We start from the raw sequence: 72,089 nt of genomic DNA on the forward strand, positions 1-72,089 counted from the left end.
ACTCGATAAATAAGAATGAATCCACTCGCTTGGCAGACCACTCATTTTGCAGGCCTGACTGCTTGATGCCACAGTATGAGCAAGGCATGTGGGTGCCTCTCAACTTCGACAAGAAAGTAATCATCAACGGTGTATTATGCTCTCAACAAACATAACGTGGGGGCAAATGGCTCTAGGCACCATGGGAATAAACATCTGAGGTCATCAGTCCCCTAGACTTAGAACTACTTAAACCTAACTAACCTAAGGACATTACACACATCCATGCCCTAGGCAAGATTCGAACCTGCGACCGTAACAGCCGCATGGTTCCGGACTGAAGCGTCTATAACCGCTCGGTCACAGCGGGAGGCATACAACGTGGGGATTAGGAGTTTAAATACAGAGATCTGGTGCATATGGTTAGCAACTGCTGTACGTTGTCATTCTTCTAAACCTTCCCGGCCGAATTCAGAGGTATACTGTACGTCCACCAGTGGAAGTGGATATCTTCGAACTGTATTCTGGAAGTCAGACAGCTTGAGCTGTCTTTAGTGTCACCATATTTCGACAGTCTTTCATTTCCACACAAACAGGAAAAGAAGTAGCGTAACATGTCATTACGCAGCTTAAGAAGATGTAACGACTTCTGCTTTGACGCAGGCTATTTCAGTCATTGATGACTGGTGATTTAGCGAATATAGGTTGAATAAAGAGTTGCTTAAGCTAAGGATAACTTGGTTTGTACAGCGCTCCTGCACGTGTTATTCACCTTCACTAGCTATCAGAGTGTTTTCCGTGATACCAGTACAAAATTTCCTTGCTAGTAAGCTATGCGCAATCCCACACAAAGTCCTGTTGAAAGGTGGTGTTACGTCACGAAAGGAAATTAACAGAAGCGAGGGCTAAAAAGATGAAGACTGACCCTTTTTCACATTTGGGGCTAATGGACCCTGGTAAACAAGCTGGCTAGTTTAAGTCGACAAGAATGGCATCCTGATGGTGATATAATGATGTGACAGCTTTTTGGGTACTCATGTTTTGATGGTAACATGTTCGCACTGATGACTGGACAAAGTTATGCCTCAGATGGAAACCTGAGATCTAAGTCGACGTTTCCATCTCGTTCAAGTGAAGAGAAGTGGAACAGGCCACTCGTTGGATGGATACGAGATATGAGCAAGAAGTGGGCTGTGTTTTCAATGACAATACATGCACGTTTAACATGGAAAAAACTACAGTGATAGTAGTAAATAACATTGTTAAGAACTAAAGTAAGGGCTGAGTATTGTCCCTGTTGATTTTAACTGTGAACTCGTAACGTTTCTCTCTAGGAATCCGTGGACATTCATCAGAAAAGTTAACTGAGGGGGACAAACGATGTGTACCATCTCATTCGTGATCAGATGTAACAATGTTTCTAAATGAAAGCAGGTAGCGAATATTCAGACTCCCGTGCGGTGTAAAGGCCAATATGGCAGGTAAAACGTGGGGCAATTACGTCGCGTTGCCCCATATTTGAACAATGTGGAGAATCGTCGTGGTCGTATTTCAGTATCGTGGAAAGAATGAATGTTTCATCAGGCAAATTCTTCTTCTTCAAAACTAAGATAGGCGCTGAAACGTAAAAAGCAAGACCAGCTGTCATTATTATCGCAAGGTCCTGATTTCACACCATGTAAAAAGCAATCTATTTAGAATTAACAGGAACACCAAACAACGCAGAGATGAATTCAATCTTACTTCAAATATTTACGAGTGCGCACAATACAGGAGAAACACCTAATAAAAACAATGGAAATAAAGTTTTTACTCAGTGGGATTTAAACTGTGTAGCACGCAAAGAAATTGCTACAGCAGAAATCGAAGCAAAAAACGATCGCCGTAAATAAAGCAGAACTGGAGAGGAAGACGCAGCTACATTTTACAGCCGGTAACAAAATTCTGTCGTAGCCTGCTATCATTTTGGGTTTAGCCATACGTTTCGCAAGGATTGTAAAGTCAGCAGAGTATCAAAAAGGCAGGAAACAAGAAAGAATGAATCGGGGGGAAGTGAGTTACGAGGGGACGGAACAAACTCGCCGTTTAAATACGCCAGCGGCCCACAAAACCTGAGAATAATATTAACGGGAATCGGAAGCATGGGCGATAATTCGAGGTACAGGCTTCCTCGTTGCTTTGGAAAATTGCCTCATGATGTAAGTCAGATTGAAACAAAAACTTTGACTTGTGAGTAAAACTAAAGTTGGTCGCAACGGTTGCAGGTGTGAATACCACACTGTCCAGTTTAGTCGATAAATTGCAAGTATGTACACTGAGACAAGTTTTCCAATTGGTTATAACAAATAAACACACTTATGTTACCAATAACGTGAAATTTTAACATTAGATCAAATGGTAAATAAAATAATACTGAATATGGCTAGAAAGTGCTGAATTTTTTTCGTTCGGTTCTACATAAAAACTATTCGGTCAAACACCTTACTCCGTGAGGCACATTCACACTGTAAGGATTATTTTATACCTAGAAAAAATAATTACAGCAGGTACAGCTTGAAGGGGGTGTAGTAGGACGTTTCCGCTTCTATACATCAGCAAAACTAACGTGTGACAGATGGATTCACTCACGAAGCTGATGAACACCACTATGAAGAGTTACAGTACAACACAGCTATCAATAATCACCATTAGGCTTAGCCAGAAGTGTGTAGATCAGACCGAACCAGCCATAAGACTACGGATCATTAATGTAAAACTTGAACCGACACCATAAATATATCTCCTGGATTTGTCTTTTAGTGCTCAAAAACTCATGATGATGATGTTTGGTTTCTGGGCCTTCCAGTGCGTAGCTATGAGCACCCGTAGAAATTCCCAAACTTTTCACTGTCCAGTATCGTCATATTTCCGAATTATGATGAAATGACGAGGACAATACAAACACTCAAGCCTCTGGTGTAGAAAATCCCTGACCCGGTTGGGAATCTAACCTAGGATCCCATGATTCAGAGCCAGCGATGCTAACCACTTTGCCGGCTGCAGTGCCCGAGCGGTTCTAGGCGCTACAGTCTGGAACCGCGCGACCGCTACGGTCGCAGGTTCGAATTCTGCCGCGGACATGGATGTGTGTGATGTCCTTAGGTTAGTTAGGTTTAAGTAGTTCTAAGTTCTAGGGGACTGATGACCTGAGAAGTTAAGTCCCATAGTGCTCAGAGGCATTTGAACCATTTTTTGCTAACCACTTTTTTTTGGATCTCGTTTTGTTCGTTTATGTCCGTTGCATTTGTTCGGAGCGGACGTCCCATGACACCCTTTCTAGCTCATCGATGATCCCTTAACTCAGTTTTTTTATTACCGAGGGCAGCTAACCCTCTGACCGAACACGCTCATCTACCGTGCCGGCGATCACAGGCCACGAGGTGTGGACTCAACAACTTAGTGTTTTCCATGTGTTGCTTTCTTCACCGATTGTGTTGAGAACATCCTCATTTCGTAGCCGTACCAATCCAACAAATTTTCAACGTTCTTCCATAGCACCACATGTAAGTACTTCGATTTTCTAGATTTCCGGTTTTGCCACAGTCCATGATTCACTACGACACAATTCTGTGTTCCGAAAGTACATTCCCAGAAATTTAAGTCCGACGATAATACTAGAAGACTTCTCACTGCCGGGAATATCGCCGTTGCATCTGCTAATCTGCTATTTTGGAGTGTTGGGAGTTTAATAGTGATAACTATTTATTTCAAACTTACACAAAAGAGATGTATGTTTCAAAGTAAACTATCATTCAAGGTAATCACCAGCATTGTATCCAACTCGTTTCCAGAGACTTAGAAGTCGTAGGATACCATTAGCAACGCAAGATATGTTGATAGTTCGAATGAACCTGTCTGTTGCCCGACGAATCTCTGCAGCACTTCTGAAGCGAATGCCATGAGTGCTTCCCCTTACAAGGGAACCTCCCCATCGCACCCTCCTCAGATTTAGTTATAAGTTGGAACAGTGGATAGGCCTTGAAAAACTGAACAAAGATCAATTGAGAAAACAGGAAGAAGTTGTGTGAACCTATGAAAAAAATAAGCAAAATATACAAACTGAGTAGTCTATAAGCATCATAATCAACATCAAGGACAGTGTGAGCCTCGGAGCGCCGTGGTCCTGTGGTTAGCGTGAGCAGATGCGGAACGAGAGGTCCCTGGTTCAAGTCTTCCCTCGAGTGAAAAGTTTATTATTTTATTTTCAGACAATCAGCAAAGTTCAGGCACTCACACATAATCAACTTCGCTCTCCAAACTTCCAGGACATGTTCAGATTTGCTTGGACATATGCAGGATTTGACGGTCTACACATGGAAAAATTTGAAAACGTTAAAAACATACACTCCTGGAAATGGAAAAAAGAACACATTGACACCGGTGTGTCAGACCCACCATACTTGTTCCGGACACTGCAAGAGGGCTGTACAAGCAATAATCACACGCACGGCACAGCGGACACACCAGGAACCGCTGTGTTGGCCGTCGAATGACGCTAGCTGCGCAGCATTTGTGCACCGCCGCCGTCAGTGTCAGCCAGTTTGCCGTGGCATACGGAGCTCCATCGCAGTCTTTAACACTGGTAGCATGCCGCGACAGCGTGGACGTGAACCGTATGTGCTGTTGACGGACTTTGAGCGAGGGCGTATAGTGGGCATGCGGGAGGCCGGGTGGACGTACCGCCGAATTGCTCAACACGTGGGGCGTGAGGTCTCCACAGTACATCGATGTTGTCGCCAGTGGTCGGCGGAAGGTGCACGTGCCCGTCGACCTGGGACCGGACCGCAGCGACGCACGAATGCACGCCAAGACCGTAGGATCCTACGCAGTGCCGTAGGGGACCGCACCGTCACTTCCCAGCAAATTAGGGACACTGTTGCTCCTGGGGTATCGGCGAGGACCATTCGCAACCGTCTCCATGAAGCTGGGCTACGGTCCCGCACACCGTTAGTCCGTCTTCCGCTCACGCCCCAACATCGTGCAGCCCGCCTCCAGTGGTGTCGCGACAGGCGTGAATGGAGGGACGAATGGAGACGTGTCGTCTTCAGCGATGAGAGTCGCTTCTGCCTTGGTGCCAATGATGGTCGTATGCGTGTTTGGCGCCGCGCAGGTGAGCGCCACAATCAGGACTGCATACGACCGAGGCACACAGGGCCAACACCCGGCATCATGGTGTGGGGAGCGATCTCCTACACTGGCCGTACACCACTGGTGATCGTCGAGGGGACACTGAATAGTGCACGGTACATCCAAACCGTCATCGAACCCATCGTTCTACCATTCCTAGACCGGCAAGGGAACTTGCTGTTCCAACAGGACAATGCACGTCCGCATGTCTCCCGTGCCACCCAACGTGCTCTAAAAGGTGTAAGTCAACTACCCTGGCCAGCAAGATCTCCGGATCTGTCCCCCATTGAGCATGTTTGGGACTGGATGAAGCGTCGTCTCACGCGGTCTGCACGTCCAGCACGAACGCTGGTCCAACTGAGGCGCCAGGTGGAAATGGCATGGCAAGCTGTTCCACAGGACTACATCCAGCATCTCTACGATCGTCTCCATGGGAGAATAGCAGCCTGCATTGCTGCGAAAGGTGGATATACACTGTACTAGTGCCGACATTGTGCATGCTCTGTTGCCTGTGTCTATGTGCCTGTGGTTCTGTCAGTGTGATCATGTGATGTATCTGACCCCAGGAATGTGTCAATAAAGTTTCCCCTTCCTGGGACAATGAATTCACGGTGTTCTTATTTCAATTTCCAGGAGTGTATGTTTTAACAGAGCAAAGTGTGCGACTGTGAAACTGTTGCATTCATTTGTTGCAGTTTATGTGACAAACTCTCATGCTTTCATTACTTTTTTGGGAGTGATTATCACATCCACAAGAAAACCTAAATCGGACAAGGTAGAAGAATCTTTTTACCCATTCGCCAAGTGTACAAGTTAGGTGGGTCGATAGCATAGTCCTGTCATGTGATTCACATGCCGTCGCCAGTGTCGTATAGAATATATCAGACGTGTTTTCCTGTGGAGGAATCGGTTAACCTATGAACTTGCGATAAAATGTTTTCGGTTCCCATTGGAGAGGCATGTGCTTTCGTCCATTAATCGCACGGTTCTGCGGTGCTGTCGCAAAACACAGACACTAAACTTATTACAGTGAACAGAGACGTGAATGAACGAATGGACAGATCATAACTTTGTGAAAATAAAGAAAGTAAACTTTTCACTCGAGGGAAGACTTGAACCAAGGACCTCTTCTTCCGCAGCTGCTCACGCTAACCACGGGACCACAGCGCTCCCGGGCTGAGACTACCCTTGATGTTGCCTATCATGCGCATGGACTACTCAGTTTGTATATTTTGCTTATTTTTTTAATGGTTCCACACAACTTCTTCCTGTTTTCTCGATTGATCTGTGTTCAGTTTTTCAAGGCCTATCCATTGTGCCAACTTATAACTAAATCTGAGGGGGGTGCAATGGAGAGGTTCCCTTGTTAGTAATGAAGTAATGTTAAGATGTAGAAGTCTGAGGAGAGCAGTGAGATGTACAGCATCTCCCAGCCCAATCGATCGAACAAATCAGTCACAAATTGTCATAGATAGCGTAGCTGTACACTAGTGGATTCCTTTCACTATGTATGCACAGTATGTTATATTTATTTCCGTTCAGGGTTAACTGCTAGAGCCTGCACCATTCGTCATTTCTCTGGCGGTCATTCTGCAAATCGTCACTGTGTCCTGGCGTTTGTTATATGCAACCGCATCATTCTCGAATAGCCTTAAAAAGCATCCGACGCTTTCTACCGGATCATCTGTAACTGTATTGCAAATAGTAACGGTCCTATCACACTTCCCTGCGGTACTCCGGAAATTACATTTACATCTGCCGTTTATATTCCGTTAAGAGCGACGTGTTGAGTTCTACTGTACCTGCAAGGGAGTCCTGAATCAAGTCGAATATCTGCTCCGATCCTCGGTAAGCTCGAATTTTTGTCACTAAACAGCAGTGCGGGACTGTGCCTAATGCCTTCCTGAAGTCAAAGAACATGGCATCAACCAGAGCGCCATTGTCTACGGCGCTGTGGAACTCATGGAGGAATATAGTGAGCTCACTTTTATGTTGATCTTTGTAGAAGAGATTTTCATTCTCCTAAAAAGTCATAATTTTTTAGCATAAAACATGTTCCATACTTCTACAAGAGATTGACATCAACGTTTTAGGGCTATAATTCTGTGCATCTGTCCTACTGCACTTCTTGAAAACGAGAATGACCTACGCATTTTTCCAGTCGTTAGGTATCTATCGTTGCTCAAGTGCTCTACGATATATTACTGCTAGAAGAGGAGCAAGTTCTTTCACATAATCTTTTTAGAATCTTATAGGTATCTCATCTGGTCAGGACTCCTTTCCACTACTAAGCGATTATAGTTGCATTTCTGTGCCGGACGCTGTGGCCGAGCGGTTCTAGGCGCTTCAGTCCAGAACCGCGCTGCTGCTACGGTGCAGGTTCGAATCCTGCCTCGGGCATGGATGTGTGTGATGTCCTTAGCTTAGTTAGTTTTAAGTAGTTCTAAGTCTAGGGGAGTGTCGACCTCAGATGTTAAGTCCCGTAGTGATTAGAGCCATTTGAACCGTTTCGCATTTCTGTTCCAGGGTCGGTTATTCAGCGTCAGCCATTTCGACGTTCGTACGACGAATGAAAGGAGGGACCGTGTTACGATCTGCGGTGAAGCAATTTCGGAAGATCGAATTCAGTATTTCAGCCTCCTCTCTGTTCCATTTCGTTACCAGTATGGTCACTGAGTGAATTAGTAGATGATTTTGACACTGATCTTCCATACGACCAGAACCTCTTAAAACACGGCTATTAAACCATGGTATGAGATCCAGGCCTTAGAGAGGATGAGGAAGAGCAGTTCCATGAAGTTCAGTGAGCCCCTCTTGTGTGCGCAGACTTGCGTGAGACCTTACATTGTTACGGTGAAGGAGGTGTGCCTTTGCATTTTGGTGGCGACGAACACAATGCAGGAGCAACAGCTGCTTGCGGCCGGCAGTCACGGGGGAGATCGACATCTTGGCGTGACGTTCTTGCGGTGATGACAGACCGCCTCGCCCAACGACTGAACGTCCATTTCTTGACTGCCAGGTCTCCGCAGGCATTCTGCAAGAGCCTATGACTATCTGCCATGCTCTGGTTTTCCGCCAAAAGAAACTCTATGACAGATGTCTTCGTGGACCGCACCTACGATACTGAAATCATGAAGCCTACGTTAGCGCAGTCACCTATTGGAACTTCATGAAACTATTGGGGCTGAAGTGAGCATGTTCCACCACGTCCCACAACAAATTCAAAATTTTTTCAACAGAAACTAGCACAGAAGAAATTATGTTTCATTGCTTACTGAACGACCCTCTCATTATAAAAGTGTATGTACGTATGTTCCACATCACTGGTCGATTTCAACCACACGTGGTAACGTACCACTTACTGCCTGGAAACATCCGCGTTGGTAGTAAGAACCATCTGCCTATCTGTCTGTCAAAAGGGTGGCGGGGGGGGGGGGGGCAGGGGGGTGCGAAAAAGAGGAGTAGCCCACGACCAGTGAACACCTAGAATTTATTAATCCAGTATCTGAGAATGAGAGCTCTTTGCATCTTCTCTACTTCTTGCCACTGAGACTTGTAGCCAAATTTTGGGTGAATATTAAAGACGTAGTAAAACATCACTAATATCATTCGATGTAATACCTTTTATAATGCATCAGTTGAAAAGTATCGAGTGTAAAAATATGTGTGTAGAGATGTAGGCATTCAGTACGAAGATGTAGGGACGCTTTTCCATGTCCCTACCTGTGGGTCTCACACACAGTGGTGCAGAGACGGGTCCATTCATTATGAAGTACGAGAAGTCTAATTTGCACCACGAAAGGAGGAAGAATGTGCCACAATAGGACACTTCCAGTTTCTTTGTAGAATGATTCTCATCGTACATTACTGATTCACATCGTAAATTGGTCTGAAGAGTAGTGGTATCAGGTAGTGTCGCAGAAATATCATGGATGCAGACCAGATGGGTGATGGTGGCGTCCAGATGTGGAGAGTCATATGGAGTTTCATACTTTCGTTGATGGCCAAAGATATATCTCCAACAGAGTTGGCGAAGTACAGGATCCGGCCGCTGTAGCCGAGCGGTTCTAGGCGCTTCAGTCTGAAACCGCGCTCCCGCTACGGTCGCAGGTTCGAATCCTGCCTCGGACATGGATATGTGTGATCTCCTTAGGTTGGTTAGGTTTAAGTAGTTCTAAGTTCTAGGGGACTCATGGCCTCAGATGTTAAGTTCCATAGTGCTTAGAGCTATTTGAACCATTTTTGAAGTACAGCATGCGCGGCTTTTCAAAAATTGAACTTTGCCAGACGTCCTCCGCATGAACGAGAATATTCGTCTAACGCAGGTTGAGCTGCACCGTATGTGCAGGAAGTGCGTGATGTAACGAACGTCTCCCAGCTTGCTACCATTGACTGCTGCGTCGCTGCCGTGTATGTGCAGTAGGGAAAATCGCATCCTTTCAGAACTACTTTTTTTTCTTATATGTTTCCAGGATTGTTGCTTTCCTCTTTAAAAGGATTATTTATGATTACAGATACATTTAGACTGAATGCTTTGGAACCTGTGTTATAGAATAAATGGCTTTTGATTGAGCTACATCTTGATGTCTATCGTTTAAAAGCTCCCTGTTCAGGATACACGCTTTTATATCTTTAACTCTTGGAATGCTGCTTGACATATTATGAAGGGTATGAAACAGAGAAGTTGTGTGGGTGTTTGAGATCTTAAAAGTGATTTCCACTAGTACATCTTTAAAGAATCGAATCCCTTGTATATTACGCCATATCTTGCGAATTGTGTGTCGCATAACGATATAATTTTGGAGGTGCATTTAATTCTATATGTAGATGCTGACTGAAAAAGTGTAGGGAATACAGATAGTAACAAAGAAGTAATATTTTAAAACGTCGTGCCTGATGCTCGAGTTTCACTGCACGAACAGCGAAAATAGAGTGTGCGATATTCTTCATTGTTTTGGGTGCAGTGTAAGCGAGAAAAACTTTCGAAAGATTTAAAAATACGTGTAAAATTTGTTGGATGTCGATAAGTGCTTTAATTCTCAAAAGCTGGACGACTCATCAAAGACTAATTAATGAAGACAATGAAATCTCGGGAAAACACTTGTCTGGCTAACGTATTTGAGTTCTTATCAATGGAAGTTCAAGGTTATTGTGACAAGCTGGTGCATTAATAAACGGTGTAACCGCCAGAATGTCGAATGCAAGCATGAAAACATCCATGCCGGAGGTCAGTTTGTGGGATGGGGTTCCATTCCTGTCGCACTGTTTCGGTCAATACAAGAACGGTTATTACTGGTTGTGGATGATGCTGGAGTTGTCGTCTGATGACGCCGCATGGATGCTCGATTGGAGATAGATCTGGTGTTCGAGGAGGCCAAGGCAATATGTGGACACTCTATAGAGCATGCTGGATTACAATAGCGGTATGTGGGCGAGCGTTATTCTGATGGACAATACCTCCTGAAGCGCTGTTCGTAATTGGAGGAACAACAAGCTGAATCAAAAGACTGATGTTCAGTTTTGCAGTCGCGGTGTACGGGATAACCACGAGAGCGCTCTTGCTGTCATACGAAATCGTACACCAGACCATAACTCAAGACGCAGGTCCAATGTGGCTAGCACAGACAGGTTGGTTGCAGGTCCTAAACTAGCCTCTTTATAACCAACAAACTGCCATCACTGGCATCTAGGCAGAATCAGCTTTCATCTCAAAGCACAAAAGACCTCCGCCCTGCCCTCCATTGAGCTCCCGCTTGACACCACCGAAGTAGCAAAAGGTGCTAGTTTGGAGTTAGTGGGATGAACGCTACAGGCCTTCTCGCAGGGCGCTGTCCTTGAACTAAGCGATTGTTAACAGTTCTACGTGTCACTGTGGTGAGAACTGCTGCTCAAATTCCTGTTGCAGACGCAATACGATGCAACAGAACCAGACGCCGACCACGATAGTCTTCCCTTCCGGTAGTGCCCCGTGGCCATCCGGATTCCGGTCTTCTTGCATCAGTACATTTCCGTGACCGTCGCTGCCAACTGTCATTTATAGTGGCTGCATTCCTGCCAGGCCTTTCTGCAATACCGCGGAAGGAAAACCCAGTTTCTCGTAGCCCTATTACATGACCTCGTTCCAATTCAGTGAGGTGTTGATAACGGCGTCTTTGTCGCCTTGAAGGCGCTCTTGAGTAACATCACTCACCATGTCTAATCTCAAGGATGATGATGATGTTCGGTTTGTGGGACGCTCAATTGCTTGGTCATCAGCGCCAGACATAATCTCAATTTTTACACAGTCTAATTTTCCACGCAATCCAATCGAGCCACTGTCATGAATTATGATGATGATGATGGGATGATGAGGACAACACAAACAACCAGTCCCAGGTTAGATAAAATCCCCAACCCCGCCCGGAATCGAACCCAGGACCCCGTGATCCAGAGGCAGCAATGTTAGTCACTAGACCATGAGTTGCAGACATCTCAAGGATAACTGACGTTCACGACTTTACAATGTTGAAGCAAACCTGATTTGCATCCTCATAGTTCCGGTACTAGCGCTACTCTTAAGCAACAGGCGAGAAACTGGAACAGACATCACCTTTCAGAGCAGAAACAGCTTCCTATCAATGTACACACATATTTAGTAAATATAATACTTGTGTTCCTGTGCTGAACTTTACATAAGATTATACCCTTTTATGAGTACACCATGACAGCATTTTAAACTTTTATAATCAGTCAATAACCCTACGAACATTTGAACATGAAATTTTTGCTTATCTGGTATCCGCTAGATGTGCATCCTGCAACTGGCACCGTGTACCGAGTTAACCATTTGGTCAAACAACCCTAATTCAGAAACCCTAATTCAGAATGACCCACATCATAAGAGTCAAAATCGTGGCACTGTGTACCGAGTTAACCATTTGGTCAAAAAGCCCTAATTCAGAAACCCTAATTCAGAATGACCCACATCATAAGAGTCAAAATTGTGGCACCGTGCACCGAGTTAACCATTTGGTCAAAAAACCCTTATTCAGAAACCCTAATTCAGAATGACCCACATCATAAGAGTCAAAATCGTGGCACCGTGTACCGAGTTATCCATTTGGTCAAAAAACCCTAATTCAGAAACCCTAATTCAGAATGACTCACGTCATAAGAGTCAAAATCGTGGCACCGTGTACCGAGTTATCCATTTGGTCAAAAAACCTTAATTCAGAAACCCTAATTCAGAATGACTCACATCATAAGAGTCAAAATTGTGGTACTGTGTACCAAGTTATCCATTTGGTCAAAAAACCCTAATTCAGAAACCCTAATTCAGAATGACCCACATCATAAGAGTCAAAATCGTGGCGCCGTGTACCGAGTTAACCATTTGGTCAAAAAACCCTAATTCAGAAACCCTAATGCAGAATGACCTACATCATAAGAGTCAAAATCGTGGCACTGTGTACCAAGTTAACCATTTGGTCAAAAAACCCTAATTCAGAAACCCTAATTCACAATGACCCACATCATAAGAGTCAAAATCGTGGCACTGTGTACCGAGTTAACCATTTGGTCAAAAAACCCTAATTCAGAATAACCCACATCATAAGAGTCAAAATCGTGGCACTGTGTACTGAGTTAACCATTTGGTCAAAAAACCCTAATTCAGAATGACCCACATCGTAAGAGTCAAAATCGTGGCACCGTGTACCGAGTTAGCCATTTGGTCAAAAAACCTAATTCAGAAACCCTAACTCAGAATGACCCACATCATAAGAGTCAAAATCGTGGCACTGTGTACCAAGTTAACCATTTGGTCAAAAAACCCTAATTCAGGAACCCTAATTCAGAATGACCCACATCATAAGAGTCAAAATCGTATAGACGGTGCATGTGGGATAATTCTAAACAGAGTAGGAGTGCTCGGTAATGAGCGATTCAGGCTGGCCGGAGTCTTTAATGAGTAATGCGTGCGTGGCACGTTTTCCAGACTGCATTTATTTTACATTGAAGAAGTGCCTGCCTCAATGAGTTAGGTGTTGCCACCTTGAGAAATGGAGAAATGTATCCTCGGTGGTCTTTATTACAGTCTACAGCTCAGATCTCGTTTTCAAAGAAGAAGAGTTAGTTTTACCCGGAACTTGCAGGTGTACATCAGCAAGATTTGTCCGAATAGCCGAACGAATATCTAGATTGAAGATTAGCAATATGTGTCGTAAGTAGTAGAAGAAATGTTATCTCGGGGAAGAAACGTAAGAGGAACTGCACTGATCAAACTACGAATGATTTGCAAATGTTATCTTCATCTACATGATTACTCTGCAACTCACAATTAAGTGCCTCGCAGAGGTTTCATCGAACCACCTTCAAACTACTTCTCTACCGTTCTACTCTCGAACAGGTCTCAGGAAAAAGGGACACAAATGTTTCTGTGCGAGCTCTAAAATAATTGTTGAGAAAGAAAAACTTGAGGAGACAGTTACATCGTGTAGCGGAAGATTCGTAAAGAAGCAACAGTCAGTTTTTCACAGAACGCGCATTACGAATAATAAAACGTAGACATTACTGATACACCTGTAATTACAACACTTGGCATAACAACGACCGCAATCATTGGGACAATATGATTTTGAATTCGAAGTGAATGGATTGTGTTGTAATGCGAGCACTGAGGTTAACAGTCACCATTTTAAACAATGCAGTGACCTTAATTTAGTGCTGTGAAGTTTAAGTGAGGTAACGGTATGCCAAGCAAAAAGTAATTATTGCTGGCCATTAAACCCTTATCGCAAAGTAATTTTCGACTCTTTGCTATCTGCACGATCGTGAAACTAAAGATACGGTACACTCTACATCCAAAAAGATGAAGAATATGATGAAACGGGATCAAAAACAAGATTACCAACAGGATGCTAAACAAAAAGTGCAACGAATCAGCTACGATGCCACATCGGGGACATATTTTTCGTTATAACAGGAGAGTCGGAACTTTATGGAGTGGCTAATTAATTTTTGTGTATTGTAACCTGACCCCTTCACAATGAACACCAACATCAATTTGTACGTATTCAGTGCAAATAACACACGACTGCCGAAAATAGTAGTGCTATAAAATAGAAAAGATTTTATTTAGTATCCGATGGAAGACGATGTCATTTCCGAGAAACTGCAAGCTAAAAATGAAACAAAACGACTTGCAGTTTCTTTTTAAAAATATGGTTCCCGTATTCACCCTTTATAAACTCAACTGCGTAAAACTAATAACAGGCTGTTAGACAGACTGTTGAACACTGTTGTGCTAGCGTCTGATGTTAATGGGAGAATATTAAACGGAAAATAGTAACTGATACAACCGTCGGGGAAAGAAGTCGAAGATATAGACCAGACTGTTGAACATGTTGGTGAGATACAAGAAAATAATTCACGACTACGTATTTTAAAACTCCACAGTACCTTTGTTGCCATAGTTTTCTGTATGAACGCTGGTTTTGATGCAGCTTTCCACCTAGTCCATCCTAAAAATGTTCAAATGTGTGTGAAATCTTATGGGACTTAACTGCTAAGGTCATCAGTCCCTAAGCTTACACACTACGTAACCTAAATTATCCCAAGGACAAACACAGACACCCATGCCCGAGGGAGGACTCGAACCTCCGCCGGGACCAGCCGCACAGTCAATGACTGCAGCGCCTTAGACCGCTCGGCTAATCCCACGCGGCAGTCCATCCTATGCCAGTCTCAATATCTATGCGTAACTACTACAAACCATATTCTACTTGGACGTATTAATTTTAATCATATTTCTGTCTCCCACTACGATTTTTGCCTCCTTCCTGTATACCGCCCCTCCCCACTTCCCTCTCCAACAGTTCCATACATTACCATGTTAACTGTTCCTTGCTACCTTAAAGTCAGTCGTATCAATCCGTTCATTTTATTAGTCAACTTGTGCCCCACATTTCTTTTCTTCTTCTCGATTATATTTATTATTTTCTCGTCTACTATACGATCTACCGCTCTAATTGTCAACATTATTCCGCAGTACCACGTTCCATAAGCTTCTGTTGTCTTCTTATACATTTATCCTGCACATTTCTCTTCAGTACAATGCTACTGCCAAGACAAATATTTTCATAACATACTTCCAAATACTTCAATTTGTATTCGATATTTATAACTTCACATTTTCAAAAATGTTTCCTTGCTATTGTGAGTCTGTATTTTTTACGCCATTTGCTTCGGCCTTCGTCACTTACTTTGGTGCCAAAGCAGCAAGTTCCATATACTACTTCTTGTGTCACATTTCCTAATTCAACCTTTCCGGAATCACCTAATTTAATTCGACCACGCTAATTTACAAGGGGACACTGCACAGCGGAAGTAGAATTGAAAACAAAAATGTTGAGGTGTATGAATATAGCAATAAAGCAATGTTTATATTGATACAAGAAGGAGAACAATGCCAAATAACTTCTGCCTCGAGGAAAACGGATATACTGCGCAAATATATCATTGAAGCAATTACTGTACAACATGTATATGAAGTGAGAAAAGGCAACTGCAGGTGATGGAATTTCAGAAGAGAAAATCTGAGGAAAGGTAAACCATCAGGAAAAATATGATCTCACTCTTTAGTATAAAATCGCTGTTATTAAAACTGTAGCTGCAGAAAGAGAGGGAGAGAGATTCTTTTGACACAGAAAGAGGTCAGAAACACGGAAATGTGAACGCGATAAACCAGTAGCTCCTCACAGTTGTAAATATTAATAGCACCAATTACGGGAGATCATAATGAAGACTGCTTGTTACGAAACAGTACCCACAATAAACGTAATTGCTGTTTAAAAGTTAACGTGGAACTACTTAGTAAGTATAGCCGAAACTCCACTGCTTACTCCGTAAATTAAAGCTGTTCGTCACTGGAAACAGAAACGAGCAGACTAGTGGCTCAGAAATGCTCAATAATAAGAGTCATACGATATTTGAATGACGTTTCCCTGAACTCTCCGCTTGTCAGCCATCAATACAGCACAGTACTTTGCAAGTTCTTAGCTGGGACGTGTTCATTTGTCATAAATCTGTAGAATGACAACACGGAATTATTTAGACCAGCACTTAGTGGGAGAAGGCACACCAACGCAGACATTTGTAGGTGCGTTACCCCTCGCCACAGATATCTCGCTCGGTCGTACGTCGACTGACATCAGCGAGCAGTAGCGCCCATCCATCGTACGTTAACATCTTCGAGCTGCAGCACTTGAAAGGTACGACGATTCTTTTGCGATACCTGTCGCTATTGTTTTCTGACATACGTCTAATTCTATATTAGAAAATGAAATTCACTAATATCCATTTTCAATTGAAATTGCAAATTATTAGAATCATTTGTAACATACTGACATTCTTCTTCAGTTTTGCACTGATTTATCTAGATTATTAAGGCATGTATACGTTGAATGTACGACTTTTCAATAATCTGTGGCAATGTCTGGTAGCAGGAAACAAAAATCAAAGCACTATTTTAGTAGAAGGTTTAACGTAGAAGATGCTGATTTCATATACAAAAAGTTGTCGTTTTCTTCTCTTATGCTAGTAGACAGTGCCACAGAGTTCCTTATGTCGTACAAACAGTATTTGCATGCCTCGTTGATTCACACAGATCCATTTGGTCGTGGAAGTTGAGCACTCCAAAATGCTTAGAAAATATATTGTGACTGGTTACAGTAATTTGTAGCTTCCATTACTGTCCATAAAAGACACAGTAATGCTTAAACTAAGATGTTCTTATTCAAAATAACCATTTCCTCTTACTACCTGATAATATTACTTTCCGCTTTGATATTTATTGTAGACAAAAATTAGAGAACACGTTTTTAAGCTCGAAAGCCATACAACGTTCAACATGATAGTCTAAATATTAGGTTACTGATGCTACCACCATATTACAATCCGAAATAATTTTACTAATTTCGACTTATTATTATTATTATTATTATTATTATTATTATTATTTAAAACTACAAATATTAAATTTGTGATTTTCAGGTAATTTTATCCGTACATTTAGTCCAGGAGCATAACTGAGCGTAGAAAGCATCAGAAATCCACTGATTTTTATTTTTAGTTATCTTCGGTGCTTGAAAAATTTTGCTCATGATTTCATTTTAAAATTAATAGCCCTACAAATGTTTGCACTTGTCAGGGCATTTATTACTTCTATTTCCATTCAATTATACCAACACCGTTTGAAATAATATTTTTATATATTCACTAATCAAAACTGAATGCTGCATGCTGAAAAACATTATCTAGAGCGTTCTGAAAGTAATAAATTCTGTTGCCGGCTAACTTAAATTACTAACTGGCACAACTGCTGCATGTTACTGCCGACGTGAACTTTAGTTGGCAGGAGTAACCACAGTGTTATATATAAGGAAATGCTACTACAGTATTATACAGTATCATCAAAATGTTAATAAAACTAAAGTTATAATTCAATTTCATGATTCTACAAAAGTCCTTGTACAGAGTGAAGCTTTACAAAATACAGAGATATGTTTTAAATAGGAATTAGGCTAACTATGTCTTTTACATAAAGTTTTGGAAAATAAAATGATCAACAATTAATTCCAAAAGACATTTATGTTTCACAATTTGCAACACTAATTTAGATGATAACATAGTGATGTCTAACACAGATAACTTGCTGGTGACAAAAGAATGAAAACTCGTCTCTACATACTACTGTCGGCTCTGTAGCAATCTGATTACATCCCATTCCATCAGTAAAGGAAACTTCTCTGGATCAATGTTCAAAACAAGAAAAGCCAGCAGGCACAAGCAATGAAACAGATCAGTTCTAGTGGAAACAATAAAGTTCTTTTTCTTTCTAAGCGATCTAAAAACCTTAGTCCGTTATGTGATAAAGCTGCCTTCTGTTAATAACACCTGCTTTTTATGTATTGCGCACTCTACTTCTGCACTAAATAACTACACTGGCCTTCAAAAGTCGGAAACTGTTGCTGAACCACCGCGCATGCGCACAGGAACTTAATTTAGAGTTCATTATATTATTATTGTAACCAAAACATCACTTCTTCATTCACCATGGACGACAAAAGTGTAGTGAAACCAAGATTTTGCAGAAATTAACCACTACGCTGTGCTTCTTTCTGAACGTTAAGACCTCTCTTATAGCCTCTATTCGAGCGTGTGTGTGTGTGTGTGTGTGTGTGTGCGTGTGAGGGAGATGGTGAGAATAAGGGAGAAGGAGGTGGGGTGGCAGGGACAGGGAGAGGGGGGGAGAGAGAGAGAGAGAAAGAGGGAGATGGTAAGGAAGAAGTGAGGGAGATGACAAAGAATACGAAGAAGGCTGTAACCACAAAACACAATGATGAAAAAACATTACCACAAGGAAGAAGTACTGCGACGTAACACGCTCTTTCGCAAATCGACGGAGGTTCTGCAACATGTGTTGTCCACCTACTGCTGCAGATCTGCACACGTAACTCCTGACTGCATCTACTTAAGAGATCTCAGAAAAGCACTGTTGAAGAAACTGAGATTTAATAATTACACGTCGGAGGCCACTGTAAGTACAAAAAACTGAAAATAGTCTTGTGAACTGTAAAGAATAAATCGGAAATGGGTTGCTGTTCAAATTTCTAAGTTCAAAGGTCCTTTTAAACTTGCATTAGGATTTTTTTTATTGCTATTAAGCAAGATCATCAGGCAACATGTGTTTAAATCATTAAAGTTCCTGTTCACAGACCTCGTCACACTCAAACAGCCAGAGCTTTTCCTATTCAATTCCGAAATTATTTACGAGAGTAACACAGTCAATAAACTGCTATTTACTTTAGCACTTGGCATTCAGTGGTTGTCTTTAAATGAAGCTTTAGCTCGCCATAAATATTCAGTAAACAAAAATTTACTTAGTACCGCCACGCTTTTAGTTCAAAGCTTACACACGCGATTTTCTCCAGAGCAAAATATCTCTCGACTCTTAAAATTTCGCAAATAGTTAATGGTAAACACCAGCTACCTTTACCACTGTACCGAAACGCCGAAGACACAATGTCACTTCATTATACACGTAATGCGTTCGGACACTTTCAGCAGGACTGGCTCCTTCGAAAGCTAGTCCACCACCTCCTCCTTCTCTCTGCCTCTACAAGCCCCTCTATCCCACGCGTTAGGTGGCAAACCGTCTCACCTCTTATTGACTGTACAGAATTACGGCCAATCAGAACTCACTTTCAGGGCGCGGCTCGCGCCAAAATCTAGCAAGAACCAACCACTGTTCTCAGCTCATTGACGCCATTAAAATAAGCAACTCAAAACTCTCTTGTTAAACAAATAAAATGAAATAAACCTTAAGCTGTACTTTACGTCTGGAATTTAACTATATATTCGCGAACGTTCTGGCTGTCTCTTACATATTCAAACATACTTGGACATCCGTCTCCACTAGTAGGAGAACCACTGGTGGATTCGTTCCCACGATACAAAGCTGGAACACTTGCAAGTTCCTATAGAGAATTACAAACTGAAAATCTCTGATATTTGCGAATGTCCCACATACACTCACACAAGTACTCTCTTTCACACTCACTCTAACACGTAATTACGAAAGGTTTTCTAAACTGTGAACTTTCCAAATTTGAATCTAAACAGCGAGGTGTTAACATATCTTTTCAAATAGTCACAGTTGGTGAACTATTAACATGTTTATATTGATTTAGTTTTTTAAGTGTCGCGGATAGTCACGTTTTTTACTGACTTTTCCTTTTTTAACTTCCAAATTATGACAGTTATTGTCTACAGATTTTGACAGATTGTTCCTTTACACAACAGAAGGTTATGTATCTAATATGAAGTTCCTCAGGCTATTTTTAGACCGGTTATTAATTTTTATAGTTCCAGAGAATGTAACTACTATGTAACCGCTTCTCCGCTACTTTCACACGCTGCAGTCACACCATATGGTCATGACGCATGTCTGCAGGACACAGCTCGCCCGTTGCAGATCGAATAAGATTCTGACTGCTTACACTGGAGCTCACATACATTCATACAAGAAAGCTTTAGTAGACAAATTCGCAATCGCGCCGTAGCTGCGACACCTCAGTATGTCATAGCTCCATTTATGATCGGGAGAAAAGGATACAAGGCGTGAAAGTTTTGAGAACGAAGAGTGAGTTATGAAACAGACCATTTAAAATTGGACTATTTCGTAGATTTCGGGATTAATGACAGAGAACGAAAGTAAAAGAGTGGAAAGAGGGGGAGATTGCTGATTAAGAGGAAGAGGGTAATCTAAACGAAATCCACTTGATATTTTTTATTAGTTTTGGGAGGGCAGAGTTAAAGGGAGAAACAGAGAGAGAGATAGAGAGAGAGAGAGAGAGAGAGTGGGGTGCAAAGGGGGCAGGGGGGGTGGGGGTGAAGAGGAGGAACTGAAGTTCTGTTCCTTCTTTTGAGAATCACTATCCCAACATTTATTTTCTTGGTAATTTGAGAATCATTCCCCGATAGATTTATTTTAGCGGTTCGAAATCTCTTCTGAGGAAGTAGCTTTCGCTATTTTTTGAAATACAGAACTATTCGAATAACAGGGTAGGCTACATGCAGTAAGGCCAGCTATGCCGGCCGAAGTGGCCGTGCGGTTAAAGGCGCTGCAGTCTGGAACCGCAAAACCGCTACGGTCGCAGGTTCGAATCCTGCCTCGGGCATGGATGTTTGTGATGTCCTTAGGTTAGTTAGGGTTAACTAGTTCTAAGTTCTAGGGGACTAATGACCTCAGAAGTTGAGTCCCATAGTGCTCAGAGCCATTTTTTTTTAAGGCCAGCTATTTCGTTACTCTCAAGCCTGTTAGTATGGGTAAACATTCTTCTAAATACCATGGTCGTTTTCTTTCTGGTGAATTGGTTCGTTGGTAAGATAAAAAAGGTTGCTTATTCGGATCACCACACCACACAAAAAACTAATAGACGTCGAGAAAATTGACGAGAGAGTGCTCCCGATGATAGTATGAATCTATATAACTGCGACTGGCTAGTTTCTAGCATTAATCTGCATTAAAAAACTTGTAAACCTATGATTTCATTGTGCAAAAGACGAACATTTTAGCAAAAAATTTCTACATGTAATATGACTTTCATTTGCAGCTATTTGTATTAAACAGTTAAACACAAGCCGTTTTATTGCCTTCGTGCCTCATATACAGACTGTAATGGGTACACGTGTAGAAATTTCTATTGGTGACTCACGACGGTGTACTGAACAGCAGAACCTCAGAATAATAATTTTGGCTATTATAAGACTTTGTTTTTTGGATTGGGTAGTACCCCCAAGTACATGTGGCAAGAGCATGCCATTAATAGTTATTTTCCCCTACGCGGCAAGTCAGGTGTTGAAGTGTAGACGCGTGGAAGAAAAACGAGTAGTCTGTAGTGACAATGGTAGTTAATTTAGTGATTCCGTTATGACCGTGCAGAAAAAATCACGTAGTAAATTATGTGGCTTGTTCCCGGGAAGACGGTTCGACGCAGAGGAAAAACAACCAACACACGTATTAGGGCACCACATAAAAAATATCTGCGCGTTACCAGTTACAAAAAAGTAGTTGAAATGGCTCTGAGCACTATGGGACTTAACTTCTGAGGTCATCAGTCCCCCAGAACTTTGAACTACCTAAACCTAACTAACCTAAGGACATCGCACACATCCATGCCCGAGGCAGGATTCGAACCTGCGACCTTAGTGGTCGCGCGGTTCCAGACTGAAGCACCTAGAACCGCTCGGCCACTCCGGCCGGCATACCAATGACAGCCTTTGTCTTGATATCCAGCATCTGTTGCCGCTTTTCGAACCATCAGTCTGATGCACAATCTGTCTCATAGGCAGCAGGTGTACTAGGGCGTACTTTCCCAGAAACTAAACAATCCTGAGACCTGGGGCATAGGAAGTTTCAGAGTGAACGTCAGCTATGTCACATTTCCTAATTATATGCCTCGCTTCCTCTGACTTCAAACCCAGGATCAGATTTTCTGCTGCCGTTGCCAAATGGTCTGAATTTTCTGCCGTTTCGTCTACAGTGGCCCTATCCCTTTGCTGTCGAGTGTAAAGTGCAACTTGTTGTTTCACTGAAAGGTTTTTAGAATATGAGTGTATTTCATAACTTGCGGGACGTTATTGGAAGCTCCCTTGGTACCTACACATTTACCATTTTAAGGCGCTTTCCCTAACTTGCTCTAGGCAAATGCAAGGATGGTTTCTCTGAAACAGCACAGTCGATTTCCTTCCCCAGCCTTCCATCCTTGACACATACCGAGCTTGTATTCCGTCTCGTACGACGTCCATAGCCAAAGGGCCTTCCTTCCTTCCTTCCTTCCTTCCTTCCTTCCTTCCTTCGTTACCACTTTAAAGTGTGACCTATTCCAGTGTCGACAGTTAGTGATAGCAGTTCAAAGGTTTTCAAAGACATTAGCTACAGTGGGCATTGAAATGAGTCAATGGCAACAGGTAAAAATACATGCCAGACATACTACGAGTGGTCACCGCCTCGGTCATCCGAGCATGCTTCCCATCCGTCCGAAATATGCACTGGATATACACCTCATATATTAGTGACTGCAGCCTATGTACCACAGATAGGTGGAGTCGCATAAACTATGCGATGCTCCTGTTAGTCATCAGTGAACATACGGGGCATGAGGTGCATTGGCTTCGTAATGCGGCATGTACGTTTATAGACAACACAATAAAAGGCGCTTAGTGTTGGTATAGAGTGTTACCCTATATGGAAATTAAACAAATAGAGTAAAGACAAGAAAAGAATAGATGCTTATGAAACGCAGTGCCACAGAGGAATGCTGCAGATTGAATTGGTAGATGCAATGAAGATGCACCGACTCGAACTGAGGAGAAAAGATGTCATAGGCTCCCTATAATGGGGCACATGCTAACAGGACGCATCCCGAAGCAATAAGAAACACTTCGCTAACGGAGGAAAGAGTGGAATGTGAAAACTGTAAAGGAAGACCTAGACATTATCATAGCAAGGCGGTCCGAGGAAGTAACGGAACCCAGCATGTTGTCCTCGATGCCGAGTATTCATCAGAGACAAGATTATGATTAGGCGCTCCCCAGGAAAAAGCTATAGGACACTTATTATTTTCGATATGAACAAGTGATGTGGTGGACAGGGTGGGCAGTAATATGCAGTTGTTTGCTGATGATGTTATGATGTATGGGAAGGGGTCAAAGTTGGGTGACTGTATGAGGATTCAAGATCACTCAGACAAAACCTCTAGTCATTGTGCTGAATGGTAGCTAGCTCTAAATGTAGAAAGATGTAAGTTAATGCGAATGAGAAGAAAAAACAAACATCTAATGTTCGGATACAGCATCAGAAGTGTGCTTCTTGATACAGTCACTTCGTTTAGATATCTGGGTGTAACATTGCAAAACGATTTGAAATGGAACGAGCATGTAAGGATTGTGATAGGGAAGGCAAATAGTCGACTTCGAGTTACTGAGAGAAATTCGGGAAACCGTGGTTCATCCGTAAAGAAGGCCGCGTATACTGCGATCTATCCATCACCACTGTGCGAGTATTTGAGATCCGCACGAGGTCGGATTAAACAAAGACGTAGAAGCAATTCAGAGGCGGGACACTAGATTTGTTAGCGGAAGTTTCGTGCAACACCCAAATATTACGTAGATCCACTGGAAGCTTAAATGGGAATGGCTGGAGGGAAGACGACATTCTCTTCGAGGAACACTATTAAGAAAATTTAGAGAACCTCCATTATAAGCCGATGCGAAAGTTTTCTACTGCTACCATCATGCATTTCACGTAAGGATCGCGTGGATTAGATACGAGAAATTAGAGCTTGTACGGTGACAAATAGGCAGCCGTTTTCCCCTCGTTGTATTTGCAACTGGAACAGGAAAGGAAATGACTAGTACCGGTAGGCGTTATCCTCCGTCACGCACCGCACGGTAGCGTGCGGATTATATTTTTAAATACATGTGCAGTGTGGACCAAATATGAAGAGTTGGTAAGTCAGACCCAGGAAAGAGTGTAGAGCTGCATCATACACTGCAACAGGTATATACATGCGTATTCAGACACAGAGATGGGCAAACATAAGACAACAAGTGTCTGGCGCAGTTGTTAGATGGTTACTGTTGCTACAATGGAAGGTTATCAAGATTTAAATGAGTTTTAACTTGGTATTATAGTCGGCGCACAAGCGATGGACACAGCATCTCCGAGGTAGCGATGAAGAGGGAATTTTCCCGTACGACCATTTCACAAATCTTCCGTGAATATCAGGAATCTGGTAAAATATCAAACATCCGACATCACTGCGGCCAGGAAAAAATCATGCAAGAACGGGACCAATGACACCTGAAGGGACCCGTTCAACGTGGCAGAAGCACAACCCTTCCGCTGCAGATTTCAATGCTGGACCATCAACAAGTGTCAGCGTGCGAACCATTCAACGAAACATCATCGATATGAGGTTTCGGGCCATAGGCCAATTCGTGTATACTTGATGACTACACGACACAAAGCTTTACGTCTCGCCTGGGCCCGTCAATACCAACATTGGACTGTTGATGACTGGAAACATGTTGCCTGCTCGGAGGAGTCTCTTTTCAAATTGTATCGAGCAGATGGACGTGTAAGGGCATTATGACAACCTCATGAATCCATGGAGCCTGCATGTCAGCAGGCGCTCTTCAAGCTGATGGATGCTCTGCTCTGTAACTGTGTTGGGCGTGTGCAGCTGGAGTGATATGGGACCCTTGATACGTCTAGATACACGGCACTGACAAGTGACACAGTATGTAAGCATCCTGTCTGATCAACTGTATCCATTCATGTCCATTGTGCATTCCAACAGAGTTGGGCAATTCCAGCAAGACAGTACGACACCCCATACTTCCAGAATTGCTACAGAGTCGCTCCAAGAACACTCTTCTGAGTTTAAACACTTATGCTGGTCACCAAACCACCCAGACATGAACATTATTCAGCATATCCATTTAACGTGCTGTTCAGAAGAGACCTCCACCCTCTTGTACTCTTACAGATTTATGGACAGTACTGCAGGATTCATGGTGTCAGTTTCCTCCAGCACCACTTCAGACATTAGCCGAGTCCATTGCAAGTCGTGTTGCGACACTTCTGCATGCTCGCGGAGCCCTAGTCGATATTAGGCAGGAGTACAACTTTCTTTGGCTCTTCAGTGTGTAAGTTAGTGTATAAACTACAACAGTGATTACGGCGTCTCGTCTGTCACTTTACTGCACCCCTGTTCCATTGTAGATCCGTTGGCGGCCCTACTGGTGCTTGGGATGGCGGACACGGCTCGCCAGAGCCAAGAGCTGCTCGGTCCCAGCTCGGTGGCGCTGTCGTGGACTGGGATCTGGAGGCCCCCTGGCGGACGCAAGCCGGGCTTCCGGCTTCTGGGCGCCATCTTCATCGCCACCACCGATATCGTCATCAGCTCTCTCGCTGCTGCCCAGATGGTCTTCGACACGCCAACCGACCCCGAAGTCTTCCGTGAGGTTTTCTTCATCTGCACCTGTGGCTTCTCGTGGTTTGTGAAGGTGAGCCAACCTAAGCGTATCTGCGCGCCAACTAATTTCCAACCTGCTGATCGCAGTGTGTTGTGTATTGTTGCACATTTGGAGTCCCTAGCTGAACACGCAAGCAGCCAAGTGAGACGTGAGCAGGAGGTAGTGTGAAACATTGTGAGCCCCTCGCTCGTCGACCACAGATGGCAAGATGCATAGAGAACACAGTTAGTTTACGTTGGCAAAACGAGACTGCCGAGGAGTCGGAGAAGCTGATGGAACAATGGAGCTGTGGGAATGCAACGCTCAGCGTTGGGTGAGGGCGGATGCCACACAGATATCGTTTTACTGGGGCATCCAAAATAAATGGCTCCTGGCATCCAGGCAGGAATAGTGCAAGGGGGTTTCGATTACGACGATTCTAAAGCAGGGCATAAGAGTCAATTGTGCCACTCAGTGTCCCCAGAAATGCATTTGTGCTGGCATTTATTACTTCTGCCACAGACGGCCCCTGCCAAGCAGACTACACTCAAGTTACCCCTATGTACCATAAAACATACACAAGCACTGGCAGGCGCAACCAAGAGGAAAACAATTCTTCAAAACAAACAGAACTTGCTAGAGACTAATGCGAACCTTTTTCTACAGAGTTCGCCTCACAGATATAGGGAAAGTTGGAGTACTCCACCGACCTCCCCCAGCTTTATAAGGCCAGTGCAGCAGCAGTACAGCCAGTTCCTCGCCGAGCTAGGACCAGCTCTGATGGACCTCACTGACACTCTTGATGAATGGTCGTCTACAAGTTATTTTGTTTTTTTGTGTATGTAATGATTGTTCGAGAAGTGTAGTTCAGTTTCAATAAACGACATTATACTGAATGTTCTACAATACTGAGTATTCTACAGCATTAGTGTTCAAATGTTCAAATGTATGTGAAATCTTATGGGACTTAACTGCTAAGGTCATTAGTCCCTAAGCTTACACACTACTTAACCTAAACTATCCTAAGGATAAACACACACACCCATGCCCTAGGAAAGACTCGAACCTCCGCCGGAACCAGCCTCACAATCCATGACTGCAGCGCCCTAGACCGATCAGCAGCATTAGTGTGTGAGAAGGATTTGAACTGTCAAAACACTGTGACGCCATGTTGCACATGTATTGGTACAGGAGTACTCAAATAGCAGTACTTGATTTGAATAGGCTTGATGACACTGTGGTGTGGTCTGATTATGTTACAACTCCAACTGAATCGAAAAGACACAGTGATGGGACATAGAGATAAGTTTTGTAATAGTATATCCTTGACTGTATGCTAGCTTGTTGTGTCAGTGTAGAATGTTTTATTTACATGTGTTGACTGCCTGGTGTGTGCTTAAGGCTGCAGTTGTAGTTGGTTGTGATTGTATTTCCTGATAAGCTAGCATTGTGGTCCAGCATTATTTTTTCTCAGGGATAAATGCATGGTTATTGTCAATAATACATATAAGTTACTTGAATAGTGAGGCAAAGAGAGCATGGCCTCACATTGCAGGTTGCCTACATCAGGAGCAAATATACATTAAGGGGCAAACCTGTTATTCTTTTTTGACTGACAGGTCCTTCACCTATTGTTCTGCTAAGTGGGTTATGACCACCTGGGGAAAATCCGTCTTTCTGATTGACAGGTCCTTAGCCTATTTTTGGATTAATTGGTTTTCCATGTCACACCCCTCTCCTCCCCCCCCCCTGCCCATCCTCCTCAGAATACTGCTTCCCCACCCCTTTGGGAACTCCCCCGTCGATGCTAGCACATTATACATATCAATTTGATTGTCTAATTACTTAAATAGATCAATTAATTAACTGCTGCCACTCTGGGGAACCTCCCAGACCTCCCCCTCCTTCTCCCCCACCTTGACATATGTGGGACGAAGACTCAGATCACTGGTGATTTTGTGGTAGACCGACTGCAGTGTATAGCATATTGTTTACAAACAGTTTATAAAATACAAGGCGGTGTCTGGAATATTGTTTTTTAGAGAACTTGTCTGGAAATAGATCGCTGTGTGTTGAGTATTTAAACAATTTCGGCTCTTTTTCCATTCCGATCGGGTAAGGAACACGTAAATACACTGTCACAGACAGCCTAAACGTATCTGCACCAGTGTTGTTCGCACTGTAAGAGGCCATTTGCAAGGCTCGTAGCGCATGTGATCCCAAAATCGCCTCACTGCACCTGAAAGCAGTTAAATCTTGTTGATTCACCTGTAAAATTTCATAAATGGGTGTTCGAGTGGTCAACAGAATCTCTGCCCACAATGTTAGAGATCCTCCTCGATATCGGTCTCTTTCCACAATGTTTGGGTCCTGAAATCGTGTTCCCCGTGCCCTCCAGATGCGAATCCAGCAAGAATAGCTCTCCAGACCAAGTAGGGACTCATCTGTAAAAATAACATTGACGCACTGTTCAGTCGTCCACGAGGCAAGCTGACGTCTCCCCTCTATACGTTCTCTTCTGTGAAGACACGTCAGAGGCACACATACAGCATATCGCCGTTAATAAAGGCCAGTCTGTCGAAGCCTTCCCTACACCATTTGCCTCGATACAACACGTCCAGAGGATGCTGCGAGGTCAGACGCCAGTTGCAGTGCAGTACTAAGGCGGTACCGTCGTGTCCTTACGGCCAAATAGCGGTCCACTCTTTCTGATGTCACATGAAGTCGGCCCCGTCCTGGTCTTCAGGATACAGTTTCGGTCTCTATAAACTGTAGCCTCATCCGAGAAACAACAGAACGGTTCACATTAAGCCATCCGGCCACATCAGTTTGCGACGTCCCTTCACAGCAGACAGCCTGTAGGCGTCTTCTCTCTGTCATACTGCATTGTCTGTGACTATACGCAGCGATTGTGGGTGAGGGACTAACCTGCAAACATTACCCGCTTGATATGTGCCCTGACGTAACTGCTTGCGTGGTTGTCCGTTGATCGGAATGCCATCTTCCGTGCAGAACACGACTGTAACGACATCTGTTGACAGTTTGTATGGTTATATCATGAATTGGACACAGGACGGGGAAATAGCAGTTTGTTGCTTTGGTTTTGGACCCCTGTGTGAATATACACTACTCATCATCATCATCATCATATTTAAGACAGATTATGCCTTTCAGCGTTCAGTCTGGAGCATAGCCCCCCTTATACAGTTCCTCCATGATCCGCTATTCAGTGCTAACATTGGTGCCTCATCTGATGTTAAACCTATTACTTCAAAATCATTCTTAACCGAATCCAGGTACCTTCTCCTCGGTCTGCCCCGACTCCGCCTACCCTCTACTGCTGAATCCATGAGTCTCTTGGGTAACCTTGCTTCTCCCATGCGTGTAACATGACCCCACCATCTAAGCCTGTTCGCCCTGACTGCTACATCTATAGAGTTCATTCCCAGTTTTTCTTTGATTTCCTCATTGTGGACACCCTCCTGCCATTGTTCCCATCTACTAGTACCTGCAATCATCCTAGCTACTTTCATATCCGTAACCTCAACCTAGTTGATAAGGTAACCTGAATCCACCCAGCTTTCGCTCCCATACAACAAAGTTGGTCGAAAGATTGAACGGTGCATAGGTAACTTAGTCTTGGTACTGACTTCCTTCTTGCAGAAGAGAGTAGATCGTAGCTGAGCGCTCACTGCATTAGCTTTGCTACACCTTGCTTGCAGTTCTTTCACTATGTTGAAATCCTGTGAGAATATGCATCCTAAGTACTTGAAACCGTCCACCTGTTCTAACTTTGTTCCTCCTATTTGGCACTCAATCCGTTTGTATTTCTTTCCCACTGACATTACTTTCGTTTTGGAGATGCTAATCTTCATACCATAGTCCTTACATTTCTGATCTAGCTCTGAAATATTACTTTGCAAACTTTCAATCGAATCTGCCATCACAGCTAAGTCATCCGCATATGCAAGACTGCTTACTTTGTGTTCACATATCTTAATCTCACCCAGCCAGTCTATTGTTTTCAACATATGATCCATAAATAATATGAACAAGAGTGGAGACAGGTTGCAGCCTTGTCTTACCCCTGTAATTACTCTGAACCATGAACGGAATTTACCGTCAACTCTAACTGCTGCCTGACTATCCATGTAAAGACCTTTAATTGCTTGCAAAAGTTTGCCTCCTATTCCATAATCTTGTAGAAAAAACATTAACTACCTCCTAGGAACACGGTCATATGCCTTTTCTAAATCTATAAAGCATAGATACAATTCCCTGTTCCACTCATAACACTTCTCCATTATTTGCCGTAAGCTAAAGATCTGGTCCTGACAACCTCTAAGAGGCCTAAACCCACACTGATTTTCATCTAATTGGTCCTCAACTAATACTCGCACTTTCCTTTCAACAATACCTGAGAAGATTTTACCCACAACACTGATTAAGGAGATACCTCTGTAGTTGTTACAATCTTTTCTGTTTCCATGTTTAAAGATTGGTGTGATTACTGCTTTTGTCCAGTCTGATGGAACCTGTCCCGACTCCCAGGCCATTTCAATTATCTTGTGTAGCCATTTAAGACCTGACATTCCACTGTATTTGATGAGTTCCGACTTAATTTCATCCACCCCAGCCGCTTTATTGCACTGCCATCTATTGACCATTTTTTCGACTTCCTCAAATGTAATCCTATTTCCATCATCATTCCTATCCCATTCTACCTCGAAATCTGAAACATTACTGATCGCATTTTCACCTATATTAAGCAACTCTTCAAAATATTCCCTTCATCTGCCCAAGGCATCCGCAGGATTCACCAGCAGTTTTCCTGACCTGTCCAAAATACTTGTCATTTCCTTCTTACCTCCCTTTCCAAGACTGCTAATTACACTCCAGAATAGTTTTCCAGCTGCTTGACCCATAGCCTCCAACCTGTTTCCAAAGTCTTCCCACGATTTCTTCTTGGATGCTGCAATTATCTGTTTGGCTTTGTTTCTTTCTTCAACATAACTTTCTCTGTCTACCTGGGTGCTGGTATGTAGCCATTTTTGATACGCCTTCTTTTTCCTTTTACAGGCTGCCTTGACTGTATCATTCCACCAAGCTGTTTGCTTCATCCTACTTTTACACACTACTGTTCCAAGACATTCTTTAGCCACTTCTAGTCCCTGTACCTTGTCCATTCCTTTTCCAATGACTGTAATTGACTACATTCAACTAACTGGTACCTTTCTGAGATCGCTGTTATGTACTTGTGCCTGATTTCCTTATCCTGAAGTTTCTCCACTCATATCCTCCTACATATGGACTTGACCTCCTGCACTTTCGGCCTCACAATCCCAATTTCACTGCAGATTAAATAATGATCAGTGTCATCAAAGAATCCCCTAAATACACGTATGTCTCTCACAGCCTTCCTGAATTCCTGATCTGTTATTATATAGTCAATGACAGATCTGGTTCCCCTGCCTTCCCAAGTACACTGGTGAATGTTCTTATGTTTAAAAAAGGAGTTTGTGATTACTAAGCCCATACTGGCACAGAAATCCAAGAGTTGTTTCCCGTTCCTGTTGGCCTCCATATCCTCTCCAAATTTACTCATAACCTTTTCATACCCTTCTGTTCGATTTCCAATCCTGGCGTTAAAATCACCCATGAGCAGAACACTGTCCTTGTCCTTTACTCTAACAACAACATCATTGAGTGCCTCATAAAAACTATCCATCTTATCTTGATCTGTCCCTTCACAATGCAAATATACTGACACAATCCTAATTTTCTTGCTAGACACTGTCAACTGTATCCACATCATTCGTTCGTTTACATACCTTATTGCAACTACTCTGGGTTCCATTTCTTTCCTGATGTAAAGCCCTACACCCCATTGTGCTATTCCTGATTTGACTCCTGACAGGTAGACCTTGTGTTCTCCCACTACCTCTTCTTTCTCACCCCTTACCCGAATGTCACTAACAGCTAAAACGTCCAGCCCCATCTTACTTGCAGCCTCTGCCAGTTCTACCTTCTTCCCAGAGTAGCCCCCATTGATATTAATAGCTCCCCATCTCATTACCATTTGTTTGCCAAGTCGTATCTTAGGAGTCCCTGGTTTGTCAGTTAGAGGTGGGACTCCGTCACCTCCAAAGGTCCGAGGCATTTTGCTCTGATTGTTGCCAGCATCATATTTAAAGTACCAGGGAAGCAGGTTGCTAGCCTTACTTGCCCCGAGTCCCATTGGGTTTTACCCCTAACGGCTGAGGGACTAACCGGTGGATTTGGTAGTCTTTGCCGTATGAGCACAAAGGTGACCACGACTCAGAATATGTCCAAGATGCCCAGCCTTATTCCGAAGTAACTGGTATCCTGACTGTCGGGACCACTTACTTGGCCACTCATACGTTGCCCGTGGTTCATGAACTAGGACATGACTACAGGAACCCACATCATGAACCACATATATACATTACTGGCCATTAAAATTTCTACACCACGAAGATGACGTGCTACAGACGCGAAATTTAGCCGACAGGAAGAACATGCTGTGATATGCAGATGAGTAGCTCTTCAGAGAATTCACACAAGACTGACGCCGGTGGCGACACTTACAACGTGCTGACATGAGGAAACTTTCCAACCGATTTCTCATACACGAAGACCAGCTGACCGGCGTTGCCTGGTGAAACGTTGTTGTGGTGCCTCGTGTAAGGAGGAGATATGCGTATCATCACGTTTCCGACATTGATAAAGGTCGGATTGTAGCCTATCACGATTGCTGTTTATCGTATCGCGTTGGTCGAGATCCAATGACTGTTAGCAGAATATGGAATCTGTGGGTTCAGGAGGGTAATACGGAGCGCTGTGCTGGATCCCAGCGGCCTCGTATCACTAGCAGTCGAGATGACAGGCATCTTATCCGCATGGCTGTAACGGATCGTGCAGCCACGCTTCGATCCCTGAGGCAACAGATGGCGACGTTTTCAAGACAACAACCATCTGCACGAACACTTCGACGACGTTTGCAGCAGCATTGACTATCAGTTCGGAGACCATGGCTGCGGTTACCCTTGACGCTGCATCACAGACAGGAACGCCTGCGATGGTGTACTCAACGACGAACCTGAGTGCACGAATGGCAAAACGTCATTTTTTCGGATGAATCCAGGTTCTGTTTACAGCATCATGATGATCGCATCCATATTTGGCGACATCGCGGTGAACGCACATTGGAAGCGTGTATTCGTCATCGTCATACTGGCGTGTCACCAGGCGTGATGGTATGGGGTGCCATTGGTTACACGTCTCGGTCACCTCTTGTTCGCACTGACGGCACTTTGAACATTGGACGGTTCATTTCAGATGTGTTACGACCCGTGGCCCTACCCTACATTCGATCCCTGCGAAACCCTATATTTCAGCAGGATAATGCACGTCCGCATGTTGCAGGTCCTGTACGCGCCTTTCTGGATACAGGAAATGTTCGACTGCTGCCCTGGCCAGTACATTCTCCAGATTTCTCACCAACTGAAAACGTCTGGGTGATGGTGGCCGAGCAACTGGCTTGTCACAATACGCCAGTCACTACTCTGGATGAACTGTGGTATCGTGTTGGACAGCTGTACCTCTACAAGCCACCCAAGCACTGTTTGATTCAATGCCCAGGCGTATCAAGGCCGTTATTACGGCCAGAGGTGGTTGTTCCGAGTACTGATTTCTAAGGATATATGCACCCGAATTGCGTGAAAATATAATCACATCTCAGTTCTGGTATAATGAATACCCGTTTATCATCTGCATTTCTTCTTGGTGTAGCAATTTTAATGGTCAGTAGTGTATAATGTGTGGATCCTGTCATTCTATGGAACCAGCCCGGTTCGAAACTGGGACATCTGTTAGTGTTTTTACTTTGCGTTAAGAACTTATCTTGGAAACGATATCGTTACCCATCCTTTAGTTACACGTCCGTGTGGTTGTCGTTCTCCTCTGGGACTGGTCCATTGCGAACCCTGGATCGTAGTTTTGTGTTTTTAATTTATATAACGAACCTGTCTTTGTACTTCACAGTTTTATCGTTGCTCTATTGTGAGAACTGCTCTGACGTTATCTTGGTACTGTTGTAGCTACTGCTGGTTGTCTGTGGTTGTCTGGTGTTTCTCTTTTAGTGTTTTTATTTTATATTATATTTCAGTATACATCGTGGTAGCGTTTAAGATGTTAATTTTTATTTTTAGATGGCCGCTTTCGATCTTATAAGAAATCACCTTCCTGTGGAGTAGAAAATAACTTAATGGCTTAGTTACAATCGGAACGGGCACTAAAATAGAATAATGTAGTCACAAAGTGCATCTGGTACACCCTTGATGACTGCAGGAACCGTTAGCGTGGAGCAGGTCCATCTGTGCAGGCGTCGAGAATATTGCTAAATACGGCTCGCTTGCCGGAGGTTAAAATAGCTGTAGCCCCGCCCATTGTCTCTTGGATAACGTTACTGGTAGGCAGTGGCCGTGAGAACTGGTTATATTGTACGAAGAACATGTAGTAAGAGTCTAGTCCTTGAGAAAACACCGAAAAAGTTTTGATGTTAAAAGATGACGAAATAAACAGTCACCACCCAATGACAGTGCTCATTTAAACGTGAGCTGCCTTCTGGTAAACGTAAATGTGCCAAAGACAGTCGGTAGGTCATCAGCTTGATAACTAAGGAGACGATATACGTTACGCCATTACTCAAAGATATTATGAATTTCCATGGCAAGAGGGACACCAGTTACTAACTAAGGCAATGACGTGGAATGCGTAAGTACCGTCAGCTGTCAACACGGGTGCGTTTGTACTGAAATAAACTGTAATATGTTCCTGAAGTTCGCTGTCAAAAAATGGCAACTGCATTCGGATTAAAACAAAATATTTATAATAAGAAATCACGTTCTAATTTCTGTAAACTAGGGCATTACAGCACTGTAATAATACCTGATTGTGTTTACGGAGCAGAAACTTTAATTTGAAACAGAAAGAGGGATACTGAAGAAATTCAAAAGAAAGAAAGATTTTTAGGAAAATATTAGACCCCAAAATTACCGATGAAGAAACTTATAGGCCGAGAAGCAATAAGGAAATAGAAGAATGGATTGTCATAGATGGTGACATGAGAAAATGAAGACTTAAACTTTATGGGAACATTAAAAGAATGTCATCCACTAGGTTGACAAAACAAACAGCAGAATTCTACAAAGACAGACCTAGCCAATTAAATGGATCGCTGAAATTAACGATGATCTTAAAATAGCCGGTATAACTCAGGCAGGCTTTATAGATTCAGACAAAAGACATGTGTCTGGATAGTTGGTCAGAGGGAAATTACAAAACGGATTAGAACACCGTGGTCTGATGAGAGAAAGAGACTTCATTCTGAAAGGATGAAACAAATTTGGACACTAAGGAAGGCAAGCCATCAAACAGGACATCCATTGATTGTACCTCGCGTGGTCCTGTTGGACCCATACGTCAATAGTATTGATAATATTCCTGGAACAACACCCCGAAAAAAGCTTGTATTTTATATTAAGAACTTACATTTGTACATCGAACCACTTTTGTTATTCTACTGTAGAAATCGTAATTACATTAATATGGCACTATTCGTTACCCTAAAGCCACAAATAAAAAACTTTAATTTTTTTAAATAAAAAAAATATATATATATAAATCACAACGGCGTCTAGACAAACGGCCGTGAGCTCAAACAAAACCTAGTCCCGAGGCACCTCGGAGCTCTTTTCAGTCTGTCGTGTCACACACTGGCCACACTTAGACCCTTATTGCTTCTAGCTAATGCATCATATTTGAAGACTGCTTGTATTCTTCCATCTATTTATTGCAGACTGGTTATAATTGCTAGTGTTTAGATATTATCTAATACGCCGTATTATGTTGGCAGATGGTGTCGTTTTTGGTGCAATGGAGGCGACTGCAGCGAATGGTGATGAGTCTGCTGGATGCGAAGATACGGTTTCCCGACAATGGAACAGGCGTCCGGGAGAGATACACCAGGACCGCCTATAGCGTCTGGAGGTGGTGGCAGGTCAGTGCTGTCAAACGTTAGTAGTCAGTATCGGGCCAGAGGCGCGACAGCACTATCAGATGATAGCAGTGTGCCCACACACAGATGGTAGCTGCATCGTGGACACAAGGTATGAAAGGGAAACACACCGGCGGAGCTATCATTTGTACTCATGTGATTAATGTAAAAAGGTCTCCTACATGATTATGGGAGCAAGACCGGAATTAACAGGCTTAACCTGGAATGCTAGTTGGAGCTAAACCCAGGGGACATTCCATTTCGGAAATCCTTAGGTAATTCAATATTCCAAGATCCACAGTGTCAAGAGTACAGTGTCTCGAGAATACTATATTTCAGGCTTTACCTCTCACAACGGACAACGCGGTGACTGGGGTCCTTGACTTAAGGACGGAGTGCAGAGATGTTTGAGTAGTTGTCAGTGCTAACAGACAAACAGCTCTGAGTGACACAACCACAGAAATCAATGTGGGACATAGAATGAACGTATCCCTTAGGACAGTGCATCGGAATTCGGTCTTAATGAGCTGTGGCAGTAGACGACCGGCTCCAGTACATTTGCTAGGAGCACTACATTGCCTGTAGTGCCTCTCGTGGTCTCGTGGTCATATCGGCTCGACCACAGACGACTGGAAAACCGTGATATGATCAGATGAGTCCCGACTTCAGTTGGTAAGAGCTGGTGGTATGGTTCGAATGTGGCGCAGTCCCCACAAAGTCATGCACCAAAGTTGTCAACACGTCACTGTGCAAGCTGATGGTGGCTCCATAATGTTGTGGTATGGTGTGAACCGATCATTGAATGGAAATGGTTGTTTTCGGCTACTTGGAGACAATACGCAGCCATTCATGGATTTCGCTTTCCCAAACAGCGATGGAATTTTTATGGATGACAATGCCACATGCCACCGGACCACAACTGTTAGCAATTGATTTGAAGAACGTTCTGGACGATTCGAGCTACTGATTTGGTCATCCACATCGCCCGACATGAGTCCCACTGAACATTTATGGAACATAATCAAGAGATCAGTTCGTGCACAAAATTCTGCACTGGAAAAGTTTAGCAGTTATGGACGGGTATAGAGGCAGAACGGCTCATTATTTCTGTAGAGGACTTCCAACGACTTGTCGAGTCCCTGTCATGTCGAGTTGCTGCACTACAACGGGGAAAAGGAGGTCTGAAACGAGATTAGGAGGGACCCCGTGACTTCCGTCACCTCACTGTACCACTACAATCGTAGACAGATACACGAAAACAGCAACACATCTCGATTCCTCACTGTGTCATTCTGCTTTTTTCGGGAGTCCAAGTAATGATGCGAGCCATATATGATAAATTTAGTGGACTACGATGTCGACAGTGTGAAATAGGGAACTTCGTGTTGGACCATGGATCGCATGCGGATGGCCGAAGTGGTTGTGATTAACAGCTCACTATAAGCTGGACATCAGGGTTCGAGTCCCGGTACAGCATAAATTTTCCTGTGTCACTGTAGGGTCGTGGATCTATGAGGTGCGACAATAAAGTAATGAGACTGATTTTCTTTGCAAGATGTGGCAACTTTGCAGGCTTGCGTAGGCACAATATCTTTGACCTTGGTCTATAAGCTGCTTCCAGTCCAAGTAGCACATCGATGCAACTACTCAGTCATGCTGTAATAAGTTAGCACGAGTTTGTGTCTCTAGTAACGGAAATGGTACAGCATAATATTGCGCAACGGTATGCCATTTCCTTTTGTGTTTAACTGGGTAAAAACGTGACGACAACTTACGGTAAGATTCAGTAGGCTTTTGGAGAGGAGGTTACGTCAAGAGCTCAAGTTTTTCGTTGGCATAAAACGTTTATTGAAGACAGAACGATTGTTGAAGATGAAGACTGCAGTGGACGACCATCAACCTCACGGACGGATGTCAACTTGGCCAGGGTGCGTGAACTCGTACAATTTGATCAAAGATTATCCGTGAAAATGATTGCAGAAGAACTGAACATCAGTCAAGAAACGGTTCGTCTAATAATAACTGGAGATCTTGGTATGAGAATGTGCCATCCCATACTGCTCTGTCAGTATAGTAATTTTTCACATCAAAACAAATTTCAGAACTACCACAGCCACCTTATTCACCAGATGTCGCCCTGTGCGACTTTTCTCTATTTCAAAGAGTCAAAACGGCGGCCAAGGGACACCATTTTCAAGATGTTCAAAAAGCTGTAACGAGGGTCTTGGAGGATATTACAGAAGATGACTTCCAGAAATGTTACCATCAATGGCAGAAGCGCTGGAAAAAGTGTGTGCAATCAGAAGGGAACTACTTTGAAGGAGATAACACAAAACTTGACTAAAACGGTAAGCAACATTTTTTTTCACATCAGTCGCATTACTTCATTGTCGCACCTCGTATACCTATACAGCTGACGGCGAGGAATTCGCTGTCAGCGAATTAACTTCGAAGTGTTTCTTATAGCGGTGGATCCTCAACAGTGTCACCTCTTTGAGACATGCATATCAGTCTCTCAGACAAAGGCAGGCTCATGACGATAACAGACACCTAGATTCTTAGGTATTCCTAATGTGGGAATCCAAGTGATATACCGAGAACTGGGTGCATTTTAAAGATGTACACTGTGCGACATATGGAAGCTTGGGTTGGTCCTCGCAACATGTACGGATAACTGCAGTGGTTAAGGCAACCGCTCGCGGTAGGTGGGACATCTGGGTTTGAGTTCCGGTGCGTCACAACTTTTCAAATTTCACTACTGGATAATAGATCTATACGTAATACAGTTGATGTCAAGGAATCGCAGACAGTGTCTTAATTTGAAAACAAATCTTTTTCACATAGCAGGGCAGCTACTTCTCACGGCATTCCGAGGTGTTTTTGTCTTTAACTGACTGCCTTTCGCACAGAATTCCCAGAAGGCGAGTTTTCGGCGAAAAAGAAAGTTCCCTTGAAGTTTGTTTGGCTCGGGGCCCATACTCGACACGCCACGTTAACTATTTCTGGGAATCCTGTCCTGGGTGTGCGTATCTCAGAGCGCGTAACATTGTGTGAAACTGGCAGGAAGGCACCTGGCCATTGCCGGCATTGAAAACAGCAGTAAAGGCGTCAACCACCTCCCTTTAGTATCGCTCCAGCTTGCGGTGTTTCCTATAAAAGTCGTCCTGGAGCCCCCAAGGCGGTCTTCTTAACATTGGGTAACTGATTTTGCTCATGTGGCTTGGCTCTTCGTACACTCTTCTAAGCAAAAGTGAAAATTACACTACTGGCCATTAAAATTGCTACACCAAGAAGAAATGCACATGATAAACGGATATTCATTGGACAAATATATTATACTAGAATTGACATGTGATTACATTTTCACGCAATTTGGGTGCATAGACACTGAGAAATCAGTACCCAAAACCACCACCTCTGGCCGTATTAACGGGCTTGATACGCCGGGGCATTGAGTCAACATGTACAGCTGCCCATGCAGCTTCAACACGATACCACAGTTCATCAAGAGTAGTGACTGGCGTATTGTGATGAGCCAGTTGCTCGGCCACCATTGACCAGAAGTTTTCAGTTGGTGAGAGACCTGGAGAATGTGCTGGCCAGGGCAGCTGTCAAACATTTTATGTATCCAGAAAGGACACTAAAGGGTCTGCAACATGCGGTCGTGGATTATCCTGTTGAAAAGTAGGCTTTCGCAGGGATCGAATGAAGGGTAGAGCCACGGGTCGTAACACATCTGAAATGTAACGTCCACTGCGAACAAGAGGTGACCGAGACGTGTAACCAATGGAACCGCATACCACCACGCCGGGTGATACGCCAGAATGGCGATGACGAATACACGCTTCCAATGTGCGTTCACCGCGATGTCGCCAAACACGGATGCGAACATCATGATGCTATAAACAGAACCTGGATTCAGCCGAAAAAATGACGTTTTGCCATTCGTTCACCCAGGTTCGTCGTTGAGCACACCATCGCAGGCGCTCCTGTCTGTGATGCAGCATCAAGGGTAACCGCAGCCATGGTCTCCGAGCTGATAGTCCATTATACTGAACACGTCGTCGAGGTGTTCGTGCAGATGGTTGTTGTCTTGCAAACGTCCCCATCTGATGACTCAGGGATCGAGACGTGGCTGCACGATCTGTTACAGCCATCCGGATAAGATGCCTGTCATCTCGACTGCTAGTGATACGAGGCTGTTGGGATCCACCACGACGTTCCGTATTACCCTCCTGAACCCAACGATTCCACATTCTGCTAACAGTCATTGGATCTCGACCAACGCGAGCAGTAATGTCGCGATACGATGAACCGTAATCGCGGTAGGCTACAATCCGACCTTTATCAAAGTCGGAAACGTGATGGTACGCTTTTCTCCCCTTGAAAGAGACATTACGACATCGTTTCACCAGGCAACGCCTGTCAACTGCTGTTTGTGTATGAGAAATCGGTTGGAAACTTTCCTCATGTCAGCACGTTGTAGGAATCGCCACCGGCGTCAACCTAGTGTGAATGCTCTGAAAAGGTAATCATTTGCATATCACAGCATCTTCTTCCTGGTCGGTTATATTTCGCGTCTGTAGCACGTCATTTTCGTGGTGTAGCAATTTTATTGGAGAGTAGTGTACAAGCAAAACATCCACCAGTAAAGAGAGGTAATTAATATAGAGGTAGATTTATATCTGACAATGGCCGGTGTTATTCACTGCAGTTATTAGTTATTTATTAAATGACGGGAATTAAGTTCAGACAGTAATGAATGCAAATCAAATTATGATTAGCACATGAGACGCACCTGCACGGAAACAGATTGAAGTTTATCAATATGTTCATTCTTTCGCGTGGTAAGAATGATTGTTCGGAAACTTCCGTTTTAGGTCTAATTTCCCGTTGCGGTCGTTTTGCGAGATGTAAGTGGTAATAAACATGTTGCCTGACACGTAATGTCTCTAATTTTCAACTGTAAACCTCCGTAACACACAACGCCTCTCACAGCACCTGCTACAAAAAAATGGCTCTGAGCACTATGAAACTTAACTGCTGAGGTCATCAGTCACCTAGAACTTAGAACTACTTGAACCGAACTAACCTAAGGACATCACACACATCCATTCCCGAGGCAGGATTCGAACCTGCGTCCGTAGCGGTCGCACGGTTCCAGACTGTAGCGCCGAGAACCGTTCGGCTACTCCGGCCGGCGCACCTGCAACAGGAGATGCTGTGAGTAATCGATTATGTGCATATCACTAGCTTTGTATCTTCTATTAACGTAGCCTTGTTACGCGCCCACGCTGCAGAGCAATATTCGCAAAGAAGTCGATCGAACAAGAGCTTCCTTCGTGGATGGAATATATTTTCTTAAGATTCAGCCAAACGAATACGGCCCCTCGGCATATGAATTTCGTTTATGAAGTCCTTCCTGTTTCGATCGCTCCTGAGGATACTCCTAGAAATTAAATAGTGTTACTGTTTCCACTAGTTATGTTAATCGTACAGTACAGGATTTGTTCTCCTTTGTATATGCAGTACGCTATATTTGTTTACACTAAGCCTCTGTAACATCCGGATTGGCTACGGTCTTCTGGTGTTACTATCACCTTGGGGATAACGGCATCGACCACGAACAGCCTGCTTCTCCATCTTAACAGACACTCCGCAAGCCACTGAACAGTGTATGGCGAAGGGTACATCGGAACAGTATCAATGAATTGTTTTCTTATTCCATTCGCAGGTACTGATAGAGTGAAAAGTGACTGTCTATATACCTCTGCAAGTGCCATAACCTCTCTTATCTCATTCTTCGAAACGCTGCGTCAGGTATACGGTGATGGAGACGTAATGTTGTCACAGCATTCGTTTAAAGTTGTTGTTGTTGTGGTCTTCAGTCCTGAGACTGGTTTGATGCAGCTCTCCATGCTACTCTATCCTGTGCAAGCTTCTTCATCTCCCAGTACTTACTGCAACCTACATCCTTCTGAATCTGCTTAGTGTATTCATCTCTTGGTCTCCCTCTACGATTTTTACCCTCCACGCTCCCCTCCAATGTTAAATTTGTGATCCCTTGATGCCTCAGAACATGCCCTACCAACCGGTCCCTTCTTCTTGTCAAGTTGTGCCACAAACTCCTCTTCTCCCCTATTCTCTCAATACCTCCTCATTAGTTATGTGATCTACCCATCTAATCTTCAGCATTCTTCTGTAGCACCACATTTCAAAAGCTTCTATGCTCTTCTTGTCCTAACTATTTATCGTCCATGTTTCACTTCCATACATGGCTACACTCCATACAAATACTTTCAGAAACGACTTCCTGACACTTAAATCAGTACTCGATGTCAACAAATTCCTCTTCTTCAGAAACGCTTTCCATGCCATTGCCAGTGTACATTTTATATCCTCTCTATTTCGACCATCATCTGTTATTTTGCTCCCCAAATAGCAAAATTCCTTTACTACTTTAAGTGTCTCATTTCCTAATCTAATTCCCTCAGCATCATCCGACTTAATTCGACTACATTCCATTATCCTAGTTTTGCTTTTGTTGATGTTCATCTTATATCCCCCTTTCAAGACACTGTCCATCCCGTTCAACTGCTCTTCCAAGTCCTTTGCTGTCTCTGACAGAATTACAATGTCATCGGCGATCCTCAAAGATTTGATTTCTTCTCCATGGATTTTAATACCTACTCCGAATTTGTCTTTTGTTTCCTTCACTGCTTGCTCAATATACAGATTGAATAACATCGAGGAGAGGCTACAACCCTGTGTCACTCCCTTCCCAACCACTGCTTCCCTTTCATGCCCCTCGACTCTTATAACTGCCATCTGGTTTCTGTACAAATTGTAAATAGCCTTTCGCTCCCTGTATTTTATCCCTGCCACCTTTAGAAATTGAAAGTGAGTATTCCAGTCAACATTGTCAAAAGCTTTATCTAAGTCTACAAATGCTAAAAACGTAGGTTTGCCTTTCCTTAATCTTTCTTCTAAGATAAGTCGTAAGGTTAGTATTGCCTCACGTGCTCCAACATTTCTACGAAATCCAAACTGATCCTCCCCGAGGTCCGCCTCTACCAGTTTTTCCATTCGTCTGAAAAGAATTCGCATTAGTATATTGCAGCTGTGACTTATTAAACTGATAGTTCGGTAATTTTCACATCTGTCAACACCTGACTTTTTTGGGATTGGAATTATTGTATTCTTCTTGAAGTCTGAGGGTATTTCGCCTGTCTCATACATCTTGCTCACCAGATGGTAGAGTTTTGTCATGACTGGCTCTCCCAAGGCTATCAGTAGTTCTAATGGAATGTTGTCTACTCCCGGGGCCTTGTTTCGACTCAGGTCTTTCAGTGCTCTGTCAAACTCTTCACGCAGTATTGTATCTCGCATTTCATCTTCATCTACATCCTCTTCCATTTCCATAATATTGTCCTCAAGTACATTGCCCTTGTATAGACCCTCTATATACTCCTTCCACCTTTCTGCTATCCCTTCTTTGCTTAGAATTGGGTAGCCATCCGAGCTCTTGATGTTCATACAAGTGGCTCTCTTTTCTCCAAAGGTCTCTTTAATTTTCCTGTAGGCAGTATCTATCTTACCCCTAGTGAGATAAGCCTCTACATCCTTACATTTGTCCTCCAGCCACCCTGCTTAGCCATTTTGCATTTCCTGTCGATCTCATTTTTGAGACGTCTGTATTCCTTTTTGCCTGCTTCATTTACTGCATATTTATATTTTCTCCTTTCATCAATAAAATTTAATATTTCTTCTGTTACCCAAGAATTTCTACTAGCCCTCTTCTCTTTACCTACTTGATCGTCTGCTGCCATCACTACTTCATCCCTCAGAGCTACCCATTCTTCTTCTACTGTATTTCTCTCCGCCATTCCTGTCAATTGTTCCCTTATGCTCTATTAAAGTACTTTCTTTAAATTTACCCTCTAGTGTTTCGAGAGAAATACGTCGGATTTTTTACAGGGATTCCCCAAGCTTCTCTGTTAAATTTTTCGAGTGGGGTGTACTAACTTTATATGACCCTTTCTGCATTACGCCGCTTCCAGCACTATCCAGTGGATCACTTACATAGATGCAGCTACTTCGCAGGCCAAACAAAACTTACCACAGCAAAGGGATTTCATCAGTAGTAGTGTTTTGTAAACCACGTCTTTTGCGTAGCAGTTACAATTCCTAAAGTGTCCGACTACGAGTAAAAGTGCGGAATCTGCTATTCTTACATTCTGTTATGTAGTCATTCCTCATTAGGCAGTTACTGTTTCCAGTGATTTCTCTGCAACAATGTAACAGAAGAGTACTGGATTTATTCTTCAATGTATGCACTATGCTACATTTATTTACATCCAGTATCAACTTCCAGTCTCTCTGCCAATCTTCGATCCTCTGCAATTCGCTACAGTCAGCCGGTACTCTATTTCGCTTATCTGTGACCAGCCTTAGCATACTACAATAACAAACTGCCTATTGGCTTCTGTCGCGGGTTCTTCGGCCGACGTTCATCTAATGATTTTTCTGACGTTTCGCCAGCACGAGTGGCTTGTCAAAGCTTCACCCTCCATTGCCGGTGGTGAACTGGAGCCGAGCTCGCGGCCGCAGACTATATGTGTCTGGCGCGCTAACGTCCGAGGACTTCTCCGCGGTCATTTCCGGTGCGGTTCTCCTCTTGCTACCTGCAACGGTCGTTCGCTGCAGTACGGGAAGCCAGGATCCGTTTACCTCAAGGCTTTCCTCTTTCTTGTTGAAACTGTTCGCGTGTTTTTGTATTTCTACAGCTTCTCTGAACAAGCGCGTGTGATACTGCTTCTGTACAGCCAGAACTTACGCGTCGGCGAATTTTATTACGTGGTCGGTCTCATTCAGTGCGTGCTCTGCCACGGCCGATTTCTCCACCTGCCCCAACCTGCAATGTCGCTTATGCTCTTTGATCCTGGTGTTAATTGATCGTCCAGTCATTCCGACATAAACTTTTCCGCATGTGCAAGGTATAGGTATATTCCCGACATTGCAAGTGGGTCTCTTTTCTCCTTCGCCGATCTAAGACACTCTTTGATCTTCCTTGTCGGTTTGAAAATCATCTTTACGCCATGTTTGTGCAATATACGGCCGATTCTGTCCGTCACTCTGGGAATGTATGGCAGAAAGGCCGTACACGACATTTCTTTTTCTGGTTCCTTACTTCGCCGAGTGTTTGGCTCTGTTACACTTCTAATGTAATTTGTGGAGTACCCATTACTCCACGGAAGTTCTGGCTGTAGAGAAGCACTATCACACGCGCTTGTTCAGAGAAGCTGTAGAAATACAAAAACACGCCAACAGTTTCAACAAGAAAGAGGAAAGCCTTAAGGTAAACGGATCCTGGCTTCCCGTACTGCAGCGAACGACCGTCGCAGGTAGCAAGAGGAGAACCGCACCGGAAATGACCGCGGAGAAGCCCTCGGACGATGGCGCGCCAGGTACATATAGTCTGCGACCGCGAGCTCGGCTCCAGTTCACCACCAGCAATGGAGGGTGAAGCTTTGACAATGCCAGCCACTCGTGCTGGCGAAACGTCAGAAAAGTCATTAAATGAACGTCGGCCGAAGAACCCGCGACAGAAGCCAATAGGCAGTTTGTCAACAAGTGGCCACGAAAGCCTTAACAATTTTATACTACAATAAGCAACCTGCATGTGTCTTGTGGACATACCATTACTTTCATATAGATAGAAATTGCTTACAAAACATTACTAAAGGTATAAATGTCGTGTGACTAGGGCCTCCCGTTGGGTAGACCGTTCGCCGGGTACAAGTCTTTCGATTTGACGCCACTTCGGCGACTTGTGCGTCGATGGGGATGAAATGATGATGAGGACAACACAACACCCAATCCCTGAACGAAGAAACTCTCCAACCCAGCCGGGAATCGAACCCGGGCCCTTAGGATTGACATTCTGTCCCGCTGACCACTCAGCTACCGTGGGCGGACATTACCAAAGGTAAAACCGCTTTACGCGATTGGTTGTGGCTGCCATGCAAGCAGCTGCATTCACGTAAATGATCCAGTGGATAGTCTTTATAGCTCCATGATGCTGTGAGGCTCATATCAGACTGTTAGATTCCTTTCTTAAAAGTGACAGAAAAGCTCGTGGAATTGCTGGAAAAAAAGATTTCCGCAAATACCTATTCGGTGGATTTAAATAAACTGCTTTAAAGGAAGACTGTGATACCATTGTGCCACCACCGTCGTATGTCTGACGTACCATTCTTGAGAATGAGATAAGAGAGGTTAAAGCATGTACAGAGACATACAGACAACTATTTTCTTCCTGTACCAGTACATGAGAGTGGAATACCTGAGAAAAACTATAACACTTTTATTACGTACGCTCTGCCATGCACCGTACACCGTGGAGTATGTGATTAGTTTTGTAGTTGTAGGCTGTTCGTGGACGGTGTTGTTTCCTATAAGGGGATAACAGCATCAGAAAACTGTAGTGAGTTGCAGAGGATCAACGACTGGTACCGAGACTGAATGTAAACAAATGTGACGTACTGCACATAGCGAGAAGAAGACATCCTGCACTGTACGACTCACAATATGGTTGAAACAATGACTGCCACATTATACGTAAGAGTAATCGTCAGGAGCGATCTAAAGTGGACTGAATTTATAAGCGAAAAGCCTATGCCATGGGCTCAGATTTGTTTGGTTGAATCGTAATGAAATATAATCCATTCACGAAGGAACAGGGTTACAGATCACTTGTTGAATCGACTTCTTTGCGAAAATTGCTTGTCTGCTTGGAACTATTACCAGGTCACGTTAATACACTCCTGGAAATTGAAATAAGAACACCGTGAATTCATTGTCCCAGGAAGGGGAAACTTTATTGAAACATTCCTGGGGTCAGATACATCTCATGATCACACTGACAGAACCACAGGCACATAGACACAGGCAACAGAGCATGCACAATGACGGCACTAGTACAGTGTATATCCACCTTTCGCAGCAATGCAGGCTGCTATTCTCCCATGGAGACGATCGTAGAGATGCTGGATGTAGTCCTGTGGAACGGCTTGCCATGCCTTTTCCACCTGGCGCCTCAGTTGGACCAGCGTTCGTGCTGGACGTGCAGACCGCGTGAGACGACGCTTCATCCAGTCCCAAACATGCTCAATGGGGGACAGATCCGGAGATCTTGCTGGCCAGGGTAGTTGACTTACACCTTCTAGAGCACGTTGGGTGGCACGGAATACATGCGGACGTGCATTGTCCTGTTGGAACAGCAAGTTCCCTTGCCGGTCTAGGAATGGTAGAACGATGGGTTCGATGACGGTTTGGATGTACCGTGCACTATTCAGTGTCCCCTCGACGATCACCAGTGGTGTACGGCCAGTGTAGGAGATCGCTCCCCACACCATGATGCCGGGTGTTGGCCCTGAGTGCCTCGGTCGTATGCAGTCCTGATTGTGGCGCTCACCTGCACGGCGCCAAACACGCATACGACCATCATTGGCACCAAGGCCGAAGCGACTCTCATCGCTGAAGACGACACGTCTCCATTCGTCCCTCCATTCACGCCTGTCGCGACACCACTGGAGGCGGGCTGCACGATGTTGGGGCGTGAGCGGAAGACGGCCTAACGGTGTGCGGGACCGTAGCCCAGCTTCATGGAGACGGTTGCGAATGGTCCTCGCCGATACCCCAGGAGCAACAGTGTCCCTAATTTGCTGGGAAGTGGCGGTGCGGTCCCCTACGGCACTGCGTAGGATCCTACGGTCTTGGCGTGCATCCGTGCGTCGCTGCGGTCCGGTCCCAGGTCGACGGGCACGTGCACCTTCCGCCGACCACTGGCGACAACATCGATGTACTGTGGAGACCTCACGCCCCACGTGTTGAGCAATTCGGCGGTACGTCCACCCGGCCTCCCGCATGCCCACTATACGCCCTCGCTCAAAGTCCGTCAACTGCACATACGGTTCACGTCCACGCTGTCGCGGCATGCTACCAGTGTTAAAGACTGCGATGGAGCTCCGTATGCCACGGCAAACTGGCTGACACTGACGGCGGCGGTGCACAAATGCTGCGCAGCTAGCGCCATTCGACGGCCAACACCGCGGTTCCTGGTGTGTCCGCTGTGCCGTGCGTGTGATCATTGCTTGTACAGCCCTCTCGCAGTGTCCGGAGCAAGTATGGTGGGTCTGACACACCGGTGTCAATGTGTTCTTTTTTCCATTTCCAGGAGTGTAGATCCAAAGTTAACGACATACACACAATTATTTATTTAGGGGGTCTCCTGTAGTAGATTCTGCGAGAGAAGCGTTCTGCATCATGGAGACGACTTACTTTTGAAAATCCGATAGAGTATGCTCCAAGCAACACAGTACTTCCTCCCACATACATCCCACACCAGGAGATAAGAGCTGCTAATACGGAGGTTTACCGCATATCATTCCTTCCACGCAAAGGGAGTGTGGGCACGTGGTTGTGTGGCTGTGTGGTGCAGGTACCCTCAAACACATATTGTAAGGAGGTATGCGGGTGTTACATATCTGATTTTCGGTACAACCTTTGTATAGACACTAGAATCGACAAGAGAATGCTTTATGGAGCTTCCAGTGTTACAATATGCACATTTGTTTAGTTCCTAACTACTGCAAAAGTAAAGAATTATTTTGTGACTCCGTGTTATCTTTTACACATAAGTTGTAAATGTAATCCTTTCTTCCATGTTTCTTGAGGAATAACGTAAAGTTAATATGATTTGTAATGAAATCTCCTATTGTGTGCACGTGCACTGTCAGAGGAGATGTACGCCAATGTATCTGAAATCCGATATAAAAGGAAATCATATAGACCATTCCGCTACAAAAATGGCTCAAATGGCTCTGAGCACTATGGGACTTAACTTCTGAGGTCATCAGTCCCCTAGAACTAAGAACTACTTCAACCTAACTAACCTAAGGACATCACATACATCCATGCCCGAGGCAGGATTCGAACCTGAGACCGTAGCGGTCGCAGATTCCAGACTGTAGCGCCTAGAACCGCTCGGCCACCATTCCGCTACCAAACAGCACATGAACAAAATGTATATATTAAAACCGTAAATTTTTATATACTGTTAAAGCATCTTAGCACTGTGTGTGAAGAACCTCATAAGAAGATACTTTAAGACTAAGTAATGCTTATCTCAGACGGGATACTAACCAATGTCTATTTATTAGTAACCTAAATTCCTGTACAATCCCCTATTAACTACAGGATACGCTTTAAATAGAATTGTGTAACTTCTGTTATAGATCTCATTCAGTTTTGTACCTCGTCACCCTCTGTCGGTCAGTGAATGCAATAACAATTATTATTACAGTTTAAAAATGTCTGTATGCGTCTGTGCAGAAGAAACTTGGTGGGTTTGCTGCCGTGCAACTGCTAGTTGTAATATGTAAGCCTGTGAGGACAATGCTACAGATTTATTGTGCTTAAATAATGTGTAAACATAACACTACATGACATAAGAACATTTTGTCAAAGAGGATTATGTTCCGTTGTAAGTGGGAGGTGACACCATTTATTGGTACTTTGACCGAGACATTCTACGAGTATTGTGATTTATACACTCAGATACATCGCAGAAGTCAATCATACACAAGAAAGTAGACGTTTACTGTGCAAGTATTTCATCCTCTTAACGTTTGTGACTGAAATGTGTGTAATTCTTTGTACAGGGATACCGAGCTAGAAGTAGTACATATCTGAGGGTGCTGGGATGTTAGTAACATCTTATTCTTGGGAAGCACTGAGACGAATAAGAGACTAGTTAAAAAATTACAGCGCGTTGAAGACTGGCGACCGCTACCTATATGTTCTGTCTCTAACGGCCTTCATGAAGAGAAATTTATCTTTTCCTGCTGGCGGTGGGTGGGACGGAACTTAACGCCTGTTTATCAAGATGAATGGCAAAAGCCCTCTGCACGCACTCACTCGCACTGACAGTTGCGTAGCTGTGTATGTGGCAGGAGGACAATAGTTGCAGTGGTAGCGCACCATGGCGTGATGTGTTGCCTATATGGCCAGCATCAGCACAGCATGGGTGCCACAGGAAGCCTTTCGGGCACTTTGTTTGTTTACAATACAGATGTCGTCACTGTTCCTGTTCTAACCCAGTGGTGGTGGTAATATCACAAATGGGCTGCCAGCAGTGCGGGCCAAATTATTGAAATGTGGAAGCAAGGGAGACCAGTGTGATTCTGTGATGTCCTGCAGTGTGTCTTTTAATACGTACATTTCTAGACAAACGTCCCTGCACATATAGACGTTTTCAGTTTCCTGCTTTCTTAGACATCTCCAGTAACGTAATGGTGTCAAACTCCTCTTAAGTAGCCATGTTTGATTGAGATGTCATAGTGTGTGATAAATTTTCTTAATTAAGACAAGGATATCTTGGAAAAGCATCCAACGAATGTATTGAATCATGAACTGTAGCCATTAAGGTAAGGGTGATGGAAGATATAAAAGCTAGCATGTTACGATTTTAGCAGACAGAGTACGTTCTAAGTGATAATGATGAAGATAAGATTGACATCTAGCAGCTATATTGAGTCATAAATTTGATATCAATGACATAAATATAGAGACTCTCATGTTTTGATTGCAGCTTACATCCTGGTTTAATAAACTGTCGCCATTATGATAAGACAGACATAGTGGGACATAGATTTCTAGCCATTAAGATTGAAAATCTGGCAGCCATGCTGGCTGGGTCACTACCTGCAGTAAGTAGTGTAATGCTTCATCCCCAACTTTTTAATCTCCCATCATTCATACGTCACTCCAGTGCTGTAGAAGATGGGGGCACGTTGGATCCTTGATCCTGTCTATTTGGGATTTCTGGCAGACATGCAGTCTGTGCCAGCATGTACTGCGTCCCCATACGACAGATTGGGTACATTTCGAAAGCTGGCACTAGACGTTAGGTTTACAAAACAGTGGAGAATTAGACAGAACTATGTCAGACTTCTTGTGCTGGATCTGAAGTTGAAAAGTGAACCTCTGTGTTTCAGGCAATGCCAGCGGTGACGGTGGTGCTGTGGATGGGAGACCCACTCATCCAGACCCTCATGTCGCCACCAGCCGAGAACGGCACCAGGCCACTCATCTTCTGGATTCCCGTAGAAGTGCAACATTCGCCTGCCTACGAAATAACCTACGCCATCGAGGCGTTCTGCGTAGGATCTGCTTCGGAGACGAGCATCCTGCTAGACATATTTCTGATAATTCTCTTAGTCTATGCAGCAGGTGAAATAGCTGTTCTCAATGAGAATATCGCTGGAATGAGGCTTTCGAATACTCGTGAGCGAGAAAAAGTAGAGCCAGACAAGGGGATACAAGCTCTAGAAAGGAGTTTTGATGAAGTGAGCATATCACAAACAGCCTACGTGTTCAGCGAGGACAGTTCAGACAGTAAGCGCAATCTTTTCGTTCTGGATAGAAATGACACGTACTGGAAACTACACAGCAGTTTAGTGAAGAACATACGACATCATGAAGTTATTCTAACGTAAGTATCTGTTTCATTTAAGGTCTAAAATATATTGTAACATTTGTGACAACTCACTCATATAAACCATACAAAATATCTGAAAACCAGTTGTGTAACATACATAATTGTAAACACATCTGGTGGGGGTGAGGGAGGGGGGGGGGGGGTGCGGAGAAGGTGGGGGGACGAGCAGTGCTGAAAATATAAGCCTTCTTAAAATCACGTGTATTTAATGCTTAGATGCTGTCTATCAGGTATTCGAGATGTTGCTTCTCAACCCTGTTCAGATGTTCGAGGTGGCTCTCCTAAGGTTTTCAAGTGTGCGATGATGCTTTCTGCAAGCAAGTGTTAACCGGTCACAAGCTGGATCAATCTGGCTGTTATCTGCAGAGGTCACAGCCCACTTCAATTAGTGGGTTACTTCCTTTTTGTGGAAAGCATTCGCTTGGTGAGCATGGTGCGCTTTATCGTGTTTTATCGCCTAAATACGGTCTACAGGACTGGACAAATGCATACAGAATCATGTTGTGATACTGTACTGCATCTTAAAATACCCTCAACATCCTACAAGGTTGGCTCCGTATTCTACGACTATGATCCGGAGACACGCAAAAAAAATGGTTCAAATGGCTCTGAGCACTATGGGACTTAACTGCTGTGGTCATCAGTCCCCTAGAACTTAGAATTACTTAAACCTAACTAACCTAAGGACGTCACACACATCCATGCCCGGGGCAGGATTCGAGCCTGCGACCGTAGTGGTCGCGCGGTTCCAGACTGTAGCGCCTAGAACCGCTCAGCCACTTCAGCCTGCGGCGACACGCAAACCTTGCATTCTCCAGTGGTGAGAACCCACGCCATCAATCCAGCTTATATTTCCGGGGTTTTCTTGTACACCTTTTATGCGAACGATGGTTCTGTGGATTCACAAAGACACCTAGGAACCCAATTGACCGTGGAGCCTGCTGGGTACTGGCTGGCGCGTTACAGCCCGAGAAAACCAACAAGTAATTCTGGCACATTCTGTTAGGGTTACCTGCGAGTATTAGTCGGCGGGTAGCAAACAACTACTGGCAAACACTCCTAGACAGGTACATAGCGTTGTTGCAGTGTGTGCAAATTTTATATTTGTGTCCTCATCTCGTTCCAAATGATCTCTTAACACTCTAAAAGCAAGCCATTCGGACAGTATGTGGAGGTCAGGGATTTCAGCCATTTGGGGGCTTTCCTATATTGGTAGCCATAGGCTGCACAAACTAGAATCGGAACAAAAATGGTACAGAAAATTGAGACGTGTATCACTGTCATTTGCTGGTCGTACCTACTGAGATACTACTGTATTCATTGAAATATTTTTCCCTGCAATTATACACCCTTTATGCGCTGCTGTAAACTGGACTAGAGAACTGAAGGGGTAAGAGACTCAAGGTGTTGTGCAGGAACTTCAAGTTCTGAGCAGGTAGAAAGTGCTAAATAAACTGGTATAGGCATGCATGTTTAAGTTCAGAAATATGTAAACAGGCGGAAAATGGTGCTGCGGTCAGCAACGTCTATATAAGACGACAAATCTCTGGCGCTGCTGTTGAATCGGTTACTGGTGCTGGTGTTATAGTTGGCACACGAGCGATGGGACACAGCATTTCCGAAGTAGTGATGAAGTGGGGATTTTCCCGTACGACCACTTCAAGAGTGTACCGTGAACATGAGGAATTCGGTAAAATACGAAATCTCCAACATCGCTGCGGCCGGAAAAGGACCCTGCAAGAACAGGACCAACGACAACTGAAGATAATCGTTCAACGTAACAGAAGTGCAACCCTTCCGCAAATTGCTACAGATTTCAATGCTGGACCACCAACAGATGTCAGCGTGTGAACCATTCAGGGAACATCATCGATATGGGCGTTCGTAGCCGAAGACCTATTGGAATACCGAAGATGACTACACGACACAAAGCTTTAGGCCTAGCATGGGTCCGTGAACGTCGACATTGGCCTGTTCATGACTGGAATCGTATTGCCTGGCCGGACAAGTGTCATTTCAAACTGTATCGAGCGGAAGGACGTGTACGGGTACGAAGACAACCTCATGAATCCATGGACCCTGCATGTCCGCAGGGGACTGTTAAGGCTGGTGGAGGCTCTGTAATGGTGTGGGGCGAGTCCAGTTGAGTGGTACGGGAACCCTGACACGTCTAGATACGATTCTGACTGGTGACACGTACGTAAGCATCATGTCTGATCACCTGCATCCATTCATCTCAACTGTGCATTCCGAGGGACGTGGGCAATTCCAGCAGGGCAACACGAGACTCCACACGTCCAGAATTGTACAAAGTGGCTCCAGAAACACTCTTCTGTGTTTAAACACTTCCGCTGGCCACCAAACTCCCCAGGCATGAACATTATTGAGCATAGCTAGGATGCCTTACAACGTGTTGTTCAGAAGAGACCACTCCATCACTACTCCAGACATTAGTCGAGTCCATGTCACGTCGTGTTGCGGCACTTCTGCGTGCTCGCGAGGAGCCCTACACGATATTAGGTGCATGTACGAGTTTCTTTGGCTCTTGAGTGTACTTACAAAGCTTTGTTGGGAAGGTACAGCAGTGAAAGTATCGGGTTCAGTACTGCTGTTATATATGCTTGAAGCCGTAAACATTGCCCCAAAATGTTACCAGTTGTCAGTATTCCCCTACCTTGTAGCTCCAAAGGTTCTGCAGCCTTAGATCGCCTTTGGCCTTAGAATTCATGATAACTGCCACCTAATCGTATACTGAGTACAACCAGTGTGTATCTGCCTTTTAGACATATGGTATGGTGCGAGGATGTCCTGCTGACATCCCTCCGCTGTGGCCCCTCGTAAGAACAACTGCATTTCACACAGCGCTGTGGAACTCTCGATCGTCCTAGTTAGCGTTAAACACTATTCTACGTGCCATTGTTCTTGCCAGATATGGTTACGATATTCCCTTCCTAAATCAGTATACCATTAATTGCAACATACATTTCATCACTTTTGTTGCTGTTGTTGGTATTGTTGTGATTATCATTCCGAAGAGTGGTTTAATCAAGCTTTCCTTACTGCTTTAACCTGTAACAGCCTCTTCATCTCCGAATAAGTACTGCAACCTACATCATTCTGACTCTGCTTACTAAAGGTATCTCTTGGCCTCCCTCTACGGTTTTTACCCCCCACACTTCCCTCTAACACTAAATTGGTGACCCCTTGAGATCTCAGATTGTGTCCTGTCAACCGATACCTTCTTGTAGTCATGTTGTACCACAAATTTCTTTGCTCTCCAATTCTATTCAGTATTACCTAATCAGTCGTGTGACCTATCCATGTAATCATCACCATTTTTCTGTAGCAGAACATTTCGGAAGCTTCTATTCTCTTTTTGTCTAAACTGTTTCACTTTTATGCATGGCTACATTCCATTCAAATAGGTTCCGTAAGGAATTCCTGACACTTAATTCTATATTCGATGTCAATAAAGTTTTATTCTTCTGAAACGCTTTTCTTACCATTTTCAGTCTGCATTTTATATACTCTCTACTTCAGCCATAATCAGTTAATATCGGTGTCCAAGTAACAAAACTCATCTACTACTTTAACTGTCTCGCTTCCTAATGTAATTCCTTCAGCGTCACCTGATTTAACTCGGCTGTACTTGGTTATTCCTGTTTTGCTTTTATTGATGTTTATATTACATGCTCCTTTCAAGACATTGTCCATTCCTTTCAACTACTTTTCATGGTCCTTTATTGTCTCTTACAGGATTACAATGCCAGCAGCAAAGCTCATAATTTTCATTTCATCTTCCTGATCTTTAATTCCTACTGTAGGTTTTTCTTTTTCCGCATATTTTTCTTTTCATTTCTCCAAATACTTTATAAATACCTTCTTTCCTCTTTATTTGCTGCTTTCGCAAAATAAAGATGTTGTTTCCACAGCTGTGACCACAGTCATACCACCAGAAAACACTCGACGCCTTACTACACCACATTCACACGATAAGGTAAACAAAAAACACATAATCTTAAACACACTGCGAATCTAAACAAAACAAATCCACACCTCACTACAGTACCAAGACAAATCTGTAAAGTATTGTTGTTCATCATCTCCTCAGAAACTACTCTATGGATTTCAGCTAAACTTGGTATACACATCATTTGCTATCTGGAAAGAAGTGTGAGAGTAATAACCATCTACCTCTCAAAGGGGCGGGTGTTAGGCTGATAGAAATGTGTAACGCAATGCGCGCAAATACGCAGCATATATTCATCCCGTCTTTGAGAATGAGAGCACTTAGTGACTTTGCACATTATTTGAAAGCTTAATGGAACTTTTCCTCGCTGACACATATCAGAAAACGAAGAAACAAAGGAAGTTTGTCGCTTACTACGTTATCGCCGTTCGTGCAGTAAAACTGCCCATCGCGCACGACGTTTTAATTTTTACTTAATTTACTGCTAAGTCTATTGGCAACACATTTTGCAGAAACTATCCACTCTACCACGGAATGTACCTGCAAAATTATATCACTGTCCGTCACGTAGTTCAGGAGAAAGACGTCGTAAACACCGAGATGCGTGAGAAACAGCCGCATTATGCATGACGGTTTGTTTCCTTCTTACAACTAACTCTGTTCGCAACATATTTCGAAGACAGTATCCACACACACACCTGCATTTTTAGATATTTATTCGCTAACTGATAACCACTTGATGTCGGCTGTTTTGGGTATACTTCCACTAGCCAGTAGTGAAAGTTGAAAATTTGTACCAGATCGCGACTCTAGTCCGGATTTCCCGCTTATGACCATCGGTCGCCTTAACAAGTTTTGCCATCCGCACCAGAGTTCCATGTGTCAAATTTTCTATGTAGTCCTTTGCATCGACTGCCTCCAACCAGCGCAGCGCCGCAAAACAGTATCAAGAAGGCACTGACCGCGCGCCAATGGGAAGAGCGAGCTGCGCCACGCCAGTCCACGCTGGTGTTTGTGAAAAAGGCCATAAAGTATCAACTAAAATCATCTGAAAAGGGTTACTGGCATCCGGTAGCCTTTGCAGTGGAATATGCTGATCGTTTTTGACATCCCATCAGTGGGTACATTCCTCAATGACACTGTGTCCTAATTGCTGATCAGTGTACTGCTCCATCAGTAGCTGTAGTTGATGGGGCACCTGATGTAGCTTGTAGCATAATGGTCATTCATTCATTCAGAGTTGTCATTCTGTGTTGCATCACCAGGGTAGCTGGTAAATACCCATGAGGACTAAATAACCCCTTAAACTCTATTAATGATTATCCATCACTGCTTCCTCTATTCATTATAAGTGCTTCACTTTCTTATGTAATGAAGTTATACTGGTGGCTTGCTTATACACTCCTGGAAATTGAAATAAGAACACCGTGAATTCATTGTCCCAGGAAGGGGAAACTTTATTGACACATTCCTGGGGTCAGATACATCACATGATCACACTGACAGAACCACAGGCACATAGACACAGGCAACAGAGCATGCACAATGTCGGCACTAGTACAGTGTATATCCACCTTTCGCAGCAATGCAGGCTGCTATTCTCCCATGGAGACGATCGTAGAGATGCTGGATGTAGTCCTGTGGAACGGCTTGCCATGCCATTTCCACCTGGCGCCTCAGTTGGACCAGCGTTCGTGCTGGACGTGCAGACCGCGTGAGACGACGCTTCATCCAGTCCCAAACATGCTCAATGGGGGACAGATCCGGAGATCTTGCTGGCCAGGGTAGTTGACTTACACCTTCTAGAGCACGTTGGGTGGCACTGGATACATGCGGACGTGCATTGTCCTGTTGGAACAGCAAGTTCCCTTGCCGGTCTAGGAATGGTAGAACGATGGGTTCGATGACGGTTTGGATGTACCGTGCACTATTCAGTGTCCCCTCGACGATCACCAGTGGTGTACGGTCAGTGTAGGAGATCGCTCCCCACACCATCATGCCAGGTGTTGGCCGTGTGTGCCTCGGTCGTATGCAGTCCTGATTGTGGCGCTCACCTGCACGGCGCCAAACACGCATACGACCATCATTGGCAGCAAGGCAGAAGCGACTCTCATCGCTGAAGACGACACGTCTCCATTCGTCCCTCCATTCACGCCTGTCGCGACACCACTGGAGGCGGGCTGCACGATGTTGGGGCGTGAGCGGAAGACGGCCTAACGGTGTGCGGGACCGTAGCCCAGCTTCATGGAGACGGTTGCGAATAGTCCTCGCCGATACCCCAGGAGCAACAGTGTCCCTAATTTGCTGGGAAGTGGCGGTGCGGTCCCCTACGGCACTGCGTAGGATCCTACGGTCTTGGCGTGCATCCGTGCGTCGCTGCGGTCCGGTCCCAGGTCGACGGGCACGTGCACCTTCCGCCGACCACTGGCGACAACATCGATGTACTGTGGAGACCTCACGCCCCACGTGTTGAGCAATTCGGCGGTACGTCCACCCGGCCTCCCGCATGCCCACTATACGCCCTCGCTCAAAGTCCGTCAACTGCACATACGGTTCACGTCCACGCTGTCGCGGCATGCTACCAGTGTTAAAGACTGCGATGGAGCTCCGTATGCCACGGCAAACTGGCTGACACTGACGGCGGCGGTGCACAAATGCTGCGCAGCTAGCGCCATTCGACGGCCAACACCGCGGTTCCTGGTGTGTCCGCTGTGCCATGCGTGTGATCATTGCTTGTACAGCCCTCTCGCAGTGTCCGGAGCAAGTATGGTGGGTCTGACACACCGGTGTCAATGTGTTCTTTTTTCCATTTCCAGGAGTGTAGTTAGGGTCCAAATTGATCCTACCAAGATAATATTTATCTAGAACATTTAAATTAGCGACCGACAATCTTTAGAGAAATCCATGCCCTTGGTCCAAAAACTATCAACACCGACTGGTACTAACCAGTCACTGCCTACCATCCATAGAAGTAAAATGCTCTGGTGGAAAAAATAAAACCCTGCTTTGTGTAATTCGTGTTTTTCTCCCAGTGGCACAACCACACACACTACCTTATAGGGTACTTTGTTACTACGCTAATCCTTGCAGTTTCCATGTATCCTGCAGTACTGTATTACGCAAAGTAATCCTTAGTGTGCTTGGATGCAGCCTAATTGGTTTATCTTTTAAGATAGGTGAACCTTGTTGCAGTGTGTCACTGATAACTGTTTTCCCCAGATGGAACAATGTCCCACGAAGTTCTGTGACACGTTTCCCAAGGTCAATTTTAGCGTGAAGTCATAAAGGAAATGTAACTCCAAGATGGCGCAGTGACAGTCACCTATGTGAGATAAAATTTCAATACCTTCGTAGAACTTTTGCCCCCAACTGAAAACTTAATGTTGTGAAACCTAGGGAATGTGTACCGTACCCACAACGCCACATAACATATACTGAGGAGGGTTTAACTGGCTCTTGCCCACGACGTCCCAACCTACCACAAACACGTGTGCATCTGTTTGTATTAAAAACTTCCATCCACTATGCCAATCAAGCAAGATTCCGTTTCTGCATACACTACAGTCACGTTAAAAATTATTAGGAGCACCGATCAGCGCTTCTGGCGTTATTATTGTTGTTCATCAACTGATTATTCCTAATAAGTCCGACTATATTATACCCTTCACTTTGCCTACAGCCCCATTCTCCATGTCCAACTTTCAGGCACCTGCAGGTACCGGAGTCTCGATATAATAGTTTCATGGACTATTGCAGAGACAGAACGGTCGTTTGGCAAATGGACAACCAGAAAGTGATTAAACGAATTACAAAAGGCTGTCCACAAGGGTCGATCTGCGGCCCCATCTTTTGGGACACAGTTAAAGAACCGCTCCTACAGCTACTAGAGGAGCACATCTTGACAGATGCAGTTGTCGCTTATGCTGATGATCTACTCGTCGTAGTTTCAGCAAACAACCGTGCCCAGCTAGAAGAAAGAGCCAATGGAACACTTCGGACAATAACCCAGTGGGGCACAGACAATAAATTAAAGATAGCAGGAAACAAAACAACTTATACATTGCTAAAGGGTACCCTGCGCAGGAACCCAGTAGTCAAAATCGGGGACACAAACATAAAAAGACTAGCAGTCACACGCTATCTAGGAGTATACATTGATGAACGATTGAACTTCCACGAACACATGCGAATATGCACAAACGAAGCAGAAAAGATACTACACAAACTGGCTAGGTTAAATTCGCAACAATTCAGACTACCCCTGTCAGTGACACGAACATACCATTGCGCTCTCTTCGAGTCAGTCTATGCTTTGCTGCCAGTACGTGGGCCCACAGATTAAATCTCTCAACCAACAGAACCATTGTACGTCGAGGCCAAAGAAGTGTTCTACTTCGACTAACAGGGGCATTCAACACAACATCAAATGACGCACTATTTGTCGTCATGGGAATCTTCCCCATAGATATCACCATCAGGTACCACGCAGCAATGTACTGGCTTAGGATGGGGAGAATAGACCATGTTCGGCAGATCACTGGTGTACCGATTGAGACAACACGCCAGCTCAGAGCATGGCGAGTGGATACCTGGCAGAGCGAGTGGGCTAACAGCGATAAGGGCCGCCGTGTATACAACTTCTTCCCTGACATCCGGGAAAGACTAAAACTAAAACATATCGATCCCAGCCGCGGTATGATACATTTCATCACAGGACATGGCCCTTATCTCGAGGATCCAACAAATAGAATACTTGCGCAACAGACCCTACCGAAGGCAAGCCGGTCCAAACAGACATCACGATGCCCAGGGGGACACAGATATGATTAGCACCACGAGTGATGAAGAAGAAACAGATACAGACCAGGGCACCAACACAGATATTGAAGCGTCCAGCGCGGATGATCCATAGTGTCAATCAAGTCAACTTCAAAGAACAGAGTGGAACAACCGACAAGAGGCGCACAAGTCACACACAATCCTAAAAACAGATTGCACCTTATATGTAAATAGTTAACAGCATCTCCATGTCTAATAAGAGCTTAAAGCTAGGTACCTCTTCAAGGGACCTACGCCTTCCGTTTAGAGGCAGCGCACAGTCTGGATGGAAGGATCGTAATTGTGGTCCCTCTCTTTTGAGCCCAACCCGACGGATACCTATGGTAGATCGGGGAAACCCACCGTTCAGGCTGTGTTGCTGGCGGGGCCGGAAGGTGCTAACTGCCACACCACGTATCATTTTGTAAGTCTCATTGGCTAAGCGTGAACTGTTTGTACAACCAACCTACACAGCCTATACCTCAACCTCCACTATAACTTCTGATCTGAGGCTTAAAGTTAGGCACCTCTTCAAGGGACCTACGCCCCCTGGTAAGAGGCGGCGCACGGCCTGGATGGAAGGATTTTAATTGTGGTTCCTCTCTTTTGAGCCCAACCCGACGGATACCTATGGTAGATCGGGGAAAACCACCGTTCAGGTCGTGTTGTTGGCGGCGCCGGGAGGTGCTTGTGCCTGATGTACTCTACTAGGAGCCCTGTAGACTCAACACAAACCGTTAGAGTCATTACCTTATTACGTTTACCACAAGTACCCTTTCATTAGCAACTTTGAGCCAAGCACAAAATCAGTTACCTCTCTATTGTACATCGTAAATAGTTTTGCAGGCTGGACATGGAGGTCTTAACCTTAGTTTCTAGCTTTAACGTACCCTACCTCTTCTAGTTAAGTTAGTTTTTAGGATGGTAGATGTTAAAGGCATGGTGAGCGACGGCCAGCGTCTTGCCCACAACCAGGTGATGGGCAATATTATACCTATCCCTTCTCTATTCAATTCTCTTCCTTCCTTCTTCCTAAATATTTAATTTCGTTTTGTTTATTAATATCTCACTTGATTTTGTATTAGTTATAAGTTTTTATAATGCTGCATAAAAAAAGATATCAAATGGATCTAAACAAATAGAGCCGCCTCCACGTGGCGGGACACGGGCAACGGTGTGAGGGGGGCCGGGAGCCGGTGTGGTGTTACTTTCAGTCTCTCCGGACCCCGGATCCAGTCACAGCGGCTAAGTGGCAACACACGACCCACCATAAGAAAGTAGACGGTGGGTCGGCAGCTAGTGAAAAAAAAAAAAGTGTCCAACTTCCCCACAGTTCTTACAGTTTGCCGGCCGGTGTGGTCGAGCGGTTCTAGGCACCTCAGTCTGGAACCACGCGACCGCTACGGTCGCATTTTCGAATCCTGCCTCGGGTAAGGGTGTGTGTGATGTCCTTAGGTTAGTTTGGTTTAAGTAGTTCTAAGTTCTAGGGAACTGATGACCTCAGCTGTTAAGTCCCATAGTGCTCAGAGCCATTTGAACCATCTTACAGTTTCGCTGTACGTCAGGGAAAAATATTTTTCTCCTATCACGGACTCGAGTTACCGCCACTATTTCTCCTAAAACCGTTGAAGTGCCTATGGCCCCAGCTAACTATTTCGGAATTTCCGCCTGCAGTTTGCTTGACAAAAATATGTTCAAATGCGTGAATTCCTAAGGAACCAAACTGCTGAGGTCAGCGGTTCCGCAGCTTACACACTAAACTGTAACTTATGCTAAGAACAAAACACACACTCATATCCGAGGGAGGACTCAAATCTCCGGCGGGAGGGGCAGCACAATCCATTAGATGGTGCCTCAAACTGCACGGTCACTCAGCTTGGCTTTTGCTCGACACATATTCTGATAATCCCCGGAATGACTCTGGTCATTCCCTGAAAACTGGTTGGACAGAGAAGGTACTGTTCGTGGCCAGTACGTGCACCTGATCTGGCCGTACTTGTTTCTTTTGTGAAGCCGTGTGAAAAGTCAGGTTTACAAGACTCCTGTCGAGACTGAAGAGGATCTCCTGGGAAGAACTTTCGCTGCTGGCGACACTGTTCAAACGACATCGGGGACATAGAACCAGCAGAAAAACTCTCCTTACTGAGAAGAGAAAGGCGAATTTGCTCCTGTTCAAAACATTCTAACTGAAAAGTGGGTCGCCTCATCCTACTTCCTCAGCACCTAAAAAAATTTTCCAAAAAATTTGGCACGTGAACATACTAGCCCTCTTTTTAACACACAACTATCACTCCCACAATCTCCCCAAACTGTAACTCAGTCACACCCACTAGTCCATTGCTGTAAGCCCCTAATACCCATCCACTCTAACTTGTCAGTTCTTGCTCAGTCAGTTATTCAGCCCAACTCATTGTCATCATCTCTATGAATATCTCTAACTTCCACTGTCGCTTGTCTCACAGCCACAACCTCCTCCGTTCTGTCCTGCTACTACTGTTTTCTCTCACTGTCTGTCACTGTCTCTCTCTTACTGCTGCAATCTCATTCATTCATTCCCACTGTTGCTGTGTCTTCTCACTGCCATTATCTCTCTCTTCCTCATAGTCGTTGTGGTAGAGCCTGTCTCTCATTGTTACTGGTTCTCATCTACTTCAACTTTCGCCTTCTCTTTATTTCTCTCCCACAGGTACTGCGCCATTCACTACTTTAGTAGGACTGTTCTGTCACTGTCAACCAAGCTCCACAATCACGGTATCGCTCTCTTTCTCTCATACTGCCATTGCCTCCTACACACTCTCTAAAGTACAAACACTGTCTACTGTCTTCCAGTATTTATTATCTCTCTGTCTCTTTCCCACTGCCATTATCTCCTTCTTCCTCAATAAAAAAAAGCGCAACTATGTTCACACGTCAAATTTTTGGGAACATTCTTAAAGGTGACGAGGAACCTAGAATAAAGCAGCTGCTACCGCAATTTTCCGTCAGAGTATATTAAAAAGGAGCATATTCACCTTTTTGTGCTCTAAGGGGAGCATTTCTCCCATGGTTCCGTTTTTTCCTTGAAACACCAAGATATGTCGTTCACATGAAAAGAACTTTATGGGTCAGTAAAATTTTGATAGTTTACTAACGCGGAATAGAAATAACCAAAATTAATTTTAAACCTAAGAGTGTATTTCACATGCAGAAAAATTTTGCCTTTGGCTGTATTACAACACGGGATTCGAGAGCCTTATAACGGTAATGGAGACACATTAAAGCAAGTTTCTTCCCCCTAAAGTGTCTTTATAAATTAATTTTTCGTCTCAGATCTGATTTTACGTGAGTATTTTATGTGTGCAAGTAGGACAACTTTGAATCTCTATGTCCCGGAAACGGATAAAAATATCAAGACAGTTCTCAAGGGTGTTTGAGATACGGATCTTAGGGAATATTTTTAGATAAATGCCTAGACAGAACATGCCGTTAAAATTTGAGCGTTTGTTATTTAGATATCCAGTGATAACACTGAAAAAATGATGAAAAACACTTGTTTCGGGTTTTCCTAGAAAGCGCCAATGAAGTAAATGGTGCCGCCGTAAGCCCTTTAAGGTGAACTGTAGGCCACATCTATTGCAGAAAGAACCAACTGATTCGCTTCATTTCCCTGAGGTGTAGTATTCAGACTTTGACCTCGTTCTGCAGGATAGTTACCATAACACGATCCTTGTGTTGGATGCACGAATGGTCTGTAGCACAAGGACTATTGAAAACAATTTATTCTATCTTTTTGTCACCAACAGAATCCGCCTTATGAACCACGCAAAAGTTCGATTTTTTAGTGTGACATTTTGGAACGTAATGGCAACACATGCTGTCGCATGCGTACCATTGGGTACGACAGAAATTTGTGATAACATGCCATGCCCGCACAGACTCTGCTGGTCGTTATTCTGAACAAATTTAAATGTAGCAACATGTGAAACTTGTGCGGGTAAGTAAAATTCATTATTACTCAGAATTTTTGGTCTCTCTGATATCGAGTTAGTGCGCCGTTACTGGTCCATCAACAGTCTTTATCACCTGAGGGTATTGCTGAGTATTCAAAGGGAATTCTGTACCTCATGATCATGGTTGGGAAGTTGGGGCACGTAGTCTGGGTTCTGCACTAGGCTAAGGTGGAACACGAGTAAATTTTCGCTCATACTTTTCGACTTGGTCGTTTCCAGACTGTGGTCTCTCATCTTAGATTGCTACATTTTTACCGAATCGCCCTATATATTGACTCTGAACATCCTCAAATTATCGTCTGCACTCGAAAACCAAAGCTTCCAAGTCAGCAGGAGGCTCTAAAAGTTATCCTAGCATGGGACGCCACAATGAAAGCTAACCCTTGGGGTGACTCTATAAATTGATTGATTCAGATGGTATGCAAAATTTAGTTTACTAACAACATTTGTTTTTCAAAAGAAAAAACAGACATAAATTATAGTTACTGATTGAATGCTGTAAACAACTAACATATGGGTTAAGAGAAAAATGGACACGGATCCTGGGTGGCAGAAATGAGTCAGGTACTTGGCCCTAAAATGTGGATTACGCAATCTGAATTGATCTGACACTGAGCAGACTTTGATTGATAATCTACAGAAGATTCTCAATATACGAGGTGCGACAGTAAAGTAATGAGACTGGTTTTCTTTGCAAGATGTGGCAACCCTGCGGGCTTGCATAGGCACAATATCTTTGACCTTGGTCTATAAGATGCTTCTAGTCCAAGAAGCACACTTTTGCAACTGCTCAGTTATAAGTTGTGCTGTAATAAGTTAAAACGTGTTTGTGTCTATCGTCACGGAAATGGAACGGCATAATACTGCGCAAAGGTATTCCATTTCTTTTTGCGTTACATTGGGTGAAAACGCGACGACAACTTACGGCAAGCTTCAGAAGGCTTTTGGAGAGGTGGTTATGTCAAGAGCTCACGTTTTTCGTTGGCATAAAATGTTTAGTGAAGGCAGAACGAATGTTGATGATGAAGACCGCAATGGACGACCATCAACCTCAAGGACGGATGTCAACTTGGCCAGGATGCGTGAACTCGTACGATCTGATCGAAGATTATCCGTGAAAATGATTGCAGAAGAACTGGACATCAATCGAGAAACGGTTCGCCTAATAATAACTGAAGATCTTGGTATGAGAAAGATCTCTGCAAATATGGTCCCCAAAAATCTCACACCACAACAGCGAGAAACACGGAAAAATATGGCAGCCGAACTGTTGGAGCAAACGGAAATCAATCCGGAATTGTTGAGCCGTGTTATCACTGGTGATCAAGGTTGGTTTTTTCAGTACGATCCAGAGACAAAACGCCAAAGTTCTCAATGGTGCTAAAAGGGATCATCCAGACCATAAAAAGCTCGCATGTCAAAGTCAAAAGTGAAATGCATGCCTGTGTGCTTCTTTGATTCCAAGGGAATTGCTCATAAAGAGTGGGTGCCTCCTGAACAAACAGTTAACCAATATTACTACAAAGAAATTTTAGAAAGACTTCGTAAAAGAGTTCTTCGTGTCCGTGCCTACATTGCTGATAACTGGATTCTGCATCACGATAATGCACTGCTCTGTCAGTAGAGCAATTTTTAACCTCAAAACAAATTTCAGCACTACTACTGCCACCTTATTCATCAAATATCGCTCCGTGCGACATTTTTCTATTTGCAAAAGTCAAAACGGCGGTCAAGGTACACCATTTTCAAACAACCCAAGATGTCCAAAAAGCTGTGACGAAGGTCTTGGAGGATATTACAGAAGATTAGTTCGAGAAATGTTACCATCAATGGCAAAAGCGCTGGAAAAAGCGTGTGCAATCAGAAGGGTACTAATTTGAAGGAGACAAGACTAAACTTGACTAAAACGGTAATCAACATTTTTTTTTTTCACATCAATTTCATTACTGTCACACCTCGTAGGTGCAGCTGAGAGCAAGTGGTGTTTGAGATCTGTACTCCCTGATAAGGCCAGTGCAGCAGTATGTTACCCTGCTTACTTTGTGCGGTGATGTAAATTCCAGCTGTCGAGCAATGCACGGCGGTGACGAGACGTTGAGGCAGCACCTGTGAATCGACCGCGGCCACGGAAGAAATGAAAATATCTTTCAGTCCAGCGATCAGACAGACGGATCGCAATTCACTCTCTAACAGAGCCCTGAAATCACGGTAGATTTCAGTGTGTGACACACCCGTTCGCTGGTCGTACCAAGAACCAATTTGGCTCACTTGTACGTACGACAGAGGGCACAAGGATACCAAACTTCGAGACTGGTAAACCAAAAACAAATAAGTGTGCCCTCAGCAAACGAATAGTCCGAGAAGTTTGAAGCCACAGTGTTGGTACAGTAAGAAATTCACCACAGACTCTCCAGTCTAACTGCTTGCAAGTGAAGTCAGTCACAGCACAGGTCCCAAGCACCAACCACACATTCCAGAGCTTCGACCAGAAGATGCTTCCAGACCGTTATGCAGTACACACCTGTTATGCACTACATTTTATACATTGAAGGATTACTTAGATAAAACAGAGCAGGGGTTTGATAAAAAATGTTATACATGAAATGAAATGATGGTATGGTGTTATTGGCTGGGAGGCCTCATTCGGGGAGTTCGGCCGCCATATTGCAAGTCCTCTTTAGTTGTCGCCACTTCGGCGACTTGCGAGTCAATGATGATGAAGAACACACAACACCCAGTCCCCTGCAGGTATTCGAACCCGGGCCCCCTGCGTAGTAGGCGGTAACACTACCGCTACGCTCCGGAGACGGACAATGTTACACAAATAAATAATAATAATAATGATTATAAAGCGTCCTACATTCCACATAACACCTTCACTTTATGTTTTTTTCCCTTCTTCTTTCCTTTCTAGAAATACTTACCCCCAAGCTATGCACAGCACAATACTAACACCTCTTCCTCTTACTGAGGTCAATATCTCACTTATTATGGAGGGATACTGACTCAATTTTTCAGGATAGCAAATGGGAAGTTGCGGTACAGAAAATGGCCCAGAGATCACCAGTGTGTGTGTGTGTGTGTGTGTGTGTGTGTGTGTGTGTAGTGAGTGAAGTGTTATGAAACAATGTGTGTATATTGTGTGCAGTGACTGATAGTGAGATATGAGTGAACAGTGTGACATTACATTATTTAATAAGTCATTTGTAAGAAAAGTATTGCTTACCAGGAGTAAATCTAATGATTGCCTCCGCACCTCTCTAGATAAAAAATTTCCGTTTTCCCGCAAAGTGCACGAACGACGCTACCTTCACCACGTCTTGCGCCAATCACAGGGCTTTAGAGGCGCTAAATCTTCCCTTCCAGACGACAGCACAAATCCTGTCGAACCAGGACAAGAGTTAAGAAACCTTCACCTCTGTAAGAGAAAGAAACCGCCAATTGCCGGCTTTCTTTTTAAGTTTTTGCAGAGGTGGAAGATGTTTTTCCCCGAAGTTGTGTCGCTTCCCATGGCAACAAGCGGACAGATACAATCTTAAAGATCTTTATTTAAATCGCCTGTGCCTTGGAGCGTGTCAGTCCTAGCTATGGGCTGTGATAAAGATTCTCTCAACGTTTCTCAGACGCTGGAGTTTCTTATACAACCGAGGCGGCTAATGGAAGTGAGTCATAGGCATATTTCCAATACTGGCGAACACGAAATCTTGTGAATTTTTATCATGCATGGCTCTATACACAATGCCCGGTTCATGACTCCACTATGAAGACGCATCCCTACAGTCCATTGCCCCCAGCCCAGCCTTCCACTGGCGCCATGGCAGGTAGCTCAGCAAATTTTCTGCTGGAGAACTGTCTCGACTAGGGGCTGCTCTGGTCTGCCCTGTCTGGCTGTGGACCTTTCCGGCAAGATTTACTGAGGTATGGGCTCGCCGTCAATTGCATTCAACTTCCAACATGCTGTTTCTGAGAGCTAAGAACCATAAAAATACATCATGCTTTTATCGCCCTACCAGGCTCCATCAACATCTGCTCAGTCGTTAATTTTCTAGAGTCTCGCTCAAGGTGTGTAAGGTTGTAACAAAATCTTTAATAGTTTTCCGTATAAAAAAGAGAAGTGAGAGAGTAAGTTGTCCCCTCCCAGCCCCAGCAGATGGCACCAGTTCAGATCCCGGCACCACCAAGTTCTAGGCATGACCCTAGGCCAGCGGATCGAGGAAGCAGTGAACAGTTACATTATTAGTATCGGTTATTACACAAAGTTTGATGATGAGCGATTATGGAACTAGTTGTGATACATACCAATAAAGTATAAATCAGGTGTCATTGGTTCAAATGGCTCTGAGCACTATGGGACTTAACATCTATGGTCATCAGTCCCCTAGAACTTAGAACTACTTAAACCTAACTAACCTAAGGACATCACACAACACCCAGTCATCACGAGGCAGAGATCAGGTGTCATTGCATAATGTGTATCTTATTGATATATGGAGCACAGCAGTAAAATATGTTATTATTTTCAGGTACATCAATGATCTGGAAATCGTGCTGAGCACATCTATCTATGTCCTGTTGCTTACGAATGCACTAAATATTTGTTTGCATTCTTTTGGAATTGTAGCGGTAAGTGAGTATGTCTTGCTATATCGATGAAGGTGGCTCGTAATATGGTTTGTCTATGTAAGCGTTCAAGAGAGTAATTTGGTAAGGAAGTTAAACTTCGATACCGTTAATATGTCTGTATACTGAATATATGTTCCGATTGGCAAACACGTTTTAAGAACTCATATCAGGTGCAAAAATATAGTTAGAACATGTGTATGTGTCTTCTTTTCAGGATTCACGACTAAATGAAATGGCTGAAAACCGAAATCTGGAGTTAACACGCATGTGTTATGGGGAATTTAGAACTCTGTGGCACTAAAATAAACAAGATTTAGCTGGTTTTATTTTAGTAAAGTGTTGTGTGTTGAACAGTGTCGTTACTTGCCCTCTACGAACGGTGTCAGTAAAATATCTATGAAGAGAACATCATTGTATACGGAATTTCTACCACTCTCACACTGGTTCACTCTTTGAAGAACAGTGACGTGATACTGTCCACTGAAACTGGCATCATATAGAACCTGTTGATGGAGAGCCCATCGCTCGGGGTGGCTGCACCCCTATATCACGGCATACAGTAGTTAGGAACCCTAAACATGTCTACTCTTAGGAATGACACAACTGGTAGCTGTCGTTACAGAGGCAACTCTTCGTATGAACGTCGACCAAGGCAGTGCCAGAGTAGTAATCTGACGCAAACAGCGTGAATCAGTACACTTAGGAGACGCAATCACTACTCTTGTCCACTCTGTTATGGGGTATTACTGTGTATGGGGTACTTTCCAGACGGGATTAAATGTGTACGTTGAAATAATTCAAAGACCGGCCGTTTTGGTCTTGTCGTGAAACAAGGCATACAGTTTCACAGACATGATGCGACTGAGGTGGCAATAACTACAAATCCCTTCTAGGAACCTTTCAGCTATTGCTGACAACATCGAGATGCATTATTGAGCAATCTCAGACAGTAAGTAGTTTGTGGGGATTTCAGTGTAGACAGTTAGCAGTTTGTGGAGATTTCAATGTAGATTTCTCAAAAGATACGGACAGAAAAAATGAACTGGAATTATTATTTGAATGCCTCAAACTAATTTCAATAGTCATTTTTCCAACTCGTGTGCAGCAAGATAGTAGGACACTGATTGATAACATTTTTATAGACAGTGCTCAGACTAAGAAAATTAATGTGTTCTCTATTGTTAATCGACTATTGCTCATACTGCACAGTTAATGGAAGTAAACAACATGGCACCGTGCAGGCCTAAGGAAGGTTCATAAAGAACCAGTGAGGCTTATTAATGAGAACAGGACAAAATGTTTTAAGAGTATGTTGAGACAGGTGGTATGTGATGAGATGTTCATAGAAATAGATGCTAATGTCAGATTCAATTTTCTCCCAATTTATGTCAACATTTGGAAGCTGCTTTGTTAGAAAATTAGGTGGAAGATGAATTAACAACAAGTAAGTCACCGAAACTAAAGGAATCAGAATCTCGCGTAAGAAGGAGAGGGAAACTTACATAAATGGTAGACTAAGTCAAGATCAGAAATTGCTTGTATACTACAAAAATTAGCATAGTGCTTTAAGAAAAGTAAAAAGAAAAGAAAAAAACAGAAATATGAACGTCTCAACAGAAATAAATAATGCAGATAACAACATAAAAATTATACAGGATATTGTAAAAAGGAACAATCAGTCAATGTAGAATATTCCATAACAAACTAAATGACAATGTTGTGACTGATAATTCACAAGTTGCGAGCAATTTTTACAATCACTTTCTAAATGTAGCAGCAAAAATATAATTCAATGGCTCAGCTGAAGAACCAAGACAATACATTAAAAATGTAATTCCACAAGTAACTAAAAGTAGCACCAACATCCTTCACTGAAGTTAATACGATTACAAAAATTCTAAAAAGCAAAAGCAAACGTGGTTTTGATTAAATTTCAGACAGAATTCTCGGAAGTTGTTTAACTTAATATGTAAAATCTAATAATTACTATAGAATTACTTACCTTTTCCCAAGTTATGTGAAAAGCAATGTACTCAAGAGTAGTAGCAGGCTTAAGTAGGAACAGTTAGCGTATCACTGGATTTCAGGAGGGTTGCTCAAATAAGAATCTTAGTTATGCATTCACTCAAAATATAGTGCAGACTTTACGTAATGAAATCTCGCCAGCTGGTACTTTTGTTATCTTTTAAAGAAGGTTTGATTACATCTCACGTTACTCGCTTACAAAAGCTTAAGTTTTATGAAATTAATGGCTTTACACACAGCTGGTTTGAATCATACTTAACCCGACAGTGCAACACCTGGGATCTCGACGTCAGTACTTACAGCTAGTTTCACAAACCCTTACAGTTTCCATCGCTTTTCATTTTTATTTTAATGTATATTATGGAAGGAAGTGTTACTAAGTAAGTAGTATCATTACCAATCACTCTACTACATATTTTAAAAGAAAAATTCTACATTTTGGACAAAAACATTGAAACGCCCGCAAAAGCCGCTGGGAAGAACAGGTGATTAGGATTGTGGAAAGGGCCAAATAAGGTGCCGGTCAGTTTCACATCAAACTGTAATTTATTGTAATTTAATAACACATTTGCAACCAAAGAGGCACATAGCCGAACTTTTACAACTACGAGTTTCAAACTCCAATTCCTTCACGGCTGAAGGCCTCCAAACAAGAAAACTTAAAAATTAAGAAGGTAAATTTCAAGTGACTGAAGACTCACAGTTCATATTATAAATAAAGTAATATATATATATATATATATATATATATATATATATATGTATGTATGTACGAAAAAACTACAAAGAACGAAACTCGTCTAGCTTGCAGAGGGAAAGCAGAAGGCGCTGTGGTTGGCCCGCTAGATGGTGCTGCCATAGGTCAAACGGATATCAACTGCGTTTTTTTAAAATAGGAACCCCCATTTTATTACATATTCGTGTAGTACGTAAAGAAATATGAATGTTTTAGTTCGACCACTTATTTCGCTTTGTGATGGATGGCGCTGAAATAGTCACATACGTATAAGTACGTGGTATCACATAACATTCCGCCAGTGCAGACGGTATTTGCTTCGTGATACATTACCCGTGTTAAAATGGATCGTTTACCAATTGAGGAAAAGGTCGATATCGGGTTGATGTATGGCTATTCTGATCAAATTGCCCAACGGGCGTGTGCTATGTATGCTGCTCGGTATCCTGGACGACATCATCCAAGTGTCCGGACCGTTCGCCAGATATTTACGTATGTAAGGAAACAGGAAGTGTTCAGCCACATGTGAAACGTCAACCACGACCTGCAACAAATGATGATGCCCAAATAGGTGTATTAGC

At 43.7% G+C, this 72,089-nt stretch overlaps 1 protein-coding gene across 1 annotated transcript; it reads left to right on the forward strand.

The window, feature by feature from the left end:
* The first annotated feature begins 16,313 nt into the window (after positions 1–16,313).
* Positions 16,314–51,345, forward strand: LOC124803403. Its single transcript, XM_047264586.1, has 4 exons — positions 16,314–16,394; positions 25,475–25,758; positions 35,645–35,788; positions 50,845–51,345. Exons 2-4 carry the CDS (start codon positions 25,504–25,506, stop codon positions 51,343–51,345), a joined length of 900 nt encoding a protein of 299 aa, XP_047120542.1. The 5' UTR covers positions 16,314–16,394; positions 25,475–25,503.
* Positions 51,346–72,089: the final 20,744 nt, after the last annotated feature.

This window comes from Schistocerca piceifrons, chromosome 6, assembly GCF_021461385.2.
Source record: "Schistocerca piceifrons isolate TAMUIC-IGC-003096 chromosome 6, iqSchPice1.1, whole genome shotgun sequence".
Classification (NCBI taxonomy): Eukaryota; Metazoa; Arthropoda; class Insecta; order Orthoptera; family Acrididae; genus Schistocerca; species Schistocerca piceifrons.

What these genes read in the sequence shown, in the direction of transcription:
- LOC124803403 (XM_047264586.1), top strand. Translation starts at nt 25,504, where the DNA reads ATGGCGGACACGGCTCGCCAGAGCCAAGAGCTGCTCGGTCCCAGCTCG. An exon ending in GCTTCTCGTGGTTTGTGAAG is followed by an intron (nt 25,759 to 35,644) that starts GTGAGCCAACCT and finishes TTATGTTGGCAG; the next exon opens with ATGGTGTCGTTTTTGGTGCA. An exon ending in GCGTCTGGAGGTGGTGGCAG is followed by an intron (nt 35,789 to 50,844) that starts GTCAGTGCTGTC and finishes TCTGTGTTTCAG; the next exon opens with GCAATGCCAGCGGTGACGGT.